This window comes from Gadus macrocephalus, chromosome 14 (genome assembly GCF_031168955.1).
Source record: "Gadus macrocephalus chromosome 14, ASM3116895v1".
NCBI classification, from domain to species: Eukaryota; Metazoa; Chordata; class Actinopteri; order Gadiformes; family Gadidae; genus Gadus; species Gadus macrocephalus.
In genome coordinates, this window is record NC_082395.1 from 11,053,152 (window position 1) to 11,117,736 (window position 64,585).

The 64,585-nt window shown below is 42.6% G+C and overlaps 3 protein-coding genes and 2 long non-coding RNA genes across 8 annotated transcripts; 3 read left to right on the top strand and 2 right to left on the bottom strand.

Moving 5' to 3' along the window:
* The first annotated feature begins 1,791 nt into the window (after window positions 1-1,791).
* LOC132472275 (uncharacterized) lies at window positions 1,792-4,536 on the top strand. The gene is made up of 2 exons (XR_009529048.1): window positions 1,792-2,152; window positions 2,889-4,536. It is a non-coding gene; the product is annotated as an uncharacterized LOC132472275 (long non-coding RNA).
* Window positions 4,537-8,694: 4,158 nt separating this feature from the next.
* On the bottom strand, window positions 8,695-14,201 carry orc6 (origin recognition complex, subunit 6). 2 transcript variants are annotated; one of them, XM_060070724.1, is made up of 7 exons: window positions 14,065-14,201; window positions 12,135-12,261; window positions 11,092-11,255; window positions 10,769-10,858; window positions 10,350-10,459; window positions 9,303-9,410; window positions 8,695-9,039 (listed from the first exon to the last, which is right to left on the bottom strand). In XM_060070724.1, the coding sequence occupies exons 1-7, from the start codon at window positions 14,070-14,072 to the stop codon at window positions 8,891-8,893; spliced, it is 756 nt and encodes a 251-aa protein (XP_059926707.1). In that variant the 5' UTR covers window positions 14,073-14,201; the 3' UTR covers window positions 8,695-8,890. The 2 variants fall into 2 exon arrangements, with proteins under 2 accessions (XP_059926707.1, XP_059926706.1); XM_060070723.1 differs by lacking the exon at window positions 14,065-14,201 and adding an exon at window positions 13,175-13,372.
* vps35 (VPS35 retromer complex component) lies at window positions 13,497-27,292 on the top strand. Its single transcript, XM_060070722.1, has 17 exons — window positions 13,497-13,656; window positions 14,773-14,868; window positions 15,406-15,502; window positions 15,878-16,001; window positions 16,696-16,878; window positions 18,235-18,454; window positions 19,259-19,342; window positions 20,466-20,575; window positions 20,815-20,911; window positions 21,005-21,153; window positions 21,701-21,908; window positions 22,169-22,324; window positions 23,154-23,276; window positions 23,413-23,592; window positions 23,794-24,033; window positions 25,708-25,851; window positions 26,036-27,292. The coding sequence occupies exons 1-17, from the start codon at window positions 13,654-13,656 to the stop codon at window positions 26,213-26,215; spliced, it is 2,394 nt and encodes a 797-aa protein (XP_059926705.1). The 5' UTR covers window positions 13,497-13,653; the 3' UTR covers window positions 26,216-27,292.
* Window positions 27,293-34,283: 6,991 nt separating this feature from the next.
* Window positions 34,284-34,715, bottom strand: LOC132471608 (uncharacterized). Its single transcript, XR_009528877.1, has 2 exons — window positions 34,642-34,715; window positions 34,284-34,563 (listed from the first exon to the last, which is right to left on the bottom strand). It is a non-coding gene; the product is annotated as an uncharacterized LOC132471608 (long non-coding RNA).
* Window positions 34,716-42,692: 7,977 nt separating this feature from the next.
* rbm26 (RNA binding motif protein 26) lies at window positions 42,693-60,439 on the top strand. 3 transcript variants are annotated; one of them, XR_009528914.1, is made up of 24 exons: window positions 42,693-43,136; window positions 44,036-44,154; window positions 45,343-45,473; window positions 46,255-46,343; window positions 46,442-46,513; window positions 46,932-47,164; window positions 48,014-48,304; window positions 48,750-48,977; window positions 49,700-49,840; window positions 50,508-50,651; window positions 51,008-51,110; window positions 51,328-51,487; window positions 52,072-52,257; window positions 52,699-52,794; window positions 52,919-52,987; window positions 53,098-53,196; window positions 53,467-53,541; window positions 53,884-54,054; window positions 54,861-54,965; window positions 56,625-56,822; window positions 58,178-58,264; window positions 58,911-59,021; window positions 59,509-60,178; window positions 60,260-60,439. XR_009528914.1 is itself a non-coding variant. In XM_060070978.1 (23 exons), the coding sequence occupies exons 1-23, from the start codon at window positions 43,078-43,080 to the stop codon at window positions 59,596-59,598; spliced, it is 3,057 nt and encodes a 1,018-aa protein (XP_059926961.1). In that variant the 5' UTR covers window positions 42,693-43,077; the 3' UTR covers window positions 59,599-60,439. The 3 variants fall into 3 exon arrangements, 1 of the variants encoding a protein (XP_059926961.1); XR_009528913.1 differs by having other exon boundaries at window positions 60,281-60,439; XM_060070978.1 differs by having other exon boundaries at window positions 59,509-60,439.
* The last annotated feature ends 4,146 nt before the right edge of the window (window positions 60,440-64,585 follow it).

The window sequence follows — 64,585 nt, forward strand, 5'->3', positions numbered from 1 at the left end:
AGGACAACAAGTTAGAAACCTTGACTTCAAACCATGTTGTCATTCCTATCAGCTAGGGTAGGGTTGCCCAACGAGTCGATCGCAATCCTTGATAGATCGCAAAGGTAGTACGGGTAGATTGTGTGACATTCCATATAAATAAAAAATAAGAACATTATCTGCCAGACTTTGACAAACAGTTCAGGACTTTTTTTTTGTTGAGCCAATTGCTACATTTAAGTGCTATAGAAATTCAGCACTGTTTCACTCAAACAAGTCTGCAGTGAAGGAGGAGATTTTGATGGTACAAGGTGATATTGAGCCAGTGGCTTAGCTTAGTTAAACTGGGCTCCGGTTCAAGTCTTGCGCTGGGCCCCCGCCATTCGCTCCCATCCATCCCCAACGCACAATGAACATGTATCCGCTCCCCATAGGGCCTAGGCCGACAGCCGAGGACCTAAAGACGAAACCATGGACAGTGACTTAGCATCCCTACATCACACAGCACATTAAAATCCGAGCAGAGAGGGAAAGGACACACGCACAATCATTATTAGAACCACGGACAGTGACCATTTGCGATCAGAAACAGAACACGATCAGAAACAGAACACAATAATCTATTCAGCTGAACACACAACCATATTTCCCTAACAGCACTAATGGCCTGATCAAAAAACAAACATAGCCAATGGACACAATGGGCACAGCGGCCATGTGATGTGGTGAACCTGTTCTGCTGGTTTGTCATCCTTTCTCTCTGATGCTCTTGTTTTTTTTACCCTTTGTTTTGATTCAGGTTATTCTGATTATGTCTCGGCCAGATTGAACCGTCACACCAAATCACCCATTATCGTATGCATATAAGTATGCATGCCAACTTTAAACAACAAATGAATAACTCCAGAATATCAATTTAGTTTCTCACACAGGAGCAACTCATCACACTAATATTTTCTTTAATTATTATTTATTGATTTATTGTAACTTTTTCTCTAGGGGCTCCGGGGGCCTCGTGGACCCCGGTGCATTGAAGCACCACACATAGCTACGCCCCTGTATTGAGCTTAAGTCCAGAGCTCATGGACAATTTGGGAATTTAGACAGAAAGGAAAAGTATCCAAACTTGGCCTACAGAAAAAGTGCATATTTTGCTGCAGAGGCCTGGGTACAGAGCATGAGGTTCAGGATTTCAGTGGAGGAGGCGCTGTGGAGGTAGGTGGGTTCGTCGTTGTCGATGACGACCAGCTTTGTTTCGTCAAGGATGTGTTGAGTACTCTGCCAGAGTGATTGGTGCTGTTCTTGATGAGGGGGAAGTTGCAGGGTGGCAGTAGGTGGTGGCTGAAAGATGATTGTTATTATTGTTCGTGTGTATCCGTGTGTGTGCATGTATTCATGTGTGTTAATTCATTAACTGTGAGATTTAGGGTTATAAGTGAAAAATGTGATTTTTTCATGAGAATGTGAGTTTTTGGACTACCACCACTCCTCCATTGCCTGTTTTGTGGTGTTATGTTTTTTATAAAAAGGGTTTCATTAAAGGATGACATTGTGATATTATTTCGATGTACTGTTGTAGAATTGAACCTCTGTTTCCTGTCATTCCTCTGATATCACAGTTTAAAATGTTGGTTTCCATTCAAACGTTTAACAGGTTACCAAAATGATTAAAGTGGTAAAATGCGCTTCTGGTGCGGTGTTTCACCATTCCATGAGTGTTTTTTGAATGACGATCTCGCTCTCTTGTGATCGTCAGGTGATGTGGTGAACCTGTTCTGCTGGTTTGTCATCCTTTCTCTCTGATGCTCTTGTTTTTTTACCCTTTGTTTTGATTAAGGTTAATCTGGTTATGTCTCGGCCAGAATAGTCTGTGAAGCCAAATTACTCATTATCGAAATATGCATGCCAACGTTAAACAAGAATTAATAACTGCAAGATATGGATTTAGTTTCTCACACGGGAGAAACTTATCACACGTCATTAAAAGACGGCTACGCCTTATGGCCTACGTCACCATAATGTGGCTGCTAATTAGGATGTCCCAGAACGACTAAGATTTACTATAAAAGAACCAACCGGGCTGTCGGTTGACCATGCAAATTTTAAAAAATAAAGAAAAAAGGAAACATTAGTAAGTCCGAAGCAATCGACAGGACTAACAAGAAAAACAAAAGTAAGTAAACCCTTTTCGATATTCCATGTTTTGTTAAACAAGCCTATTTTCATAGTTTATTCATTCACTTGAGACTGGAAGAGCAATGCCATTTTGATAACATTCACTAATCATTTAATTTAGAATATTGGAGGCATTACTCAGAAAGATTCAAAGTGTATATAGATACACAAAGCATATCGTCCACAGGTTTGAACAGACACAGAGTGTCAGTGCCAACAAATAAGAGGGAAGTAAAATGGACATGAAGAGGTAATTATTACGGCAGTGGATATTTAACAGCACACACGGACATGAAAGAGATGAAACATGTGACGTGTCTGATACAGTAGTTGAGAATGTCCGGACAAGGACATTGATAAGTCACATGAGGACTTTCTTCCAGAAAATTAATTTGTACTATTCTTCAATACCGTTTCTTCTAAAAATTACTCAAAATGTGATTTAATAAAACATGTGAAGTACGTCATAAATCATCAAGAATCATTAAGAAGTCAGTCAATAAAGTCAATCATGACCGTTTCCATGGAAGGCGTACACACACAATGTATATTAGTACTTCATAAATTAAATATATGTATATCGTATAAGATGGTCCTATAGATTTCAAAATACTTATTTCCAGATGACATTATTATTGAAATGTTGTTTCTATTGGAACCGTCAACATTATTTGAATTTCTTAATAAGTTTTGCTATTATGAAAACATAGCTAAATTTTACTTTTAACTCTAAGCTCCCATACAGCTATCCTGAGAACCACCAAGACGTTTGAAGGCAAGAGTGCCATGACCAAGCAGATCATCACCAACAACAAGGGTCGCCTGAGCAAGGAAGAGGATTTTGCAGGAAGCAGACCAAGACAAAGTAGAAGACAAGCAGCACACGGAGATGAAAGTGGCCAAGAACGCACTACAGTCTATCCACTATGGACTTTTGAATATTAGATCACTCTCTAAGGAAAAGGTGTTTCCTTTGAGAAAATGTATTGCGGATAACCGTCTTGGCTTTATGTTTTTAACTGAAACCTGGTTTAAATCCTACACTCCCATTAATTTGCTTAATTCTTGCCCTGAAGGTTTCACCGCTCAATCGGTCAATAGACCCAACAACCAAAAAGGGGGTGGGATTGCCGTTATTTATCATAAGAAATATTCAGTATCATATCCACCACATGAGTTTTTTTCATCGTTTGAATACTTCCAATTGATCAAACAGCCTGAAAACCTGCTCATTGTGACTGTGTATCGGCCGCCACGTGGTTCTAAATTAGACTTCTATTCTGAGTTTGGAGAAATGTTGTCCATTATCGCTCTAGAACATGATAAAATCATTATAGTTGGGGATTTTAATTTCCATATCCACAAGGATCCTTGTAAATCTTTCCGGAAGCTTTTTAAAAATTACAAATTTGTTCAGCATGTGAAACATCCCACCCACAAGCAAGGAAACACACTGGATTTAGTTTTTACTAGGGGTATTGATGTTAGAATTGCAGCCATTGACCCCTTCGATTTATCTGATCATCATTGTATCCGTTTTACCACCGGTTTAGGAGATTACCTTGCTGGCAGTTTGAAAGACTTAATATTACGGTGTCTGCCGTGGATCCTGGCGGGAGCATAGATGCATAGATATAGAACGAATATAAATATGAATGTCTCGTCCGCTCTGCTGGCCAATGGAGACGAACGTCCGCTGTGGCGGCCACCTTGCCACAGTCAGTTGCTCACCCATAGTTGTGTTGGTAGTGTGGTAGGCCTACATGTATTTTTTTAATAACCATAAGTTGCTCAATTTTCAACCAATTTCCAAACGGTGTGGTTTGTTATAAACGTCAGAGGTGTAGTTATGACACTGCATACTTATGAATAATTATGTTAGGTACTAAAAAAATAGAATAATGTTCTAAAATAGGTACACAATTATAACCAGGTTAATAACGTTTGTAAGAAACCAAACCGTTGGTAAATCGGTTTAAATTGAGCAAGTTATGGTTATTTAAAAAGTACATGTATCACTACCAACACAATGTTATGGGTGAGCAGCAGACAGTGGCAAGTTGGCCACCAGGGCAGACGTTCTAGACGCCGCCGTAAGACATGTGTTATATTCTATGGATAGATGGCTCTGCTCCAGGCCCCCAGGAGCAGTGCATACTTCCGCAATCCACCAGTGCTCAGCGGCCAAGCCTGGTATTGCAGTTGTTTTACCGGGCTGTGGACGGTTCCCTCGATTCAAGGCGCCTAGAAGTAGATATCTCCGTTCACTCCAATACAAGATGGGAACAGGAATGTGTTCCGCAAAAAATGTCTGGATATCAATAAAAAAAGCTCATAATTATCCTTATGTACCAATAAAATATACATTTTCTCTTTTCAAAATGCCACCTCAAGCGTTGTATCTATTGTTTCTGTAATGTTTTTTTTTCCCGTCAAATTCTGTAAAAGCCTATTCCGTAAGTCAAAAACCCTTGCAATTTTCAGGTATGGATGCCAATAACCCCCACTGCCCATAAACCCAAATTTGTAGAACTGCACCCAAAGATGGTGCTATTGTAAAAGATCATGAATTAGGTTTATTTCTCCCCACCAGATTGACCTGGACTCAAAATTCTTACAGAATATTAATCTCTAGAATCAGATACATCTATTAAACATACCCTAAAAATGTTTATTATAATTTCATATTAAAGCTAAACATGATAAAAAAAGATTCACATGCTACAAAAATGATAAAAAATTCACCAAAATCGCCACATAAAATCTTTAGACCAAGCCTCACAAAAATCTGAATTTGTTTTATTTAGTTCCATTTGAGAAATATTGGCCAATGAAGTTGGAGCAGTTAGCCCATTTTTCTTATATGACCATTTTGTTATTGTATAAAAAAAATCATACGACTATTATTATGTGGATACCAATACCCCCCACTACCCATAAACCAAATTGTGGTATTGCACCCAAAGGTGGCGCTATTTAAAAAAAGTCTGAACTAGACTTATTACTCCTTACTAGATTGACCTGGACTCAAAATTCTTCATCATATTAATCTCTAAAATCAGATGCATCTTTTTCACCCTCTTCTGATCTAAAAATGTTTACTTTCCCCACAAATTCATAGAAAAGCCAAACGTCCACATTCTCAACCCATTTTTGCCTATATGACCATTTTGTTATTGTATAACTATACGGCTATCATTAGGTGGATACCATTAACAGTGCGAATTTCAGATCTGTACTCCCCTTTATTCTCTTGTGAAATGTGTGCTTGGAGTTTTCTTGATGTTGTGTGCTTATCAATCGACATTTTCACCATGTGAATGAGGCTTCATTCAGTTCAGGAATGTCAGTGGCTCAATGGGATAATGCTGGTGATCCAACCCAGTCTCACGGAAATATGTGACACTGTCACGTCACGTCATTTAATCTATTCATTCGTAATCTGGGACACGTAAATGTAAATTTAAACTACATCTTCATCTACTTTTAACCTGTAAAGTAGGGCCTGGCAAGCAGCTCAGAAGAAAGTACACACACCCCACAGCCCAACACTGTGTTGGTGGGTGCTGTCATTATTCAGAAAATACTGGCATGTTTTGTACACATCTTTTACCATAACTCAAAAACATTCTAGTTTTCCTACTTTACCCATGCACTGTTCTGTGAGGCACATTCTCTTCAACCAAATTAACTAGAGTAAACGTACTAAAATAGACGCATTAAAATACAATAAAACCATTAAAACATTACACACATTTTATGCTTTAAAGTTGTAAAGTCTTTTAAAGCACAATTTTTTTAAAAATATTTTATACTTTGTGTATATATTCTATACTTTGTGTAACAACATTTTAGACTAATTTCCTGACGATGGTGATGGATGAGAACCATGTATTTAGCAAAATGGTCTAATAAGCCAGCCTCACACCAAAATGTAGCATATTTTGGTCAACAGCCAAAAACTTACCGGTAGTTGTTTTACAATAACTGCTCTAAAAATGTGAGATGGCAGTTTTTTTGGCCCATTCTTTTCTACAAGACTGCGTCCACGTCACGTGACTGTCACGTTTTTGTTTGCAAAAGCTAACATGGCTGATGTATTCTCAGTGGTAATGCAATTTGTTTAAACAGATCCAGCATTAAAATGGGGTTTGACGTTTGAGTTCATAATTACGAAGATTAACACACACACTTTAAGAGAATACACTTCCGTCTGCTCACACACTCAATGTGGTTGATAATTGAGATAATTCAGGTAGATTCCACATTCGATCTTTAGAAATTAAATAACTATTGATCTGGTTCTCTTTTCCTTATTCCTATTAATATGCAGCTAGCCATGATCATACACACTGATCATGTAGAATAAGGGGGGCTGGGCTTGCAGTGGGCGGGGTTTGAGGGTCTAAAGTTTGCAAGAGGCGGGATAAGTGCGGCCTCTGTCACTGTAGTTTGTTTTGGTTTGACCACAGACAGCATGGAGGTAGAACGTGCAGAACTCATGGCCATCTTCTTAAATGTTGCTGCAAAGATGCATGATATATTCCGTTGCATCCACAGCATCCGAAAGATCGGTGAAAGATTGGCGCACGAGTTAGAGACAAATAGAAAAAAGGCGGAGGGAACGACCTTGTTACCGGAGAAAGAGAGCATTTTTGCTGTTTAACCTGCATGGACAGTACGGAAGTATCTGGAGATTTGAGAGACCAAGCGGCGAAATGTTCTGGGCCAATGTTCGAGAATTTTTTTTAACAAACACTGAGAAAAATGTTGTTGATTTCTTTGTTTAACTGAGAAAACAGGAATTGGAAGGCCGGGACCTATGATGTTCAGCTAACTGTTGTAAATAATAAAAATCAAAAAAACATTTTCTATATACGCGTGCAGCTGTGATATATATTCTTTTAACCATTCAGCGAACAAAAGGCAACAGGCTGAATATCATTTTGAGTGCCACTCAATGAGATGCAAATGAAGACCGAAGTGTCATCAACACGCCCACTCACGTGGTGTGAGAAATACAGACTTTCTACATCTCATTCACACAAAGTAATTTACATTTCCTCTGGAAAATACTACCTCAGGGGTGGTATTTTTTCGGGAGAATTTCAGGGTACAAATGCCAGGATATGTTGTTCCCATCAGTAGAATATCAGGACATGTACGTATGTCTGACAGCAGCTTATACAATGTAGCTAGGTCTAGGATTTCTAACTCTGAATCCCTCTGTTGGGGATGTTGCAGTGTCTTTCCTCCTCCAATACTAAAAAATACAATATAATGGGTTAGCTGTACACGGGGAGTGGGTTGCTATCACTGATGTACACAGGGAATGGGTTAGCCTAGCGATTGTTATCAAAAGAATGTTAACCAAATAGGACTCATCTCCTTTGCATGACTTGTCGGCTTTTTTGCACCTCACAGGCTTTTGAGCGCAAATTACCGCATCATATGTAAATCATTTATCCTAGCTGGCGTGTCAGAGATCAAACAATGTCAATGGACGACAGAATAAAACTGAATCAGCTGTGAACAGCGAAGATAAAATGAAAAATTGCCAAACAACGTTTACAACCTTACTAAAAACCCGAAAGGCCGATTTGTTTACGTAATTCAGTTTCTGGCTAACAATTTTTATGGATTTAAAAACTACACGTTTAATCTGCCAATAAATCCCTCATTCTCCATAACCGTTATAGTGCATCAAACCATAATATTGAACGTTCATAGCCTGCAGAAAGAACCCAAATCTAGCAAATCTAGAACCCCCCGCAGGAGTTGCTCTTGTGACGTTATTTCCTGGCTTGTAGCACTTATAGCGTTCCCGTTTGTCTTTGTGGGCATCGTTACATGACGAGTAGGGGAAGGAAAGTAATTGGCTGGTCATTGTTATTGTCAGCTACATTAGCCTCTTTAGCAAACCAGCTCAATACAAACAACAAAATGTTACATTGCATTGCACGCACAGAAAGACTGCAATGTATAAATTGGTGACCGGATTAAATCAGCAATGTAATCAATTGTGTAAGAGCATTATAAAATCGACATTAAAAACGACCAACGTGGTAGAAATACCAAGAAACTAAATCATTCATTACGGGTGCAGCAATATTTGTTTGTTGAGTAGTACGGTTATCATCCCTGAACTCGGTGGATTCTCAGCAGCACGAGTGGGACCGACCAAAAGAGGGCGTGCCTCTGTGATCTGTCGCAAGAAAGCTGATAGATTTCCCACTTTGCAACACGTGTGGGTGGTATACGATGCATCTCGAACACACTTAAACAAGAGTCTGCCCTAGGTTATTAGGGCAGACACTTGGTAAGGGTGGAAAGGGTTGTATTATTTTTTTCTTTTTGGAAAGGACTGTGAAACGAGAAAGACAAGTTGGTTCAAGAAGAGGGGGAATGACGTGTAGCATAGAACTACAGGTTGAAGTCCTTAAAGGGGTTAGCACACTAAGAGGTCGAGTCACCGAACCGATATGTCCCTCCCTACTATCCGGTCTTACTTGGAAATTCATAATTCCTTGAAGGAAAGAATGTCATTGAATTCTTTAATGCAAACATTGGGGAAAAACATTCGATTAGGACACAATAAATAGTTGACATTGAACAACGGTAAAGCCATGTTGTTAACTATAATGCCTATAATTGTCAAACCCAATTCCTAACGATGGCCAATCAATAAAACAATTCTAAAGGTAAAAAAAAGAAAGAAAGATATCTTCAAGGCCATCTACGAATCACATTTCTCTGCATTCGATTTCAAAGCATTTTCCAGAATTTTCCTCTTCCACTCTTCATAGTTCTGTCCAATCTCAGTTTTTCCCTCTTCTGCCTTATCTTCTTTCTTCTGTTGCTTAACGGATGATGGCAGACAATCCTCTGTAAGAGAGTTAGTCAACATTACATACCACCTTTGATAACTTTAAAATATCTGATGTAAATTAAAAACTAATCAAAACTAATGCTGAAGCAATAGTTCAAATTTAGAAGCCAAATATTCTATTAAATTTATGCTTAAAGAAAAAAGAACAACTATTGTGGCTATTCTCACACTCCAGAATAGTTCTAGGACAATTGTCTTATTCATTCCACTTACTTGAATACATTCAAGATATTCGTACAAGAACAGTGTTTTTACTCACCTTCGACCACTTCAAGGTTTTCCATTGGTTCAAGTCGTTTTGGTGCTTTTTTCTGTGCCATTTTCTTCGGCGCTATTTTCTTCTGTGCCATTTTCGTAGTAGGTTCCTCTGTAGAGAACACAGTGAAAGTGCCACACAATTTACTCTTAGAAGAACGCATCAGCCAAAAATAGGATTACATTTGGATAATGTAAATCTTTAACACAATTATGATTAAAATAAAGTTAAACCAACGTGCTGGTTTGACAAATGTCTGAATCTACAGATAATTTCGGAATGTAACATAAACCTCATTCATTATTTTCCATTCTTATCATTAAACTCTTAGCCATTTTACTTTGTTTTAACATCCTACATATGATCTTTGATATTCAATAAGGTTTTGTTAAACAGATTTTTTTGACTTAAAAAAAATGGACCAAACCACAACGACAAAAGAAGGATCCCTCCTGCACTGGTCCAGATAACCCTTTTAAAGTGAGATTGGACCGGGCTTAAACACCAAATAGCAACACAACTTTCTGTAAACTTTTCTTGATTTTTTTTCTTCCGGGGTAACGCCGCACACAATGTCAATTGGAAATAACTAGGAGTCAAATTATACTTCTGTGTCAGCAAAAGCAAAATCCATGAACGTCATAACTCAGACTAGGCCCTTTCGCCCTAAATTGACCCAAGGGAATGCAAAGATGTGGACTCCTCCAAGAGGTTAGCAATGTGTCGCCTGTCTCTGCATTCACTTGTCAAGCTGGCAACAGTTGAGGATTTTGTTTTGGACGGCCAGACATGAGCATTAAATGAAGGCATCTGGCATAATCAAAAACAGTTTTCAGTTGGTTGTGATACACCAAGGATTTTGACAAACATACATGCCTTGCATTTAAAGGCTATACTGCCCCCTTGTGTACATATTAACATGAAATGGATCAACTCCAACCGTAGTGGCAAGTTCTATGAGGGGATTAGGAATTGACAGTGATAATGGTTGGGATGCTTATTTACAAACACGCACGCACAAGTCATTTAATGTTTCACACTACTACTCACTGCAGATGTCCTGTCCAAAACTCTGGAATTGGACAGAAAGACGACCAAAGACAGCCTTCTTGGCACCAGACGACGCTGCCAGCTTTTGGTCAACTTGTATCTTTAGGCATCTATATGCAAAAACATTTTTGAACAGATTGAAATTAAAAATAACACAAAATAAATCAACATAGTTCTGTAAAACCGAAGGTGCAATTCTGCTGCACCCTGTAACCTAGCGAGCAAGACGTACATTTTGAGCTGATGACTGGTCTTGACATTTTTGTTTTGTTTTAATAATCAAGACTGTAAACATGATATACAAAATAATGACGCGTACAGTGATGCATATCTTTATAGCCAGGGAGCGGGGGGGGGGGGAAACAGGTTCCAAACCTCTGGATGGTACAAATAAAAAGGAACCAACTGAATCCCCTGACCTGCAGGCCGAGTAGAGAGCTGTGGTGGTGAAAAGAGGTTTAGACAGGTCCAGGTCCTGCTGCTGAGCAGAAGGGAGGCTTTTTTTGTACCTAAAAACGAGACCGAAGGGAAATTCAGATGTCTACCATCAAAAACCAAGCAGTACAAAGACAGACACAACATTTTTGGTGATGAAGTTAAGTGAAATGTACAGCTGAGATATTGCTCATTTATATTTCATGAACTAAATATCCCTTATTATTCTGGATATATTCATCATGCATGCATAGTTTTGTCATGAAACCTCTTTTGTCATGAAAAATTAAAACAAGGCTGACCACACCTTTCCAGTATTTGTGTAGCAACTCCAACTGCCTCCATGCAGCCATATTGAACACCCAGCTCACTAAGACCTAGGTGACGTTCCAGACCCATCAAACACTCCATTGCCTTAAGGTTACTCAGGTACAGCTTCTTAGTTATCCCAGAGAGTTTGATGGCATATTCCTTAAGAAAAGAAAGAAAGTAAGTTATTTGCTCCATAAGGTATATAAGGGATCCAAGGGTTTAGGAAGAATTATGGGGGGCAGCCAATATGGCAAGTCAATTAATTTTCCTACATTTACTTCAGCTCATATTAAAGTAGGCATGCACAGCAAGGAAATATAATGTTTAAAAAATACACTTATTGAGAGAAATACAGGCAAATATTGATTTGTTACACCTCATAAACTGTATGCATGCATTCATGGTAGTTTGGGCAAAAAAAAATTAACAGCTTTTGCACTGAAATTCGCAATGTGCAACATTTCCGTGGAAATATTTGTAGTTAGACAAGTTACAGTGATATTCTACAAATAAAAATGCGCGCCAGCTCGTACCTCTGTCTTTGTTTACAAGAATATCATCTACAGCAGGGGTGCCCAACCTTTTTTGACCCAAGATCTACTTTTCAAGTAGCCAACCTCCCGAGATCTACCAGATCTACCAGCCTCCCGATATCTACCAACCAGTCGATCTACCGATCGACTGGTTGGGCACCCCTGATCTACAGCTAATAGCTGACACAACTCCCTCTTCTAACTGGGAGGGTCCAAAGTCCTTTTTTTTTCCTTCACTTTACTTTTGTATACAGTAGTATTAGTATCATTTGAGAATCAATGCCTTCCTAATTATGTGCATGCTTCTAAGAAACGCCCAGTGAGACAACCACATTCGATGAAACATGAAAATGAAAGATAAGTAAATGCTGGATGGGTGTTTTTACAGTTGTAGAATGACTTATTTTCATCAAGCTAAACACACCACATATTGGAAAATTACAATAAGGATAAAATCATTGTGATGGAGTGGCGCTGGTGAAATTGCAATGGGAAAAATGCTTACTTTGTCGAGAGGCATCTTCATGTAGGACGCTGCCAAATCTAGACATATCACTGCTTCACTGGTTGGTGTAACTTTGTTAAGAGCCATGCACTTCACCTGAGACAAACGGCCGTATTCTTCTGCCTTTCTGTGAAGCAGAAAAAAAACATTTTTTGCCATACAGTAATCACTGAAAGTATTCACTGAGACATGCTCTTGTGATGACAATCCAATCAAGCCAATCAAAAAAAAAGGAAGCGGTAAACCACATTTCTTGGAGTCACAAAAGCACTAAAGATTATCATAGTTACTCACCTTTATTGATCAATTACAATCAAGCCTTGTAATTGATCAATGGCAAGGACCATTACAATTTAAGTTAAAGGTTTAATGAAGTAAAGAGGTCATCTTTTGACAATCCATGATACTTAATTACTGAATGTATACAATATACTTAATAATCTATATTTGTTAGATTTGACTATTATGCTGAGCTACTTTACATCTGAAAAGGAAAATGCTCTCTCACACACACACACACACACACACACACACACACACACACACACACACACACACACACACACACACACACACACACACACACACACACACACACACACACACACACACACACCCTAAATGTTGTGACCCAACGTGCCGTATTGTCATACTCCCTTGTTCAATCGGGCATCCCAATGAAAATGTCTTGTTTCAGTTAGACTTGAAACATGGTTGGCTGGTATCTTCGCTGTTGTAGTCGGTTCCGTTAACGTAGCTCTACAGATAACTCAAACTATTTAGCGTTGCATACCATCATGCAACGCAGAATACTGCCAGTTCCAATAGAGTTACTGTTTACAAAAACATTTGTAGACATTTTCTGCATGTTTGTGCCAAAGTGTTTTGGGTCACAAATGGACACTAACGTTATATGGACATGATCTAACCCTTTTAGCGTTATACAGTATACGTAGGCAACTCAATAACTACAGGTAAATGACCATCTGCTTTAGGTCAACAATATTAAGAATAATTTGTTTGCTAGTTTAAAAGCTCACCGAATTAATTTCGCAGAACCGATACCCATTTTGCCAGCAAGCTTTGCAAATATTTCCATCTCCATTTAGACTATATTCAAACGTTCCAGACAAAGCTAAAGTTGGAGCTGACTTGCATACATCTTGGTAGAAGGTTTTTTCGCGGAAAAAATGGCTAAAAAAAGACACATTCGCATGATGATTGGCTGCTTCGGTGAGTGTGTGCTGCGCGTGCGCGGCTATTTCATATTGATCATAGTTCTAATATAGCTTTGGTTTAAATATTACACATTTACATATGTGAACATTCAATGTTTAAAAAAATAAATTATATATTTTTTTAAAGATTGGACTTATCTTCAAAAACTCAAACGTCTCATTCTACACGTTGTGGTTTAATTTTATTTAGGCCAAGCGGAGTTTCTGGACCAGGGTTGTGTCACATGACAAGGAACACTGTCTAGGCCACCAGTCTATCCGCTCTGACACGTCCAATTATTATGGTAAGTGCAGTACAATATAGTTGTACTACATCATTATACATTTCCTTCCCATCGTTTGGCTTTATGCATGTCATGAACTTGTGTCGATCTTAACTACCGATGCCGTCCTCTTTAAGACTATTTGTGTTGCTAAGGCCTAATGTGACCGAAGTAACGTTAGCGAATGGCTAACCCGTAAGTTGCTATACATGTTATTAGCTAATGTATCAAATGTCACAACAATTCGATTTGTTTACAAAGCGGTCCCAACAAAATATCCCGTTTTCATTTGTAATAGCAGTTGCAAGATTAGAAGTGGAGTGAATCTTAGCTAGCAATTGCTAACCTCTGCTGTGCAAAATGGCAATGGCACGTCAAGAGGAATATGTTATTGCAGTTATTTGTTGTCTACCCCGACGTGTCACGTACTTCTCCATATGTGTAATTAGGCAAGGTTACCCGACCTTAATGTGCTTTCTGAAATGCTAAAACCCTTATCTGTGTACGTTTTGAACAAGTACAATACAGTCCCAAGTCTAGAACCCGCCCTCCTCCGCATCTTGATAGTGTTTCTAAGCAGGAAATGGGCATTTTCTTTATCCTCTTCGCTGTCTGCCCTGATTCGGAGCAAATTTGGACGGGATGGCTTATTTAAACATAGCTCTCTATATGCCTAGTACTGTATATCGATTATGTATTGTATACGGTCAGTTGTACTTGCTTCCGTTACACAAATGGGGCTGCTAGTCCCCACCTTTACCTGGCAATTCATGCGAGGAAATATTAATATGAAAGCATTCCTGTACTACTTTATTCTGCCAAGCTATACTATAATCTCATGGCCGTTTAGAAATTGTATTTATAATAATTATTAGATAAGGACTCTTCGCATTTTGCAAGAGCAGGTCTTTTTCGACAAGGATTGCGGTTATGTGTCTAAATACCGCCACCATCAGTTAGAATAAGAAGCATGTTCGATTTCGACATTTAAGATTTATGCGCTAGACCTCACGCTCAATTACCTTACAAAGACCTCAAAAGGGGTCCTATGTTCATGGCTTCATTACATTAAAATTATTAAAAATGTTATATGTGGGATGGCATTTATTCATGTTAAATTCCTGCAATATCTTTCAGCCTACTACCCAGTCTCCCCAGGATGAGCAGGAGAAGCTTCTGGATGAGGCTGTGCAGGCAGTCAAAGTCCAATCCTTTCAGATGAAACGATGCCTGGTAGGTCGGACATCTTTCCTCATTTTTGTAGAATGGAGATGACACTTAATTTCCGACACACGCGTGCTTTATCCTTCTGACACATTATTCCACTCATGTTCTCAATAATAAAATGTATTGTAACCTGAATATTGGTAATTTCCAACTATGTGAGGGTAAACATGACCTACAACTGTTAAATAACCATAACATATGATATCATCGAGGGATGTATCACTACATACAAACCAAATATCTTGTCAAGACCATGTCAAAAAAGTATATCAATGCAAAGTTAGCTAGACATCCTCAAAGTCCAAAACAAACCATTCAATGGAATTGAATAGAATAAAATCGAAATTTCTTTAGTTCACAATGGATCTGATGGAACATAATTAGTTGATGCTTAATGCACAACTTGGTAACCCTTAATAACTACAAAATTAGAAGTTAATTACATATTTCTGATATCCATCACTTTGATATAAGATAATATTTGATGTCATTATATGTATATAACATTTATGTTTCTCCTTTGCATGGTGAATATGCCTAAAGGACAAGAACAAGCTAATGGATGCTCTAAAGCATGCTTCTAACATGCTTGGAGAATTGAGGACCTCTATGCTGTCCCCCAAGAGTTACTATGAGCTCTGTATCCTTTGCAATGGTACATTGTGAAATGTGAATATGTTTTGATTGGTGAGATCTTGTTGTTTTTACGTTCAACACTACACATCTTATCCTTGATTATCGATTGCTTTACAGCATTAAGATGTTTCTTTGAATGTCGTTTGTATGGTTTTCATACCGCAAGGCCCAGAAAATAACCTGTTTAACACACACACATTCGATTTTATGGCTATGTAATGTGAGGTAATATGAAATCAAATGTGACTAGAATCTAATTTGGACTCTTAACATTTAAAAAATTAAGTATTTGTATGTTTTATTTTTACATAGTTTTAAAATGGTAGAAATTAGGTTTCAATACATTCATTTGTCGACTCAGCCTTAATTGTGAGTGCAGACATGGCCATCTCTGATGAGCTGCACTACTTGGAGGTCTATTTGACAGACGAGTTTGCCAAGGGTCGCAAGGTTTCTGACCTTTATGAACTTGTCCAATATGCTGGCAACATCATTCCTAGGCTGTAAGTACTCTTTTTACTCACTAGGCCTATACAGTCTTGTATTAACCTCAATCTAACTTAAAGGACCAGTGTGCAGATTTAGAGGGAAGAATAATGTTGTTAAACTTTATACATAACATAATCTGTGTACTTAGATTTATTTTATAATGGTTGCCACCAGTGACATGTTTTGCTTCACTTTGCTAAGACGTTGTAAGGGAAAAGAAATTTGAGAGAGAAAAATGCATACATATAGAGTGTTTGTTTGTCACGATTGAAAAATAAGTTAATAACACTCGACGACTTGGTGAAGTGAGGCCATAAGAATCATTGATGGTACTTATTATCAACCACTTTCTTCTGCAGTGGTTCCCAACCATTTGTCTTGAGGTTAACAATCAAATTGTCATCAAATCCTTTTGTGGACACCTCACATGTTAACGGAAAAACATATATAAATATAAATGCAGTGGCTGAGCAAAGAGTGACGGCATCCCCTTTATTCACGATTATTACTGAAAAAAGGCCATGGCCAGTGTGTTTTATTTAGCAATCACAAATGAACACAAAACATCAATGGAAAACATTATGTTGTTATAAATGATAACGAGCCATTATACTGTATTTACTGAACAATGTTATCATATATTTATATTCAGACAATCAAGAGAAGGATTTTGACCACTAACCAACGTTTCCTCGTTTGCTCCACCAGCTACCTCCTGATTACCGTAGGGGTGGTGTATGTGCGCTCATTTCCTCAGTCCCGAAAGGACATCTTGAAGGACCTGGTGGAGATGTGTCGAGGTGTCCAGCATCCTCTTCGGGGGCTGTTCCTCAGGAACTACCTACTGCAGTGCACTCGCAACATCCTCCCAGATGATGGAGAGCCGCCTGAGTATGAAATCTTTATGGTTTTTAGATGCTGCATATTTTGCCATCAGGTCGAAAGTTGACAACCCATTATAATCCATTAAAAGAAAATGTCGTACTCATGTCATTAAGTTTAGCATCTAACATGGCAGCTCTTTGCAAAATAAGTGCCCTTTCAAATATTATACTAGCAGTTACATTTTGGGAGTTATTATGTACCAGTGAGGTATTTCTAATGCTCTTTTTAAAACCATGTACTGATTGTTTTAAAGCAAAGGTAGCCCTCTAAAGTAAATTCATTTTTAAAACTGAGGTAAAAACAGAAGATGTGCAACAAATCGCATAGTCATTGAAAATCATTAAACTTAGAGAATTCTTAGTAGAGTTACTATGTAGATTAGGGGTGTAACTACATGTATTCGTATTGAACCAAATCGATACCGAGGTCACGGTTCTCTCCTCCATGTCGCGGTTCAGTCTACCTCAGATTGATGTGGAAGTGGAAGAACCAGAGTTGTCGGAGAACCCGACGCAGTCGTTTTAGATTCATAATATCGTCTGGAAGCGCACACAGCTTTTGGCCGTGATAATATATATTGTATGATATAGATATCCATGTATAATATTATATTATTTAGATATAGAGCTCCAGGACTCCCACTGGAGCACCCGGAGTGTTCTAGAATATTTACAGAACACGGCCAAAAGCTGTGTGCGCCTCGCCATTGCGATACATCCACTGTGAACACGAGCTCAGGGTACCGTGGCCGCAAGCTACTCAGGGCCACCGGCCACATCCCCACCATCCACCTTGACCAGCCTATAAAAAAACGGCACGTTTGAGGAAAGCTCATTGTGGGACTGGCTCGAAGTGGCTGTAATTCTGTGTACTTTGCACTTACATAAATAAGACGTGCTGCATTTTCAGTTTTATAACTGATACTTATTGTAACTTAGATAAGGCTGTTGCAGCCAGCACACGGGAGAGACTGTATGACACTAGGTGGTACAACCTGAGACATGCACAATATAAAATTATTGCCTTCTGCATTTTTGTTTTTTCTTTTCCCTTCATTGTACCGAACTCGTACCGAACCGTGTTGTCTGAACTGAGGTATGAAACAAACCGTGACTTCAGTTTACCGTTACACCCCTAATGTAGATGCAGTCAAAAAAGGACAGCTATTTACATAGTCGAGTGTCTTCGATGCGCAATAGAAAATACTTGTTGACTGTGTGCAATGTTGCAAATCAGACAGAAAAAATATGTTCAGTTTTACATTCTAGATCCAGTGGTATTTGGAAGATGGTTTAAGTGCTCTGTTCTTGACAAACTCGTTGTTGTAGCCCCCCTAACTCCTCCACCTCCATCTACCCACAGAGGGACTGAAGAGATGACTGGCGACATTAACGACTCCATCGACTTTGTCCTGCTTAATTTTGCCGAGATGAACAAGCTTTGGGTGCGTATGCAGCACCAGGGCCACAGCCGTGATCGCGAGAAGAGGGAAAAGGAGAGGCAAGAGCTTCGGATCCTGGTTGGAACAAATCTTGTTCGCCTCAGCCAGCTGGAAGGAGTCAATGTGGACAAGTACAAACAGGTTTGTCACAGCGTAGGCATTTGTGCCTCAAATCAGACAAATTTTGTTGAAGTACATATTATGCTCTAGTTACCACAAAGGATTGTACCACACAACAAATTCGGGCAGGTTGCAGCAGGCTACACACAGCAGCTATCAAAGGCTTCACTTTGGATACAAATCAGTGGATGCTTGATGGCACCATCATTAGCCATGCTGGTCAATCGTTGACAACAGATTAAAGGAGCATACCTGTCTGGGTAATTAATCCATTCTGCCTCTCTCCACCACAAAACTCAACAGAAGCGGCAGCACTTTGGTATTTCTGATTTCTGAAGACATTGTATTGTAAAGTACTTGTTAGGCCATTCACTTTATTTTGTCCACAATCTTTCACAAATGATGTACTGACATGACACATGATTCCAAAAGAGAATTTGCTCTTGTTAGGTTTAAAGTCATGGCGAGAGCATGCTCACACTACATTACACTCAACAGAACGTCACAAAGTGATGCACAACGTCATTTAACTACCGGTAATCATATTGGTAAAGGATGATTTTGTGAAGCCAGGAGAGACAGCTGCGGGGTTATATCGGTCTAGCTGATTATCAAAAATGGGAGTAATGTGGCACAAATTCCTTGGGAAGGGGATTTCCAGAGGAGGCATGCCATACAAAATGCATGGTTTATAGAAGGAAATCTGTTAATTAATTTGTATCATTGCACTAATAATAATAATGGTATTTTACATAATAATAGTGCATCTGTCAGTATGTCAATCTTTTTTATTAAACCTACGTTTCCTAAACTCTTTGTCTCCAGGTTGTGTTACCAGGTGTGCTGGAGCAGGTGGTAAACTGTAGAGATTCACTTGCCCAGGAGTATCTCATGGAGTGCATCATTCAGGTATATGTGACCCCAACTGCAAATGGACGTTTACAATGAATGTATGATATATCGCACATTATATAGTATATCACCTATTCATGCATTTTTTGTGTGATTTTCATTGTGGAGCCTGGATTCAGAATAAAGACCTTTTAAATAGGTATATGTATTACTGCTAACATCCTCAATACAATAAGGATTTGCTTTTCTGACATTTGTGCATTAATGTTGCAGTATGTATGTTTGGTACTGCCAGAACCACAGCCAAGTTAGAAATTTGTCCTATCGGTCTCATTGAAGGCCACCAAGTCCCTCTTACCTTGCCCTTGAAACATAAATGTGCTGTGGACAAGACCTTAGTGAACCGCTAAAAATAACACTTTTAGGTCTGTAATTGCAATCCATGTCTTCACACTATAAATGGAAGCTATTTTCCGTTAGTGGTAATCTTTGTTCTATCTTAGGCCCCGTCCACACAGAGCCAAAACGGGCCAAAACGATCCAGTTTCGTTTTATGCGGTTCAGGAATATCTCCGCAAAGATGGAGTCATTGCGAAACCGCATTGAGCTGTAGAAACGCATCAAGCCTGCGCGCATACAGCCTGCGCGCTGTATACAAACATTCAGTCACGAGGAGATTCAACCTTTTAAATTGAGCAGAAATACTTTTTAATGTACAGTTAGTAATTACATTTATCAAGGGGCTTTATTTAAAGCTACAAAAAGAATACAAATAAAATAATAAATAAAAAATTCAACGCAACTCTGACGTCTCCCAGCTGGTGGGGGGCTAATTACGTCATTGTTTGCGTTTCAGGCGTCCACCCGAATCCTAACACGAAACCACATAGGTCAGGATAGACTTGAAACCACCTCCGAGGGTGGTTTCAGAAATGTGGGGTTTCGGGCACCGGATTCGCCGGCTCCGTCAGGACGGTCGGCAGAAACGCACAATACTTATGCGGTTTCACCAAAAAATCGGCTCCGTGTGGACGGGGCCTTAAATCTGCTTAATGGCAACAATAATGCATGAATAATCATGGCCTAAAAACAAACAGTCATGCTGCATGTATATAAGAAGAGTATATTTATGCAGTATTATTAGCATCTTGTTCAATTCTATATCTCTTGTGTTTCTCAGGTGTTCCCAGATGAATTCCATCTTCAGACACTCAACCCGTTTCTTCGCTCGTGTGCTGAATTACACCAGCACGTCAATGTCAAAAACATTATCATTGCGCTTATTGACAGGTAGCCTTGCTCTGGATTTGTTTCCTAGCCGAAATAAACGTGTGTGTGTGTGTGTGTGTGTGTGTGTGTGTGTGTGTGTGTGTGTGTGTGTGTGTGTGTGTGTGTGTGTGTGTGTGTGTGTGTGTGTGTGTGTGTGTGTGTGTGTGTGTGTGTGTGTGTGTGTGTGAGTGAAAAATTGTCTTGTAGATGCAATTTTGTATTTTGAGCGCTCAAATGTTAATACCTGCTCTACTTCTCAGATTAGCACTCTTCGCACACAGAGAAGATGGCCCCGGTATCCCGGCTGAAATCAAACTGTTTGACATCTTCTCCCAACAAGTGGCCACCGTCATTCAGGTATGCATAGTGGTGGTCATATATTACCTATCTTAAAATACATCTGCATGGGATCCTTCATAGCTGTCTACAACCTAATTTCCCTGTCTCTAGTCTCGCCAGGATATGCCATCGGAGGACGTAGTGTCTCTCCAGGTGTCCCTTATAAACCTGGCCATGAAGTGCTACCCCGATCGTGTGGACTATGTGGACAAAGTCCTAGAGAGCACCGTTGAGATCTTTAACAAGCTCAATTTGGAACAGTAAGTTGTCTGTCATTGTTTTTTTTTTGTTTTGTTTTTCATATTATGGATGGTTCTAACTTCTAACAGTACATCTTAATTATTACAACTTATGAATTTTCAGTTAGTCAGTTACAGTATTTTGCAATTATTATTGTACACGATTGCTTTTTTATGCACAGCAAGTTAAAAACAACATTATTGCTTGAAATGCTAAGTGTGAAATTGAAAAAGTCTGTTCCTCTTCGTTTTGGCATATCAGCAAAAAACAAACTTGAGTAAAATGACTTGTCTGCAATTTTGACAGCTGCAAACCACTCTTTTGGTTTACACAGATCCTGCTAAAGAGAAAAATTTTGTAGTGAAATTGAGGTCATCTGAAATGTATTGGACAATATTTAACGTATAAAGGTATATAAGCAAGTAAAATGTATTATGTTTTTTCACTTAAACTTAGTTAGTTTCTCCAAGCACAAAGGTTGATATTATCGTCAACTGTGTATCCTTTACTCATATCTTAAGCTAATATATAACATTGACTAATATCTCCTTTCTTTTGCTTGTTCAGCATCGCAACCAGTAGTGCCGTGTCCAAGGAGCTGACCAGGCTGCTCAAGATACCCGTGGATACCTACAACAACATCCTTACGGTTCTGAAGCTCAAGTACTTCCCACCTCTCTTTGAGTACTTTGACTTTGAGTCACGCAAAACCATGAGCTGCTACGTCCTGACCAACACCTTGGACCACAACACCACCATCGTAGCGCAGGAGCAGGTGCGTTCCAGACAGAGCCGCCGTCCAACACACTCCACGACCATGAAGGGAAAGGCTCATTGCTCAGCTAGCGTTCAGTAAAAGCCGACGAAATTGCGGTTACAACTGATAGCAAAAATTTTGCAATTGAAGCTGATGAGTGACAAAGTTATTTCAACCCATTCAAATACCCTTTGGCGGTGACAATCACTTCCAATTCAGTAAAAATCATCTATAAAAGATACATTTTGGTCTCATATCCTCGTTTCCGATCCTCCCAGGTGGACGCCATCCTTAGTCTCGTGTCCACACTGATTCAAGACCAGCCAGACCAGCCTGCCGAGGACCCGGACGCAGAGGACTTTGCTGAGGAGCAGAGTCTGGTCGGCCGTTTCATTCACCTGCTGCATTCAGACGACCCCGACCAGCAGTACCTGGTTAGCATGCTTCATACTAATGAGTTAGCTGTCCGTTTTTGCGTTCTTACTTTTCCTTCTAATCATCAATTAAGAGTCATAATCTTATTTTTTTCAATTTAAAACATCTCTTAAAGTGTGATTTCTTTATTCTGAGTGTGATATTAGTGGTAGCATTAGTGGTGTCATGGATCAGGGCTGGCCAGTAGCCCGTTCTGATCAGGTGCTGCAGTTCAGCCTGTATGACGGTTCGCGAATCCCTTAAGGTTGACAATTTTTAATGAATTACACTTGACTGCTGCCGTTACGACTTGATAATTACCGTAATACTTGAAGCTGGTTTACAGTGAAGAACACACAAGATGCATGTGGCTCTATTTCACTCTTTAGCTCAGAGAGAGTGGAATGGAGCCACAGTTCTTCACTGTAACACAACCTCTATTGGGTAATGATCAATCAGCAGCAGCAGTCAAAGTGGCTTAATTTTGGAACGTTGTTATAACCATCAGTTATGTGTTCTTAAATCCTAATGGATAAATCGGACCGATACACGTTTTGTTGACTGACAGTTGAAATTACAACAAGACAACGATTTAAATATATCAAGGGAAAAAATTAATGGCTAGGAGGAGCAACCAAGTTGGAAAAGACCCTCAACTCGTTGAATACATGATGCCGATTCACCTTAAATCATCACTTCTCAAGTCTAATGTTGCATTACCCTGGTCACTCATTCTAACATTCAAGTGGAGGTGGTGGCGGTGGTCATTTTACATTCCCATTAAAGAGTTCATTAAATAAAATGATAATGATGTTTCTATTAATTGTGTTCCTTTTATGTTTTGATCAGATATTGAATACAGCCAGGAAGCATTTTGGCGCAGGCGGAAACCAAAGGATTCGATACACTCTCCCTCCGCTGGTGTTTGCTGCCTACCAGCTGGCCTTCAGATACAAAGAGAATTCTTCTTGGGTACAACGATGCAATTCTCCTTGCATCACTGAAAACAAATGTTTCAAATGTTCCATCTATTCCAACAGTAGTCCAATGTATCTGGTATAACGTGAGCCATGTTAAAGTTCTTCGTCCTATCTAAACTTCTGTTCAGGATGACAAGTGGGAGAAGAAGTGTCAGAAGATCTTCTCCTTCGCCCACCAGACCATTAGTGCTCTCATCAAGGCAGAGCTTGCGGAGCTTCCCCTCCGGCTTTTCCTCCAGGGGGCACTAGCAGCAGGAGAGATCGCCTTTGAGAACCACGAAACTGTAGCCTACGAATTTATGTCACAGGTAAAAAATATTTGGCGTTCGCTTGTATTGAGTTTGAGACACTGTATCACGCATCGGGTTGTCTTCCTGATCGCTCTGATCTGCCTACGCTGTGATAAAAGACCTCAGTTGTGCTCTGGTAAAGAACAATGTATCTCCCCCATCAGCTTAACAAAATGCTTATTTTCTCTTTGCTTCAATTCCATCCGACCCCTAAACCAGGCCTTCTCTCTGTACGAGGATGAGATCAGCGACTCAAAGGCCCAGCTCGCAGCCATCATGCTCATCATCGGAACCTTTGAGCACACCCGCTGCTTCAGTGAGGAGAATCATGAGCCTCTGAGGACCCAGTGTGCACTGGCTGCCTCTAAGCTGCTAAAGAAACCCGACCAGTGCCGTGCAGTCAGTGTCTGCGCCCATCTCTTCTGGTCTGGCCGGAGCACAGAAAAGAACGGAGAAGAGGTGAGATGATGAACAGCGTTTATCAGGAATAGAGGTTGTCACATTGATCGGTGTGCATGTGCTGTAAACGGAATCCCAATCGGGCATAAAACGTATCACAGGAAAAGGGACCCACCATTACAGATGCGCGAGAGCGAGCCATTAGCTAGTTAGCTAGCTCCAGTAGCTACCGCAGGATAACAACAAACAGAAGCTTGCTCTGGGTCACAAGCTTTGAGTACGTGCACGAAGGGGGGGAGCGGGGGAGGGGGAGTGCAGTACGACCGTTTGATTGACGTACTTACTGTCCAATGCCACTCGTGGGTCTGGAAATCATGGCTGGAGATTTTCGAGCCCTGCCCATTCCACAGATGATTGACTTATTTAATTTTCATGTCAGTACTTCTAACTCAGTGGCTGTAAGTGAGTTATGATAAGGATGACAAGTAATTTTGCAAAAATTGCCAAAAAAGAATTCCATACCCAACCATTAATTTATCTGCATCGAGACAGAATCGTTCTAGCGAGAATCGCGATGCATCGAAGAATCGATTATTTTCCCCACCCATAATATCTACAACACAGTAGAGCTCACGAGTCCTCTTTTATGCTCTGACACATGATTGAAGTGTTTTGCCAGTTGAGTTTGAATAGGTGAGAAGTGAGTTAGACTTATTGGTAATTAGTTGTTGCGTTTTGAAGGCCAGTGTGAACCGAGTGTGCTAAATGATGAGATTTGTGCTTAGATTTTAGCATTCTAGAGTCTTTTAGTTGATATATGAGCTTCAAGTTTTCAGAATTGTGTGCCAGGCACTTTTATTTATATAGCACATTTCATGCCAATGGCAACCCAAAGTGCTTTACACAAATACAATGAAGTGTTTTCCATAATAAAAGGAAGACGAGACAAAATATAAAAATTAAAATGTATAAAATCAGATAAAAAACATAAATAAAGTGAATAAAGGGTTATGCATAAGGGAGAGCATATAAAACAGAAAATTAGTCTAAGAAAAGGCAACAGAAAATAGATGGGTCTTGATACTGGTTTTAAAACTGTCAATAGAGGGTGCAGTTCTAATTGAAATTGGCAGCTGGTTCCACAGCTGAGTAGCATAAAAACTAAAGGCAGCTTCACCGCTTTTGGTTCTCACAGTTGGTTTTGTTAAAAACAGTTGGTCTTGAGATCTAAGAGGTCTAGTGGGGGTGTGGTATTGGAGGAGGTCTACGAGATAAGTGGGCCCCATTCCAGTTAGTGATTTAAAAACAAGCAACAATACTTTAAAATCTATTCTTTGACTGACAGGGAGCCAGTGTAAAGTTTTTAGTAGGGGTGTAATGTGGTCTGACCTCTTAGCTTTCATAAGGACCCTAGCAGCTGCATTCTGGATCAGCTGGAGCTGCCTGATATTTTTTTTGGGTAGTCTAGTGTGTCTACGATCAAGGCATTGGTAGTCACATCTCTGTCAGAGATCAGCATCTCTATCAGATCCATTCTTTCCCCACAACCAATTGAAATGTGGATTTTTCTTAACAGACTCAAAGTTTAGCAGTCTATTCTTATATTAAATGAAACACACTATTTGTTTATTGTCCCGGATGTAGATATAAAACATTATAGATCTTTTTTTGTCAATTTGGATAGTTCAGTAGTTGCCAAGATGGTATCAGTAAAATCCAATGCTCTTGTTTCAGATCCGTGATGGGAAGCGAGTGATGGAGTGTCTGAAGAAAGCCCTAAAAATTGCAAACCAGTGCATGGACCCGTCACTGCAGGTCCAGCTGTTCATTGAAATCCTTAACAGATACATCTGCTTCTATGAGCGGGAGAATGATGCGGTAAGAAACAATAGATTGTTTTTTCAGAATAAATGTTTTCATGCAGTTTTGGCCAACAGTAGTCAAAATGAAGCAGAGAGATACCCACACTTGGCCTTTACTTTAAGGATTAATTGATGGATATTTTAAGAATTAGAAAATGTCACATATGCCACCCTTGCTTTCCATATACCACCTTGTGCAGGTCACGGTTCAGGTATTAAACCAGCTGATCCAGAAGATCCGAGAAGACTTGCCTGGTCTGGAAACAAGTGAGGAGACTGAGCAGATCAATAAGCACTTCCACAACACCCTGGAGCATCTTCGCTTACAGAAAGAGTCTCCTCAGTCTGAGGGCCCTGCCTATGAGGGCCTGGTCCTCTAAAGGCATTGGGTGGAGGTATCATGATAAGATAAACAAATATATTACGAAACAATCTCTTAATGATGACCAGGTTAGGTTAATGGTATATACCAGGTTAGTCATCCAAAATGTCAGGGGTATCTTAACAGAAAAACATATAGTTTGATGCTGCAGCACCATATATAAAACCAGGCAGGGGATGGTGACCCCACAGAGTCCGGCAACTGTCCTTCTGCCGTGTCAAAACACTGTTACTCTGCATTTACATTTTTATGACCTTATATATTTTTTTTTTCTTTGCAGTGTACTCTTGTTTTATGACCACTTTTTCAAAAATGATTTGGAATAATCTCCATTGCATTATGGTGAACAATAATGACTCAGCCTGGCATGCACACTTTATTAGCTCCCATCCCACTTTGTTGACTGATGTGATTTATCTGCCATATTATAAAAGAAATGTAATGTTTGTTCTTGTCGGTGTGCATAATGGATTCCTGCAATTCACGTGAACATAATAAGAAAACATTATCTGCCAAATAATGAATATGAAAAGTAAAGCTTTTTGTCAGCTTCTTTAATTGATTCTGTAACTAACTTATATCTTCAGGAATGTAATTTGTCAGAAATTAAACCATGTTTGTACGACAAAGCTCCTATGTATTTCCCCCCCGTGAAAAATAAAACAAGCTAGGTCACGGCTGAGACACTTGGCTTCCTGACCTGAGGTTATCAATATGAGTTTGTATTCCATAGTCCGGTGACACTATCCCTAAAAAGCACACACAGCCTAACTCTTCAGAAACTATTCTCACTAGAATGGGCACTGCTAATCTTCGACAAATGTATCAGAAAATATGCCAAATAGCCCATTATTTGAGCTGTGTCTGTCGTTTTTTTGCAACTTTCACATTCCACAAACCTTAACTTAAATTAGTTTGTTTTTTGTGGTCTATTTGGTTTCATCAGAGTGCTTATGCTTCATCATTATCACATAAACACCTGAATCCCATCTCAAATGTTTATTGTATGTATAACCTACTTGTAAATCATAAATAAGTCAATAACATTTGAACAAATAAACAAATTCTAACCCTTCATGTCTTAATCTTTTTTTTGTATCTAGTATATTGGGTAACTTTATTGACTTTTGAACTGAATTGTTATGATGCAACCTTTGCTCATTCATATTCTACATATTTTATTTCTGCATATTATACATGCATACCTTTGATGAGCCATTGTTTCCCCATATTTTTCAATTGTATGACAAGTAGAAGTCTTGGTGTCCATGTCCCCACCCAAATCAATGTTCACGCTGTGGCCTGCTTGGGATGAATGAGATTACAGGGTTTTATCTTGGGTTATTTCCACAGCATGGTCCCAGCTTCTACGATGGACCTAGGGTGCTACAAACTTCTCTAGAGAGCCCTCAGACACGACCACTTCGAGGAGACCATAGCCTCCACCAGAGGCTTACCTGGTCAAATTAAAAGGTACCTTAGGGGCCACAAAGTACGATTATTCAAAGCTGCTGGTGCATTAACCACCTGTGACGTTTCTTAAGAATACACCAAGGGAATAATTCGTTTTTAGTTGAGCCATTGCTGCCAGAGGGTAGGCCTTCTCCCAGGTGGTATTTTGGGTTCACCTGCTATGATAGTCTGAAAGGGAATGTGCTGATGTGTCACTGTTGTGGGCCGTTTGTAAACTTTTGATGCTGGAAATCGTGCTTCACCTGTTCCTGATTTAACTCGCCCGTTACCTATTTACCCCTCCAAATGCACTGCAATTTCCATGCCTCTTTTTCCTCGGCCAATAGTATCAGAGAATGTCTAATATGAGGGTAGAGGGGGGGGGGGTTATGGTGAGGGTAGAGGGGGGGTCAAGGTGAGGGTAGAGGGGTACAAGGTGAGGGTAGAGGGGGGGGGTCAAGGTGAGGGTAGAGGGGGGGGGTCAAGGTGAGGGTAGAGGGGGGGGGGGGGGTCAAGGTGAGGGTAGAGGGGGGGTCAAGGTGAGGGTAGAGGGTCAAGGTGAGGGTAGAGGGGGGGGGGGGTCAAGGTGAGGGTAGAGGGGGGGGGTAGGGTAGATGTGTATAGGTTAACTCATTATGGTCAGTATTAAACATCACATAATGCACAACATGCAGAAAAAGCCACACAACCAGGTAGAATGTTATATACGATTTTATATAAACACCATGAGTATACATTTTATAAAATCGTTTGCACATTGAAACATTTTGGGAAGCGTTTTGTCCAATGTCCGAACCCATTTTGATCACAAAGCGTATATCGTGAATCCAGCGCAGCCATCTGTCCCTAACTCTGTCCCTAACACTGAACCCCGACGCCTTAAAGGACAAGGAACCCTCCCACCGTGGGGAGGAAGGAACCCTCGATGGAACACGCTAGGTGCATCCAAACGTGCAACAGATGGTGAGAAGGTCACGTTGCGTGAGTGTGGAGGAGATGAATCCACAGGCCAAAGTCCTGTTGTGTGAGTGTGGAGTAGATGAATCCACAGGCCAAGGTCACGTTGTGTGAGTGAAGGAGATGAATCCACAGGCCAGCGATGAGTGGCGGTTGTTGATCACTGAAATGTGGACAGAGGAAAACAGCATATTGTTCAGTTGACTGTCTAGATAGTGTCACATTATCAAAAGGTTATTACACCTGTAGTCAATGAACACGATATCCATGTCATCTTCAGCAGTGGGCTACTGACCTAAGGGACTCCAGCTGGTCAGAGATACAGGCTTGACGCAGCTCAGGTGTGTGTCCCAGACTGGACGCAGCATTTCAACTGCACCTTACAAAGACGGATGATATGAATACAAAAGGACACAAAGATTCAGTTATCTGGCAGACCGTCCGAGCCAAAGAGTCTTGTGCCGTGTTCCAATACCCGTACTTCCATGAGTATACTTAAAGGAAGTACACTATCTGCACTATCCGTACTCACTTGAGTACGCTAATTTTTTAGATGCGAGTGCTGTTCCAAATCGAGTACTCTGTGGTGCACTTACCGGAAATGACGATCACGACTGCCGCCGTGGCTCCTCCCCCGCAATAAACATCCCGCTTTGAACGGTGAACTCTTTACGCCTAGCAGCTATAAAAAGCTATAAAAACTATAAAAACTACAAAATGACTATTAATGCAGGCTATGTGGAAAATGCGCCGACTTTGGCTCCGCCTCTTCCGCTACGTAGCTAAGATGGCTGCCGTTGAGTACGGGGAGTGTCCTTCGATCCACACTTCAGGACTAGCCCGTTTTGAGTACGGCATCCGGGTCCTTGAAGTATACTTCTTTTCGCCGGATCTGAATTGGAACGTACTGTGTACTCAAATTTTGGCTAGTAAGTGTGGACAGTACGGGTATTGGAACACGGCACCAGTGAATTCAGAAGTGCGCCATGCCATGTAGTCTGAGAACTCAGGGGTGGAACCCAGCACCATTTGATGGAGAGCCCAACACCCCATCCTACCCCGTTTAGAGTTCCATCAGCAACAGACTCACCTTCCAGATGCATGGCTCCTTCAGCTCTCTCCTCAGTGGATATCCCCTTGGAGTCGGGTGTCACTCGCCCCACCCTGACGTCCTTCACCAGGCAGGTCCTCCATCACCTCCCTATGCCCCGCCTTCCTGTTTGGGGACAAACGGGGCCGTTTGGCCTCAATGTCTGGGCACAATCAAAGTGGTAGTTTGATGGTCTGACATCAGTGGTAGTTTGCTATAATGTCTGGTAGTAAACTGTTGTTTCCCAGTACAAGTCATGTTTAGTTCATGCAAACATACCAGTACTACTTGTTGGCAGGCAGACTCATGGTTCTCCAGGTGCACGGCTCCTCCATCAGCTCTCCTCAGGCAAGGACTCCTGGTCTGTGTAAACAGTGGTGGTAGTTGAGCAATTGGGGGGGGGGGGGGTATTCTTGTGACGCCCAGTTTAAACCAAAGCCCTGGCTGGAGTGTTAATGAGGGCATTGAATATGATTTGTTTTATTCTTTCCAACTTGCATAGAAACTAAAGCAAATGCAAAGCAGCTATAGTTTGTAATCTTTTAAGTCAGAACACTGAAATATTCTAGTTGATGAAAATGCTGTTCAGTTCCATAAATAATTTAATCCCTTAGTTCTGATGGTCACATGACTGAACACAATGATGACCCACAGCTGTCCTTTACCTCCCAGAGACCTCTGCAGTCGCATCGTAACGATCGTAGATCCGAGCGGATCCTGGTGGGTCAGCGATACAATCAGGATATGAAAAAAAATAACATTCTCACACCTCAGTAGACAGTTTTTCTTCATTTTAAAAGGGGACATTATACCACCAGGTGTGAGTGTGATTAGCCTTACAAGCCGTTTCCAAAATCTGACACATATTACATCACTACTGGGCGTGTACACCTAGATCTGTGCTGGATAGATGAGCAACGTTTACTTCGGTCCACTGGGTAGGCTGGTAGAATGATCTGTACAGCACAGATCTAGGTGGACACGCCCACTAGTGATGTCATATGGGGCAGATTTTCAAAACCGCTTGTTAGGCTAATCACACTCACACCTGGTGGTATAATACGTCCCCTTTACAGAATAACAACTTTCAGAACTCATGTGAGAAATCAGACGCTGCAGCCTCACATGGAGAGCAAAATTGTGAGTGAATAAATCCTGTTCACTCACAGCTCCATTAACCCAGCGACTTTTTTCTCAAAATCATTCTGATCAAAACGATGGCTGAAGAGACCGATGTAGGGCTGGTGGAGTGGCTAGTCTAGCAGCCTACTCCTTCACATTGAGGTGGCAGTGTAAGGTATAATCACCTCAGGGTCGGCTGTCCTTGCCCCCCCACGAGGGACGTCCTTCACCAGCAGGTCCTCAGCACGGCTCCATCACCACCCCTCCATCACAGAGTCCTGGTCTGGAGCAAAAAGCAGGGAATTTGCCTCATGTCCACCATGTTCAGTTCATGCAAACCAGTGCAAACCAGTACCACCTGTTGGCAGGTAGATTCATGGTCGTCCTCCAGATGCAGTTCCTCCATCAGCCAAGGGCATTGGGTCTGTAACAAACAGGGGTGGTAGTTGAGTAGTGGGTGGGATTATTCTTTGGACGCCTCTTTTAAACCATTCTGAACCAAAGTACTGGCTTTTGGTGTAAAATGTAGAGGAATAGAAGACACTGCAAGTTAAAAAAATAAATAAGAACCATGCACACTTGAAAATGTGTTATGCAGGAGAATGGTAGAACATTCTGTGAATTCAACAGCACACATTTGAAATTTGACTGTTAACATTATTCAAAACAGTCTTCTGCCTCAGCTGAAACTCAATATTTAAAACAAACGATAAAACTTGTAGAATTCTTGTACCAGTAGCGTAGACTCTAGCCTTCACATTGAGGGGTTAGAGTCTCAATAAAACTTCACCGATGGCTCCATTAAGCCAAGGACGGTTTTCTCTAAATCTGCCATATTAGATGACGGCTGAAGTAACCGATTTTAGAACAGAAACTGTTCAGTAGCAGTGAGAGTGATAATCAATCTAGAGACTGGCTGCATTCACCCCGACATCATTCTTAAGGCAGGGCCTCCGTCCACCATGGCTCCGTCGGCTCTCGTCCACCATGGCTCCGTCGGCTCTCCTCAATCAGTCCTCCTCCTCCACCAACGCGTCCTGACCTAACATCAAACGGCAGTAGTTGGGTCCAAAATCAGCCATATTAGATGACGGCTGAAGTAACCGATTTTAGAACAGAAACCGTTCAGTAGCAGTGAGAGTGATAATCAAACTAGAGACTGGCTGCATTCACCCCGACATCATTCTTAAGGCAGGACCTCCACCACGGCTCCTCCATCGGCTCTCGTCCACCATGGCGCCGTCGGCTCTCGTCCACCATGGCGCCGTCGGCTCTCATCCACCATGGCGCCGTCGGCTCTCGTCCAACATGGCTCCGTCGGCTCTCGTCCAACATGGCTCCGTCGGCTCTCGTCCAACATGGCTCCGTCGGCTCTCCTCCATCAGTCCTCCTCCTCCACCAACGCGTCCTGACCTAACATCAAACGGCAGTAGTTGGGTCCAAAATCTGGTTACAATGCCGGGGAGGTCAAACCTGCACAACCTTGCATTTGTAAAGGGGAAAAAATATCTAACTTCCTCAAGTTTACAAGTTGACTCGTTGAGAAATGTATGAACTACTACTGTCAGAATGAAAATCTGAGAAAGATAATAAAAAATAGTCAACCTCTGCAATTAGTTTCAGAGCGGCTTGGTGATGGTTACCCTGGTCCACCCTGCTGCCCCATTACTGGTCCAGGTAGTGGGGTTACCCTCTGGTACTGAACCATCATAATCAAGCACATGAACATCCAATATACATCCTTTTAACACAAAAATCAACATTGATCGAAAGCCACTTACACCGATAGAGCCTGGTTCAACAGCTCGGCCACATCTACTCCCACCGACCACGCTGCAGAGATCACTGAGAAGATCATAATGTTATAAAAGATGGGTAAATACTGTGGGAATCAATGTGAGAAATCAGACGCTGCAGCCTCACATGGAGAGCAAAATTGTGAGTGAATAAATCCTGTTCACTCACAGCTCCCTAAACCCAGCGACTTTTTTCTCAAAATCATTCTGATCAAAACGATGGCTGAAGAGACCGATGTAGGGCTGGTGGAGTGGCTAGTCTAGCAGCCTACTCCTTCACATTGAGGTGGCAGTGTAAGGTATAATCACCTCAGGGTCGGCTGTCCTTGCCCCCCCACGAGGGACGTCCTTCACCAGCAGGTCCTCAGCACGGCTCCATCACCACCCCTCACAGAGTCCTGGTCTGGGGCAAACAGCAGGGAATTTGCCTCATGTCCACCATGTTCAGTTCATGCAAACCAGTGCAAACCAGTACCACCTGTTGGCAGGTAGATTCATGGTCGTCCTCCAGGTGCAGTTCCTCCATCAGCCAAGGCCATCGGGTCTGTAACAAACAGGGGTGGTAGTTGAGCAGTGGGTGGGATTATTCTCTGGACGCCTCTTTTAAACCATTCTGAACCAAAGTACTGGCTTTTGGTGTAAAATGTAGAGGAATAGAAGACACTGCAAGTTAAAAAAATAAATAAGAACCATGCACACACTTGAAAATGTGTTATGCAGGAGAATGGTAGAACATTCTGTGAATTCAACAGCACACATTTGAAATTTGACTGTTAACATTATTCAAACAGTCTTCTGCCTCAGCTGAAACTCAATATTTAAAACAAACGATAAAACTTGTAGAATTCTTGTACCAGTAGCGTAGACTCCAGCCTTCACATTGAGGGGTTAGAGTCTCAATAAAACTTCACTGATGGCTCCATTAAGCCAAGGACGGTTTTCTCTAAATCTGCCATATTAGATGACGGCTGAAGTAACCGATTTTAGAACAGAAACCGTTCAGTAGCAGTGAGAGTGATAATAAATTTAGAGATTGGCTGCATTCACCCCGACATCATTCTTAAGGCAGGACCTCCACCACGGCTCCTCCGTCGGCTCTCGTCCACCATGGCTCCTCCGTCGGCTCTCGACCACCATGGCTCCGTCGGCTCTCGTCCACCATGGCGCTGTCGGCTCTCGTCCACCATGGCGCTGTCGGCTCTCGTCCACCATGGCTCCATTGGATCTCCTCCATCAGCCCTCCTCCTCAACCAACGCGTCCTGACCTAACATGAAACGGCAGTAGTTGGGTCCAAAATCTGGTAACAAAGCCGGGGCGGTCAAACCTGCACACCCTTGCTTTTGTAAAAGGGAAAAAATATCTAACTTCAAGTTTACAAGTTGACTCGTTGAGAAATGTATAAACTACTACTGTCAGAATGAAAATCTGAGAAAGATAATAAAAAATAATCAGCCTCAACAATTAGTTTCAGAGCGGCTTGGAGATGGTACCCTGGTCCACCCTGCTGCCCCATTACTGGTCCAGGTAGTGGGGTTACCCTCTGGTCCCCAGCCTCAGGTCCAACCAGCTGTGTTGTACAATATTTAACTAAACCTTGGGAGACGACGTGCCATTTCTAAACTGCTGTAAATTAGCTTTATTAATCAACTACATTTACATTGAGGGCATTTAGCAGATGCTTTTAACCAAAGCGATGAGTACATTTTTCAGAAAGAGAAGCAATAAACTAGACACAGGTTGGACGTCTTCAGGAAGCGGACTCCCAAACACTAAATCAAGGTACTGAACCATCATAATCAAGCACATTAACATCCAATATTCATCCTTTTAACGCAAAAATCAACATTGATCGAAAGCCACTTACACCGATAGAGCCTGGTTCAACTGCTCGGCCACATCTCCTCCCACCGACCACGCTGCAGAGATCACTGAGAAGATCATAATGTTATAAAAGATTGGTAAATACTGTGGGAATCAATGTGAAAGCTTCAATATCAAACACTCACATGTGCGGTTGGATTGACATCTTCTGCATCATACAGGATCAGGACTGCAATGCCTGGAGTTTCCCCCCGTCTGTTAGCACAACATTCATCCATTTAAAAACACCACGACGTGCTTTACATCACTGCCTCACCAATAATAAACTGAACATCAATATAAGAGTTCTTGGTCACCACGTATCTTAGTTGCCTTGTGCTTAGTTTGATTTATTCAAAAGTCAAAGGTTTATGGTAGCATTTGCGCAACAATTAACTTTACTTTTCTAAACAGCTATACCATTTGATAATACGTGAATAAGCACGGAATTTAACCCTTCCTTTTGTTTCTGAAGTCTAGCAGAAACTATATTGAGCAGATCACAGCCCAGATTTAGAACACTAGCAATATCAATAGTAATTTAGATAGTAAAATGATACTTAGCCACATTCAGCTGCTGGGTTGTTGAAGAACTAAAAAGCCGTAGTATGGAAATGCCGTCGTCTCCATCTTTTACGCGACCCGATAAATGTATGCGCAGAAAATCGAGAGTTGATTGTAGAGCGCAGTTATCAAAGTAGTTTGCGGTATTTTGTGGGATAATTAAAAATATATATATTTTAAGAGTGCCCTTCCTAATTTCTAGTGCATAAGGATTTACCAATAATCGCAGATGGTTACCTATAGAAATGGGGCACTGCCAGATTACCTTAATTGGGTACGCTCATTAGTTATGAGGTTTACGCAAATGCCAATATTGATCGTACTGCCAGACGCCATAATAAGGTGTGGATGACGTAACGCAATTGCCAATCCTGTTCGTACTGCCAGTTATCCTCCACCACACAGTACTGCAGCATTAGAGCTTCACAGACTGCACAAAACTAACTACCAACCTCTACAGAAACCCCAAGCCCCGTCATACTGGAATCGTAACGTTCCAGTACGAACCATCCCTAAGTAACGTAACCAGCACCTCACCTTGAGCTGAACGACGATGAAGATCTTGTGGTCGTCTCATTGCAAAATACAGCCAACAGACTTACCTTGAGGCGATCTGGTAGTTTGTTGCTGTTGGTTTATGTACAAAACATTTTGACTAAACATTTCAGTTACCCCATTTAACTAATTATCTACCAATTAACAATGCTTGCCAGTGTACAAAAAAAGCTAACTAATCTGTCTTTTGGCTACTTCCTCGCTTCACATCGCATGAGCATTGTCATATTGATCCGGGTGTGGTCTGAGTGGCCAGAGATGCATGTTAGGATACTGTGCTGTCTGAAGTCTACTGTTCTGTAGACGTGCCCCCCTCCGGAGAAAGTGTTCAAAAGGGCTGTTGCATCAGTTACATGACCTGGAACATCCGTCAAGACTGTGACAGGGACTCCCCAAGGAGAGACGCCATGGGTAGGATGCGAGGGCTCTTTCTCAGCGACTAGAATACACCACAGCGCCTACGGGAGGGAACCATTGCACACATTTCAATATTCCTCTTCATAGATCTTGAAGCCCCAGCGAGGATTTCTTTTCCTCCTCAGCTGAAGAAGAGCTTGGTTACAGCATGAAGAGAACCCTAGTTGGGATGTTACCAAGATGGTTTCTGATTCAAAAGGGGGACCCAACTCCCAGGTCCAGCTAGCATCGACAAATGCATTGCAATTCAGCCCAAGAAAAACTTGCATCCCAGCACAGGAGTCCAGAAGATACAATCCACAGGGCCTGCCAGCCAACTATCATGTCGGGGCTAGAAAGGGCAGCCACGTCGCAGTCTTTCAAGCTTGAAGGACCATTTCCTAAAATGTTGTGATGTATAATAAGTGCGTATCCCCATGTCATCACGCTCACACATGGTATGCCTCGTCACCCTGATCACGCCCGGATGAAGAACCCCAGGCCAGGTAGAACCCCGACTACATGAACAACCGAACCAGGTAGAACCCTGACCACATGAACAACCAGGCCAGGTAGAACCCTGACCACATGAACAACCAGGCCAGGTAGAACCCTGACCACATGAACAACCAGGCCAGGCAGAACCCTGACCACATGAACAACCAGGCCAGGCAGAACCCTGACCACATGAAGAACCAGGCCAGGTAGAACCCTGACCACATGAACCAGGCCAGGTAGAACCCTGACCACATGAACCAGGCCAGGTAGAACCCTGACCACATGAACAACCAGGCCAGGTAGAACCCTGACCACGTGAAGAACCAGGCCAGGTAGAACCCTGACCACATGAACAACCAGGCCAGGCAGAACCCTGACCGCATGAACAACCAGGCCAGGTAGAACCCTGACCACATGAAGAACCAGGCCAGGCAGAACCCTGACCACATGAACAACCAGGCCAGGCAGAACCCTGACCACATGAACAACCAGGCCAGGCAGAACCCTGACCGCATGAACAACCAGGCCAGGCAGAACCCTGACCGCATGAACAACCAGGCGAGGCAGAACCCTCGCCATGCCCACCTGAAGAGCCACAGGCAGTCCAGTTGTTTTCCTTCAGACTCAAACTCTTCCGCTTTGATGAGCCTGAGAACAGGGACGGGATTTGATGGAAGTGGTGAGAAGGTAATCTGATTAGGTCACCCCAGTGGTGGGATGGTAGGTATCGGACATCCCAGTAGCTGGTAGGTTTCAGACATCCCAGTAGCTGGTAGGTTTCAGACATCCCAGTAGCTGGTAGGTTTCAGACATCCCAGTAGCTGGTAGGTTTCAGACATCCCAGTAGCTGGTAGGTTTCAGACATCCCAGTAGCTGGTAGGTTTCAGACATCCCAGTAGCTGGTAGGTTTCAGACATCCCAGTAGCTGGTAGGTTTCAGACATCCCAGTAGCTGGTAGGTTTCAGACATCCCAGTAGCTGGTAGGTTTCAGACATCCCAGTAGTTGGTAGGTTTCAGACATCCCAGTAGTTGGTAGGTTTCAGACATCCCAGTAGTTGGTAGGTATCGGACGTCCCAGTAGTTGGTAGGTATCGGACGTCCCAGTAGTTGGTAGGTATCGGACGTCCCAGTAGTTGGTAGGTAGGTCATGAACGGACCAGACCTTGAACAGAGCAGGGATTGGTTGGTAGGTCTTTACAGTAGGATTCTCCTCATCCCATATGAACAGCAGGCCGATGAGCCCTCTGCTGGCTCAGATGCAAGCCTTTCTCAGGCTGAACTGCAGAGTAATGGAGGAGGCCAGCTGGTCCTGGAAGTTCGGTCCTCTTAAATCAGAACCTATCGCGGTAAGATCCCACCAAGGACCCTTTTCGTGACTGCAGCTGTGCTCTACTCCAGCTGCGGAGGTAGAGAAACCGTAGCTACGGCTTCAAGATGTATGGTGGGCAACGTTGAAAGGTGCTCCATGGTTCTCTAGCGAAGGACCGAGGTGGTGTTCTAGTCGTTGAGGAAGAGCCCTCACATCTCATCCCCGGGCGTTTCTCCTTTAGGTGAGAGCCTGTCACCATCTTGAATGACATCCCAGTTCATGTAAATGACTTCACAACCACCTCTTAAGACACATGCCTTCACCTGAAGGGGGCAAGACTACAGAGCTGGAGGCTTCAGACAGCGCAGAACCCTAGCATGCATCTCTGATCACTCAATCTGAACCCTCATCAGTACGGTAACTCATGTGACGTGATGCAAAGTTCAGGAAGTAGTGGCGAAGCATGTCGAAAGAAAATTTAGACAAAACCTTGGAGTATGTTTTGGCTGCACTCTGAAACCCTATGTTACTATTCTCACAATTCACTTGGAACCTATACTACAACCCTTCAAACACAGCATTGACACATGTTCAAACTAAACAGGTAATTAGCCCAAGTACCAACAAAAAACATTTAAATCATTCACCTTTCCACCTCAGCCAACGAGGAGGCCAAAACAATGCCCCAGCATAAAGAGGAAATATAAGGACTTACAGTTCGCAGTTTCTTCTTCATGGTTCAGTTTTGATACTCACAGAATCACTTTCTCCTCCTTGACCTGTGAAGTAACGGAACGAGCAGATTCGTTTTAGTGCTCAAACCACACCACTGAGGCAAAGTTGATTCAAGCTAACTTAATTTGAATTAATCATGCATTCCTTTCCCCAAATATTGGCACCAATCTTCTCCAAACGACAGTCCTTTAACCTGTAGAAACTTCATTAAAACTTGATACTAATCTTTTTTTTTTACTTTATTTTGGCAGTTGTGTATAGTTTAGCTGCATCTAGACTAATATACTTTAAAGAAATATATCAAATTCTTAAGGGTTTTAACTTTTAATTTGTTGTTTTTAAAAGGCAAAAATCCACCTAATAAAATGATCAAGGGCTTAATAAAAAACATGATTTGGCAAACGCATCAGACTATAGACGTCTTAAATCAGCCCACACAACTAGCACATTGAATCCACATTTAGGCTGCGTCCCATTTCTACCCCTTACCCCTCCCCCTTACCCCTCCCCCTTGGTTTGAAGGGGTAAGGGTGTCCCAATTCTCATTTGGGTTAAGGGGTAGGGCGAAGACAAAAGGCTACGTAGCCCTTGAAACGAAGCTATCCAAGGACCACACTTTAAAGGGAGGGCTTCGAGGAAAATCCGGCCGAAAATGCATTTTTACTAGTTGTTATCGTTCGGACTCAATTTCAGGGCGACCAGGGACAATGAGTTCCTAAAATCGAAAATCGAAAAGCCAGAAAACAGTGGGAGTGAGTCTTACGTTGTTCAATCTTTTCATTCTTGCGTCTGTTTTCTACTTTGGTATTTCTGTGTTGAGCTCAATAGCCCACTGAATGTCTGTCGTTATACTGTACGTTGGCTGTGATGTAGGCTTTTTCTGGAAGAAATGGGGGTGGAGGGGAAAGTGACCAGGCAACAGGCTTCTAAGAGGTGGGAGAACCTTAAAAAGAAGTACAAGGTATGTGTCTAGTTTGAAATAAACAATTACCAATTGCCTAATGAATGTATCAACCAAACGAGACCATTGTTTTTGTTGTAATTGAGTATTTGCTGTGTGTGTGTGTGTGTGTGTGTGTGTGTGTGTGTTCAGGATTTGAGGACTCCCAAAACTCGGGTCGGGGACTGAAAGTGGGGAGGTGACTGTGGCGACGTGGCAGTATTATGACTTGATGCACGAGGTTCTTGGTGCCCGGCCAGCAATTGACCCCACCAGTCCTTGTGTCATCTATTCAAGACCCCATGGTCATCCTCATGGTGAGGGTGATGTGGTTTCATGAATTTCACTAACTGCTATTCAAACATGTTTCATGAGATATTAGCTGAACATTTCTAAAGAAAATGACTTCTAACAACTGACTTGCATTGTTTCTTTAGGAGATGGTGGAGCGCTACACCCAAGGTTGACCTCCACCTTGTCTTCATCTTCCCGAAGGCCCGCTCTATCACAGAACGGTAATTAAAGCGCTGCTGCACCCGCCCAATCACCGGCTCTTTATAGGGAGTCAACAGACATACGGGCGTCTGGAGGCAGGGGTACCCACCATCACCTAGGAGCATGAACCAGGCGGTGGATACCTGGCAGTCAAATAAAAAGAACTGTTTTTCATTACCCTCGTCCTTTATGTTTCTTGGACGGAATGCAACTGATAATTTCGTTGCTCTGTAACATGTGCAATGACAACAAATAAAATCCTATCCTATCCTATGGCAATGTTTTGATATGTTGAGGGGAGTGTCTTATGTCTGCATTTATTTGAAAGAGCATATGCACAGAAAAGCAGACGGATGGAGTTACAATGGAGATCCTGCGAGTTTTTAAAGCCATGTGACGCGTCACATCACATAGGGAAGTTAACGCCAGCATTTCTGACGTTTTTATCCACTAATTCATTATGTTATGTGAGGCAACGCAACGTATGCTTGATCTGAAACATGCCTACTCGTGGCCTCTGTTGACATAGCAGTCAGCTGTCCGCAGTCAGCGACGATGAAGCCACGTAATGGAGGGGCGTCCCATTTCTTAGGGGAACGTTTTTACCCCTCTGTATTGAGGGGCAAGGGGAAGGGGTGAGGGGTAAGGGGAAGGGGTAAGGGCTAGAAATGGGATTGGGCCTTAACCACACCACCTGAATAAATAAATGGCCTATAACCACGCAAAAACACTACAAATGATGTCCAATTACATCAAGAACCAACATTAAACATCAAGTAAGCCTAGTAGGAAAATAAACGTTCTACTCACAGCAGGTCCAGATGTGGTGGTCCGTATTACTTCGAAAAGCGTTCGTTACAAGAACTGTCATTTGTCACACAAAACCGGGAAACTCCAACCAAGTTCTGGGTAAACTCCTAAAGTATACATCACCGTACCTGGGAGACGTTAGACGGTTAGTGGGGAGACCGACCTGCTTAGTTTGGCCTACTGAGCAGCATACAGGTAAGTTAGAGATGACTGAGCACGAATCGCCACAGGTGAACTCATTAGCGCGGAGCGTGGCACTAATTAGTTAAACCACGTGCAGATGCTGCCCAGCGGGTTGCCTTGGTAACGGATATGCGACCACGCAAATATAATCCGCCGCCACGTGTCGCATTCATATATTTATTTATTTATTTATTATAGATTTATATATACTGTATATATTTATTCATTTATTTATTATTATGATAATAATAATACGTGAAGCTATCCGTGGTGGTGAGGAAACGTGCGTGAAGCGCATGCGGCATAACTTGGTTTCCTGGAGCTCTGAGGACGGCAGGACGTGTGTTTACCTGGTCGATTAGGCCCTGAACGCAGACCCTGAACCCAGACATCCCAATCACAGACCCTGTGTTTAATTAGCCCCGAATATAATTTTTGGGTTAAAAAAATAAAATAAAATATTTATAATTATTATTATAGTCTAGATAGTCCTTATGGCAAGAGAATAAACAGTTTAAAATCATAACCTTTTTACCACCTCAAGTGAATTAACCTATCCCATCCCCAGTCAGATGTGTGTGTGTGTGTGTGTGTGTATGTGTGTGTGTGTGTGTGTGTGTGTGTGTGTGTGTGTGTGTGTGTGTGTGTGTGTGTGTGTGTGTGTGTGTGTGTGTGTGTGTGTGTGTGTGTGTGTGTGTGTGTGTGTAAAGTCAGTCTCACTTGTAATTTTACTCTGAAATAACTTGAATGGAACTTTAGACATTTGGGGATAAGCAGCACAGCAGTCAGGTAGCTATTTTAAGCTATAATAAACTGCGCATTTTGTTTATTAGGTGAAGCATTATGAAGAAATGTTCATGCAAAATAAAGCATAGAAATCATTTTGGCATTTTCATTATCCGTCTGGGCTAAGCCCCGGATTTTTATGGAACCTAGAAACACCCCTTGCGTGGACCCATCAAAAACTCATTTCACAAACGCATGTTTTTGCAATCACAATAAGGTTGTTTCATTCATTAGCCAGTGACGTCAGTGGGGGTGGCAAGTGGAATCACGTGACAGCACTTGGACGTTGGATGTCCACAAGCCGCAACGAGACATTATAGGCGAGCCTTCTATTATCACCAGGAGAGTGAATGGGCCTAAATAACCACAATTTGGCCCGAGTTGCCGAACGGAAGTAGAATCATAACAGCGTCATGAGGTGTCGTTCACGCGAACTTTCCGACGTCGCGAAAAGGTTTTCCTCATCATTTCCAGCGATATGAACGCATCACAAAATTTGGTCCGAGTTGCCGAACGGAAGTAGAATCGTAAAAGCGTCATGAGGTGTGGTTCACGCGAATTTACCGACGTTGCGAAAATATTTCCCCCATTATTTCCAGCGATATGAACGCACCATAAATACATATGCGACACGTGAATCTCCTAAAATGGCGCGATTAGATTGGGGGGGCAATATCCCATGATTGAGATCTCAAACTCGGGATATTGTTTTTAAATATTATTCCCCACTATTCACAGAGCCTTAGGGGATAAATGTATGTCTTGGGCTGTATGAATTTGTATTCATTTCGTGTTCTCATGTATAAGAAATATATGTTATCATTTTAAATGTTTACGTCAAATTTCCATTGTTTATTTTTATGATTAATGTCATCACCAAAGTTTTGTATGATGACGGTGCAGCGATTCTGGAACCTTTCCTTTCTCGCGAGACTCTCCGACGAGATTACAAGGCGGTAGTAAATAGACGGCACGCTGGTCTGAGAGGAGAGCAATATAACTACACTTATAAATATACTTATGGTTATTATAAACCCGGCCATTATACACATTGAACATTGAACCTTCAGTGGGCTCACTAGCTTTGCTTTTGAGACCAAGCAGACTGTTTCTGTGTATTCATGTGTGTTTAAATAACCCACAACTAGCCTCGCTGTGGCCTTTCACAACGCTAGGCTAGGCTAAACTAAGCTAGGCTAAGCTAGCATTTGGCTGACTGTCTCCCCTAACACACATTTTAATTGCCAAACGTGGCTGCTTTCTGATTTCACCATCTGAAGTGAACCCTGGCCTCCGGATTTTGACTCAAAGATGATCATTGAAAACCTCGATGCCTTGAAAAATTGGCTTTCGAAAACCTTAGAGCCCATGTAAGTCTCTAACCTTATCTCTATTTAATACCTATTACTTGTTAAAGTTTTCCAAGTAAGTCATGCTATCTAAGCTTGTGTTTATGTCAGTGACGTGCCTGCGAGGCTTATGATCAACACATTGTTATCCATTGGTGGAGGTTATGTTGACTTGTAAGTCATTCAAAGGTATATGTGCTCATCTAATCGTATTTATGTCACCATAGCGCCATGAGGTTACTTAAAGTTAACATATAGTTCATCTTCTGGTACATCTGCCTTCATTAAAGTCTGTATGTGCCAGCGATGCTTATGTTGAACACATTGATTCACCATATTAACTTAGTTAAGTTAACTTAATAATCCCGAGGGGAGTAGTTTATTTCGCAGCTGCTCTACTCAAAGATACAATAGAAATACAAATAAAATACATCAAATGAATGCTGAAGGGAAAATATATACAAATACTGTCAGGAAGACCTATTGTAATTCAGGTGTAATGCGACTCTAACGGGGATCAACTACAGACCTGTTTACTTTTTTTTGCATTTACTCATGCAGCAGAAGCTTTTCATCAAAGCTACTTGCAGCGGATTATGATGCAGGTCATTAATGAGCTTATAGGGGTTAGACCGAGATGGGTCATCAAGGAGCAGGTTAGACATTGAATACAGAGACAGGTCATCAAGGAGCAGGCAGGGATGAGATATTAAATACAGACTGGTCATCAAGGAGAAGGTAGGGGTTCAACAGTGAATACTGAGACTGATCAATATGAGCAGATAGGGGTTACACAGTGAATACAGAGACTGATTATTAAGGAGCATTTAGAATTTAACCCAAGACCTTGCAGCTTGGATACATCCTAACCACTTCACTCCTGGCCTACTATTTACTAAACATTGACTTGAATATTCCAGCTGTGATGCTGACCCCTCTGCACTAGCAAAGTATGTGGTGGCTCTGGTGAAGAAGGACAAGACCGAGAAAGAGTTGAAAGCCCTCTGCATCGACCAGCTGGATGTGTTCCTGCAGAAAGGTAATTTACCTCCAAACGACTCATAAATGCACAGCTATACATGCATACATTCTTGACATGGGTGGTCCCAGGGGGAATTAAACCCTAACCCTGCCAGTTGATGGTACTGTCTCTGAGTATTATATTAAGTACTTCGGAACTTAAAAAGCGCTTTATTACTTTGCAGTGTTTCCCATACATAGACCAATATGTGGCGCAGCGCCACAGAATCAACAATGAGCGTCACAAATTGATTCTGATTTTATTTATTTATATATTTTATGCGATTTTGAAATATAAATATCGTTCCGTTCATTAATCTCTGTATAGCACTCTTTCTCCCTGTCATTCTCGTTCACACACGCACACAGAGACACGCGCGCATACATGCCAATGGTGCGTGGGTACACTACAACTTATTGGATCAACCCGCGTATAACTGATACATGCACACACACTGACAGCGTATTTGACCGCTCCTACTCTCAACGCGCCTACAAAGGAAAACCCGAAGCAGCGGGATATTTGGCACAGTGAAGACGTCTGGAGTTTACCAATGTTTAGTATGACACACTGTGCTCGAACACACCTGCCCAAAATTATTGTTGACTCAGAAAATATAATGTTAGCCTCATGAACTCAACCTTATTGATATTAAACATCCCGCACCCTAAGTCAGCATGGACAACGTTGGTAACGCAGCAAACAATGCGATTAATGTGAAATGCGGTTATAGTTTAGATGGATGTGGTGTTAGACTGGGTAGCCCCAGCCCGTTCTGCCGGCGATTTGAATTCGCTCTGCAGCAGGGGCTGGAGAGGAGCAATACATTTCTTTCTGTTTCCGATCCCCTTTTACTGGAGCCAATCACCTTTTTCCCCCTTGCGTGCTATTAGCTGGTTTAACACAATGACGGCAGGGAAGCGATTCTGCGCTCAAAGCGATCGTTGGTCTGATCAGTCGAAGGACTATTATTATTTTTAATATTTACATTGTTACATGAGCAATCGCGACGTCCAACCCCCGTCCCCGTCCCCCCCGTCAGGGCTCATCATCCAACCCCCCCCCCCCCCCCCCCCCAGTCAAGATATCTTCACGTCACATTGCTACCTGGTCTGTGGGAAGCAATGCTGTGTATTACTTGTACTCATTTGGAAAGATGTGGTTGCTGATGCTTGTTTGCAATTTGGTTTCCCTGTGTTTATCCAGAGACCCAGATCTTTGTGGATAAGCTGTTTGAAGCAGTGAGCAACAGAAGCTACCTCCCTCCCTCAGAACAGCAAGCGCCGGTGAACAAGGTCAACCCAAAACTAGAGAAGGATGAAGTCAAAAAAGAAGAGGTGATTTGTATTCAACAGGATATCTCATAAAGTATAAAATAATGGCAAAGTCTATGAAATTATTAGATACGTATTAGATGTGTTTTTGTTCTCCATCTCAATCTTTTATTTTGCTGTCCAATAGGGCTGGGCGATATGGACAAAATCTTATATCACGATATGAGTAATTTTATATCACGATATGGATATATATCACGATATGGTATTTTTGAAGTAAATTAAAATAATAAATGGCTTAAAATAACCATACTTCACATTTGATCAGTTTTTTCTTTTATTTTGAACTTGAATTTCCATGCTTACAAAGGAGTAAGTAGCGAACAATCTGTCATTAACTGCGCCATGATTCCTGCCTTCCTCACCTCAAATTACGTGCAGGTTACGTTACCTGAAAGCACATTGGCTGGTGAAGTTTCTTCTTCTGGGAATAGTTAAATGTCTTACAGCTAAGCACTCTGCTGCAGGGCCCCGTTGTTGCGCAATTGCAGTTAACTGCAGTTCCATCCACCGCCATTCTTTTTTTTTTTTTTTTTTTTTTCTCTCTCGGTATAAACGATATGGCCAAATCTCTCCCGGTAGACACTTTCATATCGTCCACGGTATGATATCTTCATATCGCCCAGCCCTACTGTCCAATATACAATATTCCTAGATAACTACGCAACTTTAACAGGATAATTACTAGTCTTAATCTTACACGATAACTAGTAGTCTATATCTAACCCAACTTCTAGCGGTCTGTATCCTTTGTGTTTATACTTTTTATATTCTCTCTTTCTAGTCGAGCCGCGAGGACGATCGAGACAAGTTCTCTCGAAGGGTGAACCACAGTCCTCCACAGTCTAGCTCCCGCTATGGCAGAGATGGCAGGTGTGTGTCTGTGTCTGTCAGTCTGTGTCCATGCACAGTTTTAAAGGTTAATTCAGGTGAATGTTTGTTTCTAACCAGTGCTGTATTAAATCAATCAGGGCCCTAAGGGTGCCAGAAGATAAACGTGAGGAGCTCCAGACGAGGAACCAGGTCCCTGATAGAGTCTTGAGGTACCTCTACACTGCCAGCTGCACTTTGGCCCCTGCAAGCTGTCGCTCTTGGATGGGGGGGATGGGTCCACCTGATGTTGACCTGGAGGCTGTGTGACGTGGGACAATCATGTTAACGTAGTTAAAATAGTGATAAATGTTAACATGTTCAGTGAACCTCATCAGTGATCAGTCACCACGGCCTCCATGTGTTATTTTTGTAATTATATCTCTGTACATAACCAGATCGTTTTCTTTTTTTCAAATTGAAACTTTCAATTGCCTTGGTCTGCAGTCCCAGTTTAATAACGATAACATCTGCTAGGTGACTAAATAGTAGATGGTAAATAAGACAATATCCATTTTATCAATCAATGATGATAAGCTGGTAGAGCCTTACTGAGGGTGGCTCACAGGGAGTGTACTTGGTGATTGTCAGGAGAGTGGATGACCGAGGGAAGAGGGACGAGCGGCCCAGGAAGAGGGAGTATGAACGCCAGCCACAACGGAGAGACTCGTACCGGGACCGCTACAACCGCCGTCGCGCACGCAGCCGTAGTCGCAGCCGCAGCTGGAGCAAGGACCGCATGCGGGACAGAGAGAGAGACCGAGAGAGGGAACGAGGACGAGAGCGAGACCACTCACGTACCCGCTCTCGGAGCCGGAGTCGAGGTGAGATGTCGCTGGAGATCAAACCACATGGCGCTTCAATCAATATCGTTATAGATCACACCAACCTTATGATTAACACTCCTAACTAAATGTCCTTATAAAACATATCCACCTGATGATGAAACCATCTAGCGCTTAACTTCTGGCCCATCTGGAACACTTTCTCCTAATGAGTCTTAACTTAATCCTTATAAGACCTTCCCATTATCTCTTGATCAGGACATCTGCTTGTCATTCACAGCCATCACTTTTTCTGCCTTGTTACGAACCTTCTTTCTAACCTTTAGTTTAGAGTTTTACTTTAAATCTCACATCTAGGGACATCACGACAACTGCAATATTGCCATACCGCCCAATTAACAAGCAAACTGCGAGTAAATGTAAACGACCATCATCACTGCGAAGAGGCCCCTGTGTAATCCACGTTAGTTTCCAAGGCAATGTTTATTTATTTAATCTAGAATAACATAAATCCCAGTCTAATTTGATGTGCAGAGACCCCCAGCACCAATACTAGAAATCAAAGATAGTTGAAATAACGCTTATGACATCAGCCCTAGGACATATTAATCGCTTAATAATAGAATCTGGGTTAATTCAGTTACATAAGAGCTTGGGCTACAAATGCAAGCAATTGTAATACATTTGCACCCAAGAGCCCCCTTTCAATAGCACAGGCCAACATTGTTAACCGCGACAGCTCTGCTAACATCTGTTCTGCAAGGGGAAGGATATGAACGCTTATTTAAATCTGTTTTCATCTAACCAGAACCTGAGGTTTCACCCCGGAAGCCACTGTATCCCCTGATATAGTCGTCGTAACAACCACTTGTCGCCTTTCCTTCTTAGAGCGTGACGCTGCAAAACCCAAGTATGACCACGAAGCAGGCGATCGCTCGGAGGTGGTCGAAGGGTACGCCCCGCCCCCCCTGGTCTCCACGCCGACCACCAGCCACTTCCCCGTCCCGTCGCTGAGCAGCACCATCACCGTCATCGCCCCTTCGCATCACCACGGCAGCAACAACAACAACAACAGCATCAGCATCAGCACCACGGAGAGCTGGTCGGACATAAGGCCCGACCACGCCTTCCCCAGGCGCCCGCCCCAGCAGCCCCGGAAGCGTTGCCGTGACTACGACGGTGAGGGGTTGAGGGGAGTGCATGGACCTACATACACAGGCCAATACATATTTGCCTTTGGATTGAATGTAAAAAAAAAAGACAAGTGAACGGGGGAGCTGCGTTTTTTTCTGGATGAACAGCAATGTAATGTTCACATTTCCAGAAGACCAAAAATCGATTTCTAGGAGTCCTTTTTCAATCATTTTATCAGCGACAAGCTGCATGCATGTTGAATGTAAACAAACTCAACAACACTAATATTTGATACTACATAACTTTTAGCTTTATATACAAGATATAGGGGGTAACCCTGGTTGGTGTTGTGTTCCAGAGGAGGGCTTCTGTATGCTAGCGGTATTATAACCAACCATGATGCGTGTGTGTGTGTGTGTGTGTTCCAGAGAAGGGCTTCTGTATGCTAGCAGTATTATAACTAACCACGATGTGTGTGTGTGTGTTCCAGAGAAGGGCTTCTGTATGCGTGGAGACATGTGTCCCTTCGACCACGGCAGCGACCCGGTGGTGGTGGAGGACGTCAACCTTCCCAACATCCTTCCCTTCCAGCCCCCTCCCTCGCAGCCCCCCCCAGGTCTCCCGCCGCCTCCCCCCCTCATGAGCCCGCCTCCTGCTCAGCTCCGGCCCCCAGTGCCCCCCCCTGGCTCGCTCCCCCCCAGCCTCCCACCTGTAACAGGTACCTACACAAACACTACGACCTACCTAGACCTGCTCTCAGACCTACCTAGACCTGCTCTCAGACCTTCCTAGACCTGCTCTCAGACCTTCCTAGACCTGCTCTCAGACCTCCCTAGACCTGCTCTCAGACCTCCCTAGACCTGTGCTCAGACCTACCTAGACCTGCTCACAGACCTACCTAGACCTGCGCTCAGACCTTCCTAGACCTGCGCTCAGACCTTCCTAGACCTGCTCTCAGACCTACCTAGACCTGCTCACAGACCTACCTAGACCTGCGCTCAGACCTTCCTAGACCTGCTCACAGACCTCCCTAGACCTGCGCTCAGACCTACCTAGACCTGCGCTCAGACCTTCCTAGACCTGCTCTCAGACCTACCTAGACCTGCTCACAGACCTACCTAGACCTGCGCTCAGACCTTCCTAGACCTGCTCACAGACCTCTATATATGACCTGTTTACATGTTATTCCTTTTGCCTAATTCATCCCAGAGAAATGTCGAGAAGAGAAACATTTTTAATGTATAATGAACAGTGTACTTAGTTTTATAAAGTGTTTATATGGTTTGTGTATAAAGATTATGAGCGCACATAAAAAAAATATTAAGCAGTTTATTCAATATAAATCAGTCAGTGACACTCTTAACTCGTTTTTGTGCACAAGTCAGTATAAAGTATATCAACACATTTGTGATAACCTCTGGTGTGTGTGTCTCCTCCCAGGTCCTCCTCCCCCACTCCCCCCTCTGCAGGCCTCTGGTATTGCCGCTCCTCCTAACTCCATCGCCAGCTCCGTCCCCACCATCGTCACCTCTGGGATGCGCTCCTCTCTCCCTCCACCATCCGCTCCCCTCTTCTCCTCCGGTAAGAGGTCCGAATGACACTGTTTCAATTAGCTCCAGTCGTCAGGCGACTAGGTTCCAAATAAAGGTGTGTAGACACGAAGTGTCCGACGGAGAAACGGCCCGCTGTAAATGCTTCTTCAATTGTCTTTGGATAAGAGCTGGATAGGTGTGTCACTTAATCAGCTGGTGACCACAACCATATCAGCCAATCAGTGGTTATGCATGCAGTAGCACTCCACGAGATTGGAGTCGTCTAATGCAAACTCGTGTGTGATTAACTGATTAACGGTTAACTCAAACGGATATAACTTGTTTAATCTTTACTTAACTCTCTTGCTAACTTGTTTCATTCTAGTTAATTCTGCAATTCACTTTGCTAACTGAACTCTAGTTAGCTCTGTGCTGAACTCCCAATTTTTTAACTCTAGTTTACTGTGTACTTATCTCTGCTCACTGATTTAACTCGTTAACTCTCTGCTTACCTCTGCTCACTGGTTAAATTCGGAAACTAACTCCGCCATCTGATAACTGTTAACTCTACTAGGTAATTTTGTATTTAATTCTGCTAACTGATTGAACTCAAGTTGATGGTATACTTAACTCTGCTAACTGATTCGACTCTAGTTAACTACTTTAACTTGCTAACTGATAGTTGTGTACTGTGTACCTTGGTCCTCCCCCTCCAGACTCATATGATACAGACATGTACAACCCTGAGGCCCCCAGCATCACCAGCATGTCCAGGCCCATGCAGTACCGCCACCGAGCCAGCGTCCAGAGACCCAACCTCATCGGACTGACCATGGGAGACATGGACCAGCCACACAGAGGTAGGACCGGTGAACCTGATCACTGCTTCAAAAACACATACTTTTATTACAAATACACAGGAGCTCAATCCCTCTACGCCCCTCCACCACAACCGTGGTGGTTCATTTTCCGCCATGGTTCTTTGAAATGGATTTCTAAAAGGAAACAGTGTTTTATTATTTTTAATAGTCTGGATGAAAAGTCATGGCTGCAGTGAGTTAATTAGCGCAGGTCTAACTCACTGTTTGACTTAGGGCAGGTTTAACTAAGAGTAACTTCATGCAAGTTTTACGAAGACTTACTTTCAATTTCACTGACACTTTAACATTTAGTTAATTACCTTGTTAATATTCCCCTCTCTCTCTCTGTTCTGTAGAGAAGCCTCCTAACCACCGGGTGGTGATGGAGTCGGACCCCAGGAAGAGACCAGCCGGCCTCCCTGATGGCAACATGCCCCCGAAGAAACCCTGGTTCGAAAAGTAAGACAAACTAACAAACATCATTTATCTGACAGTTTTATCCAAAGAGAATTAAAAGTTTGACTGAGAAGTATTGCGTAACCTAGGTACACAACAACTGCGCTTGCTTTGTTAATCATTACTTTTATTTAGCGTTCGTTCCTAATGTGTGAACAGCAGTGATCCCTGGACAATCAGATTGATTGATTATTGGTTTCTGATTGGTTGTTCTCTTCAGACCCAGCTTTGGGAACCACCAGGGCTTCCAGAACAGAGCTCCTGCACAGTTTCACCCCCCCAACTCCAGGCTTCTGGTCAGACAGATCCCCCCTGACCTCAACAACATCAGCAAGCTCAACGCACACTTCTGCCGGTTTGGCACCATCGTCAACCTGCAGGTCAGACGATCATTCACTCTCTCTCGTTCTTTCTCTCTCTCTCTCTCTCTCTCTCTCTTTCTCCTTCTTTTAATCTTTTGTCAGTCCTGTTCAATCTTCGCCTGAAAGTACAGAACAGTCTGGCATCACTCTGTTCAAACCAACTTTCAAAACATAAAAACGACATGGACTAATCAACACTTAAAGGAGCAAGTTTAGTTCATGTCAAAGCAAGATCACAGAAGTCTGCAGATTTAAAAAAAACAATAGCCCCGCTAAACAAAATGTAGCTATCAACGGGGCAATCAATATAATTGTATCTGAAATTGACCGCTTGTGGAAGGGACAGAAATGTGCACTCAAAGCTTTTCTCAGATGTTTCTGCTTTTCTTCGGCAGGATCGAAAGAGGTGGAGTGTAACATTGTTCTTTAACCTTAAGGGTTTTGAGAGTTGGTTCAAACAGGAGTGAGGCCATCCAGTTCTCAGTGAGGAACTTCAATATGACCTCAGAGATCAGGAATGTCTCAAGAGGCATGCCCTATTTGCTGTTATTGCTATCATTGTGCTGTGACACCGGGATTCAATGGCCATCTTCTGACACCAGGTGGCGTACCAAAGTGATCCAGAGGGGGCGCTGGTCCAGTTCTCCAACCCCCATGAGGCCAAGCGGGCCATGCAGAGCCCTGAGGCCGTGCTCGGCAACCGCTTCATCAGGGTCCACTGGTACAGACCGGATGGCCCCCCCGGACCCCCAACCTCCCTGCAGCCTGCCCACCCCGCAGACCTCAGCGTAAGATACACTTTAATCCACACGCACAAACTCCAACTCCCCGTAAGGTACACTGTAATGCACACACAACCCCACCTCCCCGTAAGACACACTGTAATACACACACACCCCACTACCCTCACCGTTATAACACAATACACACATCGATGTAAAATGTATTATTATACACACACACCCGGAGCTCTCAGTAGGATATAGTATAATACACAAGCACCCCACCTCACGAAGATGCATTGAAATACAAACACACCCCTGCCTCACTGTAAGATACACTACAATATGCACACCACCCCTTCTCACTGTAAGGATACAATGTAATGCACACACACCCCCACCTCAGTACGACACACTGTAATAAAGGCAAACCCCCACACTCATTGTTTGATACCTGTTGTCATAGGAAAGGGGGTGTGGTCTCTGATATCCGTCTGTGTCCCACAGGCCCTGCCAACCTCTCTCAAACAGTCTGTGAAGGACCGTCTGGGGCCCCTGCTAACAGGGCCCTCGGATAACCATGACCCCGCTGGCGCCTCTCAGGTGTGTGTGTGTTTGTGCTTATTTGTCTGCCTGTTTGTCCTTCTGCCTGCCTATGTGTCCTGTCTGTCGGTTGTTCTGTCCGTCGTTTTTTTTTACATCTGTTTTTATCCCCGTCTGTCTACAGAATTCTGCCAAAACGTCCGTGAAAGAGAGGCTTGGGTTTCCTGTTAAGCCTGCCATTCCTACTGAGAAGGTGGGCGAGGTCTTTGACCTGTACCCTACATTTTATAATAACACTACAATACATACCAACAGAAGCCAGAATGTTGCTGTGGTTAACAGGCTTGTGTTCATATGTTGCAGGTCTTTTCCACTTCCAAAGGGCTGACCAAGACCGTGTTCAACCCTGCTGCTCTGAAGACTGCTCAGAGGAACAGCGAGGACACGCTGAGGAAGAAACAGGTAGAGGAGCAGGAAGGGAAGGTAGAGGAGGAGGAGGAGGCGGCGAGGGGAAGGTAGAAGGAGGAGGAGGAGGAAGAGGTGAGGCGACGGTAGTGGACGATGAAAAGGGAACGTGGAGCACGAGGTAGAATAGAGGAGGTGTAGGAGATGGTGGCAAAAGGAGAGGAGGAGGAAGTCGGAGGAGGTGGTGTAGGATAAGTAGAGGAGCAAGGGGGGAAGGTGTTCTCCATTCAAATATTGACCTTGATTTTCCCATGATCCCTTCAACAGGAAGCTCTGCGGTTGCAGCAGGATGTAAACTGCAAGAAACAACAGATCCTAGAGAAACACATCGAGACACAGAAGGTTGGTTCTATAATTGTTTTTGTTATCCTTATTTACTTAATGTTTAGGTAAAGTGTGTGTGTGTGTGTGTCAGTTATTATATAAATAATTTACTCAATGCCTTTTTTAAGTTTCTAATACTTTAAAGAGCGTATAGTATATCAACAAATGGTATTGGTATAGAAAATGTATGATCAATGCTACCAAATATGATGATTAAGAGAAAAAAATTACATTAGCTAAATAATCAGATTTCCTGAGTGTTGACAAAATGAGGGTTTCTGAAGAGATGGTGATAAACTTCAAAAACCTGACAATAAAATGGATACAATTTGTGAAAAATGCGGGTGATCTCTGCCACAGCTGCTGATATCCAAGCTTGACCAGAAGAAGGTGGTGGTGAAGGTGGAGGACCGGGCGAAGATCATGCAGACCCTGTCCTCCCTCACCCAGATAATCACAAAACTCCAAGGGGAGATCAAGGCTTCGTCTAGCTGCCCCCAACCCATGCGCTCCACCAAGACCAAAGCCCAGGTAACTCACACATAAGTCTTGCATATACAGAGATACTGTCTCTCTTCTCTCCTGCACGTATGCAAGATGAAAAGTTATTTCTTGTATGACACTTTGTCAGCAAGGTATTTGATGATTCATAAATTCTTAAAGGCTTAAAGGATTCTTATTTGGCAGTAACAACAAAGGAAAACGAAGGTGATGGAAATGATTATCGTGGAGAGGTAATCCGTGGCTAAAGTCGGCCCTAGTGGGAAAGGCCAAATTAAATGGCAACACACAGGGTGGGGGGAAGTTCACATGCCTGGAAGGATGCATGTAGTGATGGCTAAAGTACCCTTTACTTAAATAAAAGTACAGGTACTTGTGTAAAAAAAAAAAGAGGTAGAAGTAGAAATACTGATTCAACTTCTTAACTGAAGTCAAAGTGGAAAAGTACAGGCTCTGAAAGGTGAAAAGTAGCCCTATGACATTTTAATAGCTGTTTCGGTGCAAAGCTCGCTGAACCTCACGTAACCGGCTTAGCGCCTTTCACTTTGGGAATCCTAGGGATCTAGGTGCAAGTATAATCCATACAAAGGTCTTTTAAATGAACTCGTAACGATGTATATTAGATCATATATTTATATAATTTCATATTTATTCTGGAGGATAAGAATATAATGATCCATCAACATTCTGTTTCGTTCTTCTCTCCCTCTAACTAACACACCACTCACTCACTTTCTTTCTGTTTCTCTCTGTTTGTCACACAGACAGAGCAGTAAAGTGTTGTTAGATTAGTTGCGTCATGTCGGTGTGGTGACCTATTTGTTGATGCTTTATAGGCCCAGAAAGAGCTTCTGGACACAGAGTTGGATCTCTACAAGAAGAGCCAGGCTGGAGAAGACATAGCACTGCTCAAGATTAAGTACACCCAGCTACAGATAGAGGTAAGCTTACCCTAACCAAGCTACTGATGGAGGTAAGCTAACCCCACCCTAACCCAACTACAGATAAAGGTAAACTTACCCTACCCTAACCCAGCTACAGATAAAGGTAAACTAATGCCGCTTTTCCACTGCATGGTACCAGCTCGACACGACTCGACACGACTCGACTCAGCTCGCATTTTTTGCGTTTCCACCGCGGTACCATGGTATCTGGTACCTGAAGTGGCTGCTTTTTCTAGTACCTACTCGCTCTAGGTTCCAAGCGAGCTGAGCCGATGCTAAAAGGTGACGTCGGCAGACGGCCGGCGACTGATTGGCCAGAGAGTGTGACGAAGTCACGAGAGCGACATGGCAACCATGCTGGTAACATCCATAGCAGCGCGCAGCCAACATGTTCCACTTCTCCAACATGCCAGCTAATAATAGTAATGCGATCGATGTCCTCCATTGTTGTTATGTGGGTTCTGTCCATGTGTGGGTTGCGTATTTGTTGTTTGCGTCGCGTACACAAATACGTCACGGCCCTTTCGCGCAGCCGACCCCGCCCACGTCCAGGAGGTACTATTTGCGGTGGAAAAGCACCCGTGTTGCTACCGTGTCGAGTCGTGTCGTGTCGAGTCGTGTCGAGTCGAGCTACATGTGCGGTGGAAAAGCGGCATAAGCCTACCCTAACCCAGCTACAGATAAAGGTAAACTTACCCTACCCTAACCCAGCTACAGATAAAGGTAAACGTACCCTACCCTAACCCAGCTACAGATAAAGGTAAACGTACCCTACCCTAACCCAGCTACAGATAAAGGTAAACTAAACCTACCCTAACCCAGCTACAGATAAAGGTAAACTAAACCTACCCTAACCCAGCTACAGATAAAGGTAAACCTACCCTACCCTAACCCAGCTACAGATAAAGGTAAACGTACCCTACCCTAACCCAGCTACAGATAAAGGTAAACTAAACCTACCCTAACCCAGCTACAGATAAAGGTAAACTAAACCTACCCTAACCCAGCTACAGATAAAGGTAAACCTACCCTACCCTAACCCAGCTACAGATAAAGGTAAACTAAACCTACCCTAACCCAGCTACAGATAAAGGTAAACCTACCCTACCCTAACCCAGCTACAGATAAAGGTAAACTAAACCTACCCTAACCCAGCTACAGATAAAGGTAAACTAAACCTACCCTAACCCAGCTACAGATAAAGGTAAACCTACCCTACCCTAACCCAGCTACAGATAAAGGTAAACCTACCCTACCCTAACCCAGCTACAGATAAAGGTAAACCTACCCTACCCTAACCCAGCTACAGATAAAGGTAAACCTACCCTACCCTAACCCAGCTACAGATAAAGGTAAACCTACCCTACCCTAACCCAGCTACAGGTAAAGTTAAATTAACCCTACCATTACCCAGCTACAGATGGTTTCTTCAGATTTCATTAAGAAGATCTATTCTATTATCATATATTACCGCAAGAGGCTGAATATAACTGACAGTGGCTATAGATAAATAAGTTGCTATCTTTTGCAGACTTTGTTTTATAGCAGCCATGGGGGCCTCGTGCTCCCGTTTCAGAACACAACACTGTTCCCAAGGCGATGACCCTGGTGAACCACACAGTTAACGCCTTGTTCATCTCTGTCTCTCTCTCTCAGGCGGCCAAGCGGGGTCTCTTGGCTCGGGGTCGGGGGCTGCTGATGAGAGGTCGGGGGTCACTCAGGGCTCGGGGGCGGGGCTCCAGGGGGCGAGGCCGCGGCGCCTCGCTCTACGCGTCGGTTGATCATCGGCCGCGAGCGCTAGAGATCTCGGGCTTCTCCGAGGCCGAGCAGGTTGAACTGCTGCCACACTTCGCGGTGAGTCCCCAAGAGTCCCAACAGTAAAGCCCTTTCACAACACCCCCCTTACCCTCCCCCCTCCAGGCCCCACGACCCCTAGAATATCGTTTACAATAGGGATGGCTAAGAACGATTTTGGCCAGCAGAGCTCTCTATAGAGCAATCGGGTGGTTCATTTTCTACACAATAGGCGATTTACACAGTACCATGTCTTAATCAATAGTCAAACTAAAACTGAGATCAACAGGAGGCGTCTTGGGTTTCAAAATGTATTTTTTTTAACAAATTATTAGCTCTATTTATAGGCTGTAATTTAAACTGAATAATACTTAATAAATACTTAATCAAAGTGGACCGGCCCACCGGGAGACCTCCCGATCTCCAGCCTCTGCTGCAGAGCGAATTAAAATCGCGGGCAGAACGGCCTGGGGGTCTAACACATAGTCATATATATAAACTATAACCGCATTTCACATTAATCGCAATTATTCTACTTCATTTAAGAATGCTCGATTCTGATTGGCTGGGAGGGGTGCATTAATCCGGCATATTGCCCGCTGACTTGTCGGTTCTACTTGCTGCTGACTGAGCACAGTAGATCAATACGCCGCTTGTATCGTTTTCTATCACATACATTTCAAACATGAGGTCCGTTGTAAAAATAAACCAAGGAGTGCATGTTTGATCGATCGTCATTAAAGCTGACTTGATACGAATGCAACAACTACGTTGTTAAACTAGTGATCAGATCCAGCCTAGTGTGGTTGCTATAGAAACGAGTTACCTACAGCTGAGCTAACGTTATTCACCGTAGTTCTAAAGGGAACTACTTTTCGAGGGAGATGAACTTAAACAGAGTATACATTTAATAAGCATGCAATACGAATAAGAAAAAGGCTAATTATTAAAGTATTTGAATTGTTTTATTATGTTGGCCGGCGCGAAGTAGAATAAACGGAATAATCACCTCAAGGCAGGGCAATAAACAGTTTGATATGCCCGGCTCGCGGAAGGTAAGCCGTCCACGAGCCGGGCATATCAAACTGTTTATTGCCCGGCCTCTCGGTGATTATTCCTTACTTATTACACGGGTCTTCTCACTGCCATGGAACGTTCCGTTCACTTGCATGGGCTCTTCACAACTTCCGGCGGTGAATTATATTTGATAATTCGCCGTTGCTAAGTATAATCATGAGTATAATTGACAGCTGTCAAGGAAAACAACGATTTTTTTGCCTCTGAAAAAAAAAAAAGCAGAATACATTTGTGGCGCTCGGTGTTGATTCTGTGGTCATTGTTGTGTGATAATTTATCGGACTTCATATTGATTGTTCACCCCGAGTTTCTAATGTATTTCTCTTGCCTTCCGGAAGCAATTCGGAGAGATCGAGGACTGCCGAATAGATGAGGAGACTCGTTCTGCTGTCATCACCTACAGGAGCAGGGCAGAGGCAGAGCAGGTGGAACAACTCTCCCTCTCTCTCTCCCTCTCCTATATGCATCCTTTTCATGCTCTCGCTCGTAATCTCTCTCTCATGTCTTGAAGCAGAGCAAGTGGACCAGCTCTCTCTCTTTTCTCTCCTATATGCTCTCTGTATCTCTTTTTATGCTCTTGCTCATCATCTTTCTAATGTCTGTCATTAGTCCTAGTGTCCACTTCCCGTACATGGTCAAAATATTGGGCATCGAACCAAACAGTTAACTGTATAAATGTCATGGTGAGCCTAAGAACAGTAAACTCTCCACTACAGTGTTTTATCTTCAGTAAATTAGCCTCAGTGTATATCTGAAGGTCTTATATCTCAGTCTATCTGAAGGTCTTATATCTCAGTCTAACTGAAGGTCTTATATCTCAGTCTAACTGAAGGTCTTATATCTCAGTCTAACTGAAGGTCTTATATCTCAGTCTAACTGAAGGTCTTATATCTCAGTCTAACTGAAGGTCTTATATCTCAGTGTATAACTCTGTGAAGGTCTTATATCTCAGGGTTTAACTGTGAAGGTCTTATATCTCAGTGTTTAACTGTGAAGGTCTTATATCTCAGGGTTTACCTGTGAAGGTCTTGAAGCCCAGTGCATAACTCTGAAGGTATTTCTCCCCCCCAGGCGGCAGTCCACGGTGTGAAGCTGAGCAGTCTCCTCCGTTTGTCGTGGTACAAACCTCCGATCAGCATGTCGACTGCCGACCACGGTGACCCCGAGCCTGACGATGAAGAGGTCTGGTCCATCTATCACCTGGTAGCCCTAGTGGCTATGCTACCCGATGATGTTGTCGCCCAAGCTTTGCTATGCATGTGTTACTAGTGATAAGTCGTGTTAAGTATATCTATATACTTAATATATATTTCTAAGAGAAAGTTTGGTTTCCAGATTGGGCACTAGATGGAGCTATAGGCTGTGGGCTAACGACCTTAAGAACATGCTGTTTTATCTGTTGTGTATTTTGACACGCCAACATTTTGAGTGCAGGAGGGAATAAAGCTGTGCTCCGTAAACATGGTTGAATAATATCCAGTTAGGCTTACGATGAACACTATTGGCTGTGTGTGTCCTTCTGTAAATATATATGCATTTGTTTGTGTATTTGCTGCACTTTAACACAACTAATTATTTGTTAATTTAAATGACTAAGTCTCACAAATGTTGCATTCACGTTGACAAGTTCAGCAGTTTGCAAACAATATTCATCCCCTCTCCTTCATAGTTTGCGGAGGAGCCGATGAGTGATGACGCTCTGCTTCAGGATGATGATGAAGAGGAGGATGACAACGAGCCTCGCTCCTGGAGGAGATGAAGATCACCACATACACGCACCTGGACCACCTCGGCGTGTGATTATTAATTGCGAGATAGACTGTGACATCATACATTAGAACTTGATTTGTTTTCCTCAGCTGATGTTTCTTATGAACGTGTTCAACAACAGAACCTTTTTAATTATCTTAAAGTATAGAAATGATTCAACAATGTTTTTCATTTTTTTGGGGTGACGTGTTGAATAATCAAATTTTTGATGCCGTTTTCTTTGAATTTAAAAATAATTTAGGTTGTGTTGAATGAATTTGAGTACTATTGGTAGCTGCGCATGTGTAAATATTTTATGTATCAGTTTTATTCATTTTGTATGACTTGTTTGCTTCTCACTTTCTGGCTTAATTGAATTGTAAAAAAAAATAAAGAATTGAAATGGTCTTAAGAAAAATGTGCTGCACAAAAAATCCAACAAAACAAAAAAATGATGAAAAAAATGCAGCAAAGTAAAAAAAAAAAAACTAAAGAAATAAAGACCATTAAAAAAAAAAAAATGCATAGAAAAAAAATACCTATTACCTTAAGCTCTACACTCCTACCATTGTTTCCTGTTCCATTGGTTGGTAAGTTAATTTACAATTAATACCAAATTATGTTTCTAACATTTATAATTATTTAAAAAATTATCCAACCCTTTTATCAAGTTATTTTTTTCTCTCCTCCAGATGTCGCTGTCTACTAGATCCTCCCAAGCCCTGTACGCTCATCCCTTTTTTTTTCTTTTTTTTAATGTTACAACATACTGTGTATGTCGTATGTAAATAAATACTGACATACTGTGTATGTCACATGTAATTAAGTAAATAAATACTGACTTAATTCTATCGGAAAATATTCGATTTCTTTAAATTGTTAACTTCTTGCCTTATCCAAGTAGCCTAGGCATGTTGGATATTTTAGGAAACTCATATATTGACTAAATTACCAAAAATCCTAATAAACAAAGCGGTCTACTCCATGGTTGTTCCATTGGTCGGCTGAATGTGGTCCTTTTGCCTACTAGCCCTACATTTAAAAAGAAAATAGCCATATTATGTTATGTGTTTGAGAATAGGATGACTGGTTTGGCCTACATAGCTGAAACTATAGGCCTCCAACAGTTAACGGAATGTGTTGTCGTGCTATTTGCATAAACAGTGCACAAATAACCAAATCAAAGCGTGTTCTAGTCCACGCTGGCGACCCCCCTGGTGCTTGTCAGCCGTATGCTGATAATTGTGAGAAATCCGCTTTTTTCCACTTCTGTAGCCTACTGCTATTCATCATGCCACCTCTCCTCTTCGCCTCCTTCATAATTCGGGACCTCCCATCGTCTCTCCCCTCCATATCCATGTGGCTTTGGAGGGGCTGAAGTCGCCCTTCCTCCTCCTGGTCGTTTACCCCCCGGGCCCTGGCACCCCACCCCGCAGCGTGGGAGACCATTTGTGATCCGACCGCTGGACCTAACAAGCGAGGCCCCTGTCTTTTCAAATCCACCACTCACTTATGTAGGTTATTTTATTATGGCGAAGATGGTTGTGTAGGTGTGTTTTGTTGGTTTAATGGAAAGACGGATGGATTGTTATTGTAGCACAGCGTGGATGTGCACACATGAGCCGCAGCCATCCCAGCTGTTTTGGTGCTGAACTTGTTCGGCCGGTTGTCTCGGAGAGGACTGATGTGATTATCCGTCTCTCCAACCGCGTCACTGGGGAGACGAGTTGTTTTGACGCCCCATGTGAGCTGGAAGATCTGGGTTAATGAGATTTCATCGTCTGATGCCCTGATTTATGTCAAAGAGACAAATGACTTATATTTAGAGTTTGAATATTGATGATTTTTAATGTAGTATAGGACTTGGAAAATGGATGGCTAAAAGTAAGCATAGGCCTACTATCTTTTTTACTTTTGGCCTACCATGGGTGAATCCGTGCAGCTGGTAATAGGCCTACGTTCAAGTACATAACAGGGACAGCTTTTTCACAACACAACGTTATCTGCTTGCCATTCATTAAAATCAATCTATCTACAGTCTCACACATCCGACTTTTGATGAAAGCTTGATGAAGTGTAAACTCGATGCCTCAGGTATCGTGGTTTTTGGGCTAGGCATGACTCAAAGATTGGTAAGATGGATGTTAAACAAGAATTGAGTATCCAGAGATACAAGGTAAAGGGACGTGCACCATGGAGGTGGTCATGCAGCCTCTGTCGGACCCCCCTGATAAATCTTTAGTCTGTCTTGGTACGGGCGGGTGGAATGGTAAAGAAGCCACACCTATAGGGTCGGATTTAGCCGACCCTATAACACTTTATATGGTGTTGTGTTGACCACTCTGTATGCAAGCACAAACTCGTCAGAACTGGTGTTAGCATTACAAATGCATGGTGAGGTAATTGAAGAAACTAAAGTAAGAACGCTGCATCAGCACACTAATTAATTTACATCAGTAGGCAGTTTGGAGAGTAAACGATTTTGAAAGTATCCAAACAAAACATCCCCCCCCTCCCTTGAGGCCTCCCTCCAAGCTACTCCCCTAAAACAGGTGGCCAGCTTTAGCAAAAGTTGGATGACATACGGTCATGTTCAATAGGTGCACGGGCATTTTGTAGGGAGGTAGGTGGACAGACAGTTGGGCCATCCAACCATTCCATCGGGGTCAAACTAAATGATTGGAAGGGATATTACATGTCTGCCAGGACAGCCCCAAGATAAAGAAATAATAATAATTATTGCTAGAACATATGATTGATTGCGGTTAATTTATTGATACTTGATCAATTCTCTGGTGAAAATTTCAAATTAAACCTCAAATACAAATTAGTTTCATCGGTAGAAAAGAAGCAGGAAACATATCGTAACTCCATCCCTTCTTTGTGTTAGGCCCAGGCTCTGTGCCTCAGATAAGTTCTGCTATAACATAGTAGAACTGCTGGATCCGAGAGGTACCAATTTTGGTATCCAGATAAATTAGAGGTAAAAAAGCAAGTTTCATGTTCTGTGATTGATGAGTGAAGATTGGAAGTAGGCCTTTACTGGCGTCAAATAAACACTAACCCCCTCACAATTCACCCTTTCATAGCCGGCCCTCATCTACACGAGCAGGCGTGCGCCCTCTCTGAATAATATTAATATTTAATGTGATCATAGGCCTCCATAAGCAAATTTTAGTCCCTAGCAAGTTGAGCACTAGCATGATTAATTTAGTGTTTGTACCCCGGCGAAACCTTTAAACAACACAGAGCCAAGAAGCCAAACCTCTATATCACAGCAACACACATCCACACACACGCACGCACACACACACACACACACACACACACACACACACACACACACACACACACACACACACACACACACACACACACACACACACACACACACACACACACACTGAGCAGTGGTAGCCTGTTGGGATACTTTACACTCAAGTTGGATGTTGATTAGCTGTTAGCGCAAGCAGCAACATTTATGCCCGATCAAATTGTCTTCAGGTGGGGCATATATTCTCCCAGACAGTAGAATAGATGTTGTGTTTTAGCCTTTTTGGAGCCAAGCAGTGTTATTTCTCGGAAAGCTTTCTAGTGGGGCTAAATGTCAGCAATAGATCACAACCTAGCAAGATACCACTAACCCCTCCTCTCACCCTAAACAGAGTCAACACCACACAAAACAAGCTAAAACACCTTATGCCATTGATATTAAACATTTTGGTTTAGAGACGCACAATATTCTTACAGAATGAAGCCTGATATGAACCACGTTGGGGAAAAATCGGAACGTTTTATTTTCAGATCGTTGTATACAACCTTAGTGCTAAACCAATGTCGACTTGTGTGTTGTTGTATCTCCTTCATCTTATTTATGTCAGGAGGAATGCCCTTACTGTCTTATGGCCGTAAGTCATTTAAAACAAGTTACGCTCCATGCTAACACAATCGCTGTTACGTTCAACTCAATTAAAGACGGCAGCAGTGTTTCAGCTGTCTCCCCCCCCCCCCCACACCCTAGTTTATACCTGCCCAAGAGTCATGGGTGATTTGTAGTGTATGCGTGACAGGTCGTAACTGAGGTTAAACATTGCTATTTAATTATGTGTCAAAGGTCCACAATTAAACCGTGACCTCTCACCCCTGGTTTGAGGACCAGATTAGCGAGGGGAGGGGGGGGTATTGGTTTGTTGTGAAGGATGATGGGAGGATTTGGGAGGTGGTTTAGGCTTGTACCAGGGTGCAGGATGAGGGGGAGGTGATGGAGGAGGGGCAGTTGGTCGTGGTTATTGACACAGGGAGGAGGAGCAGGATGGCTGGACATCAGGGTCCTCGTGTGAGGGCCCCTCATGTCTTCCAGGGGTCATGTGTGTCAGTTTTAATTTATACGTGTCTTATTGTGTGTTGTTACATCTTGTGTGCTATGTCTAAGTACTGTGTTTAAATGTGCTGTGAGAATATAGTGTCCTAAATAAAAACATGACAATAAACAACTATCTACCTGTATCTGTCTGTCTGTCTGTCTGTCTGTCTGTCTGTCTGTCTATCTGTCTGTCTGTCTGTCTGTCTGTCTGTCTGTCTGTCTGTCTGTCTGTCTGTCTGTCTGTCTGTCTGTCTGTCTGTCTGTCTGTCTGTCTGTCTGTCTGTCTGTCTGTCTGTCTATTTGTTTGTAATGTATTTACTGTCTGTCTGTTTGTCTGTCTGAATGCCGGTCTGCCCTTGTTTCTGTATTGTGTTTTTTGTTTTTAGGTAATCCTCCAACATTGTCGTTTGATAAACATACCGTGTTTCCACCAGGGGCGTTTCTAGGTTATATAATCATCCAGGGCTTAACTCAGAGGGAAAATGAAAATGAGCACGTAGGGCGTAACAATTTTTTTTGTAAGCTATATTGTGCATGCACATTTTTTCAGAATGCTTAACCTAAATAAACAACATACGCAGTTTATTATAGCTTTATGTAGCTACCTGACTGCTGTGCTGCTTATCCCCAAACA

Coding starts and splice junctions, on each gene's coding strand:
- vps35 (XM_060070722.1), top strand. Junction 16,879..18,234: donor GATGATGGAGAGCCGCCTGA/GTATGAAATCTT, acceptor ATCTACCCACAG/AGGGACTGAAGAGATGACTG. Junction 21,154..21,700: donor AACAAGCTCAATTTGGAACA/GTAAGTTGTCTG, acceptor TTGCTTGTTCAG/CATCGCAACCAGTAGTGCCG.
- orc6 (XM_060070723.1), bottom strand. CDS start 13,239: ATGGAGATGGAAATATTTGCAAAGCTTGCTGGCAAAATGGGTATCGGT. Junction 9,411..10,349: donor TTTTGGACAGGACATCTGCA/GTGAGTAGTAGT, acceptor TGTTCTCTACAG/AGGAACCTACTACGAAAATG. Junction 9,040..9,302: donor AAACCTTGAAGTGGTCGAAG/GTGAGTAAAAAC, acceptor ACTCTCTTACAG/AGGATTGTCTGCCATCATCC.
- rbm26 (XM_060070978.1), top strand. CDS start 43,078: ATGATCATTGAAAACCTCGATGCCTTGAAAAATTGGCTTTCGAAAACC. Junction 45,474..46,254: donor ATGAAGTCAAAAAAGAAGAG/GTGATTTGTATT, acceptor CTCTCTTTCTAG/TCGAGCCGCGAGGACGATCG. Junction 48,305..48,749: donor GCGTTGCCGTGACTACGACG/GTGAGGGGTTGA, acceptor TGTGTGTTCCAG/AGAAGGGCTTCTGTATGCGT.